Source organism: Gekko japonicus, unplaced genomic scaffold (assembly GCF_001447785.1).
Source record: "Gekko japonicus isolate JY-2015 unplaced genomic scaffold, Gekko_japonicus_V1.1 scaffold106, whole genome shotgun sequence".
NCBI classification, from domain to species: domain Eukaryota; kingdom Metazoa; phylum Chordata; class Lepidosauria; order Squamata; family Gekkonidae; genus Gekko; species Gekko japonicus.
Window position 1 is genome coordinate 1756904 of NW_015170890.1, and position 71644 is coordinate 1828547.

The 71644-nt window shown below is 43.6% G+C and overlaps 2 protein-coding genes across 4 annotated transcripts in view; one reads left to right on the top strand and one right to left on the bottom strand.

Annotated features, from left to right (window-relative positions):
• The first annotated feature begins 15635 nt into the window (after nucleotides 1-15635).
• CNOT10 (CCR4-NOT transcription complex subunit 10) lies at nucleotides 15636-46175 on the top strand. Of its 3 annotated transcripts, none has more exons than XM_015418399.1 (19): nucleotides 15636-15880; nucleotides 16747-16841; nucleotides 18490-18651; nucleotides 20237-20387; nucleotides 21049-21191; nucleotides 21578-21664; nucleotides 22812-22895; nucleotides 24505-24622; nucleotides 26838-26987; nucleotides 29029-29231; nucleotides 30519-30640; nucleotides 31894-32070; nucleotides 32950-33030; nucleotides 38595-38708; nucleotides 39476-39606; nucleotides 40737-40772; nucleotides 42975-43102; nucleotides 44786-44861; nucleotides 45957-46175. In XM_015418399.1, exons 1-19 carry the CDS (start codon nucleotides 15859-15861, stop codon nucleotides 46109-46111), a joined length of 2235 nt encoding a protein of 744 aa, XP_015273885.1. In that variant the 5' UTR covers nucleotides 15636-15858; the 3' UTR covers nucleotides 46112-46175. The 3 variants fall into 3 exon arrangements, with proteins under 3 accessions (XP_015273885.1, XP_015273886.1, XP_015273887.1); XM_015418400.1 differs by having other exon boundaries at nucleotides 32953-33030; XM_015418401.1 differs by lacking the exon at nucleotides 26838-26987.
• Nucleotides 46176-55796: 9621 nt separating this feature from the next.
• Nucleotides 55797-71644, bottom strand: part of TRIM71 (tripartite motif containing 71, E3 ubiquitin protein ligase) — a 73911-nt gene continuing 58063 nt past the window's right edge. The window contains exons 3-4 of the mRNA XM_015418408.1: nucleotides 57902-58036; nucleotides 55797-57248 (exon numbers count right to left, since the gene is read on the bottom strand). Of these exons, the coding sequence (XP_015273894.1) occupies nucleotides 55797-57248; nucleotides 57902-58036 (1587 nt within the window). The remainder of the gene's footprint in view (nucleotides 57249-57901; nucleotides 58037-71644) is intronic.

Genomic DNA, 71644 nt, shown 5'->3' on the forward strand with positions numbered 1-71644 from the left:
TTTAGGGATTCCTGACCCTAGGGTTCCCTCTGTTAAGGCAGGAATCTTCACAGGACAAGAATGTTTGCAACTCTGGGCTGAAATGTCACATTTCTCAACTAATCTCTATACAAAACAGAAGACAATTGCTCTATAGGAAAAACTCAGACCAAATAAACATACAGTTTTAATTAGGCAGAATGCTTTGTGTATTATTTTCTATTTTTTAATATTATTCATACTTAGATTTCCTCCTTTTTGCTTATTCATGAAACCTATTAGGTATTTATTATCAAAACTGATCCAGCTGTATTTGCAGCCAATTAATCATATGTAATAACTCAGATGAGAGAATCACAGTGTGGAGAGTTCACATACCCAGAAGTGTATCTGCATTAGCAACATACATGGAAGGCTTCTTATTCACACACAAATCTCTTGTGCTGCCTGGTGGGTGGAAAAGTTAAAAGACAATTGAATTGGGTTTGTTTCTCTAGCACGTTCCAGAGAGGAGGAAGATGTGGGTGCCATTTCATGGTCTAAAAATTTTTTAAGAACACAGAATTTAAAAAAAATGTAGAGCAGGTTGATTTTGAAAGTGTGTCAGTAGAATCAGCCACTAGTTATTTTTAACAACTCCTGAAAGCTTATCAGGCAGATACAGTTAATCCATTAAAGGATTTGCAGATATTCATAGCTTAATAACTAAGCATGGTAGATTTAAACCACGAGAAGTTTGCAGTCACTGAATGAGAGCCTTTATTTCTACACTTTTACATTAAAAATGTACGTTATAAATTTTAATAGTTTCTCTGTCAATCCAGTTGAGCTCAATGGGATCAGCTGAAGAAGCCTAGCATGAAAGCTTTATGCAAAAGATTGGTGGTAAAATGATGTTACTGCTTTTGGGCTGTCAGTGGGTCATTTCACTATTTGCAGGTAGGGTTGGCTATTCCAGGATTTTAATGGTAGCTAATGGCCATCGCAATGGGTTAATTGATTTATTGTGATTTTAATTATATTTCTTTCTCTTTTTTAAAAAAATTATTCTTGAATTCACTGGTTGTAAGTTGCCTGATATGCTTCAGTTAAGAAAACTGCAGGATATACAATGTAAATGAATAACATGGATTAAATGTTGACCATGTGGTAGAGAGGTATGGAATTGTCGTGGGCCAGCAGAATGAAACTACACCATCCGGGAGTGGGAGTTACTTACAAAGTGGCTTTCGAAGTTTGGCGCCACCACCTGGAAGGAGCACGGCATCTAATCCAGGTGTAGACCGACCACTGGAACCTGAACATCTCCAAACAGCTCGGTGGCTGAACCAACGACAGATCCACTGATCTCTGTTCTTCTCCAGGTTTGATTTCCGGATCTCTTATGTTCCTAGTTCTCAAAATAAACAGGCTGATGCCCTTTCTCGAAAGCCAGAATATGCTACCATCCTGAAGGAAGACCAACCGCTGTCAACTATATTACCTCCAGAAACATTGGCCACCACACAGGACCGCCCAGGAGTCATGGACAGAATCCAAGGACAGCAGGCACAAAGTCCATTTGCCCAGGAACAACTGCAGAAACTCCAGGATGCCTCTCAATTGATACCATGGGGATTTACGGAGCACCATGGCTTGCTCATGCATCAAGACTGTCTATATGTTCCCCCTGGGCCACTGTGAGCAGAGATTCTGTAACTCTTCCATGACTCGAAGTCTGCTGGCCATTTTGGGTGTCACAAGACCACACATCTGATCACCCAAGAGTTCTGGTGGCCCTGGGTACACGCTGATGTGAGTTGCTACATGGCATCCTGTGATGTCTGCAGATGGGCAAAAGACCCCCCCAGGGAAACCCGTTGGGCTCTTGCACCCACTCATGAAACCATCTGGGCCCTGGAGGACCATATCCATGGACTTTATCACAGACCTGCCATGTTCACAGGGCCATATGGGAATTCTAGGCATAGTGGACTTATTTACCAAAATGGCCCACTTCATTCCCTATGCTGGTCTCCCCTCCACTCAGGAAATGGCACAACTGTATCTCTAGCATATGTTCAAGCTCCGTGGCGTACCAGAACTGACCAAGGGGCACAGTTTACTTCTCGATTCTGGAAGGCTCTGCACACCCACCTAGGCATGCAGGTGCATCTCTCCTCAGCACACCACCCACAGTCAGATGGCCAGATGGAGCATACAAATGCAACCTTAGAACAGTACCTCTGATGTTATACCAACCACCAGCAAGACGACTGGGCATCGCTCCTCCCTCTGGCCGAATTTGCATACAATAACACTGATTCAACGTGGCAGACTCCATTTATGGCCAACTATGGATTCCATCCTCACTTCTTCCTGGCCACCACTCCTGCTTCCAACGTCCCAGCAGCAAATCAGTGTGTGCAGGAACTCCAAGCCATCCATGAGCTATTATGGGACCAGCTGCAACATGCCAAAGACACCTACAAAAATGTTGTGGATTGTCATCGTCAACCAGACCAACCACTAAAAGTAGGCGAGAAAGCATGGTTGTCCACGTGGTACCTTCAGAGCCAACGGCTGATCTGCAAACTGAACAACCGATTCATTGGACCCTATCTGGTCACAGAACAAGTGAACCCTGTAGCATACCAACTGCAACTACTTTTGATTCTCCATATACACCCCATGCTCCACATATCATTACTAATCCCCGCTTCCCCACTGGACCCCTTGTGACGACAGACAGACCCTCCACTGCCCATCCTCACCAATGGAAACCCAGAATATGAAGTAGTCCATATCCTTGACTCTTGTAACTGTAGAGACCAGCTACAATGCCTGATTGATTGACAGGGCTATGGACTGGAGGATTGATCCTGGGAACCCACCCATCACCTCCATGCCCCAGATCTGGTATATCAGTTCCATCAGACGTACCTGCTGAAGCTGAAGCCTCCGAGGGAGGAGGGCCTTGAGAGGGGGGATGGTGTTGTGGGCCAGTCTGCTTTAGCTGAGGATCACTCAGCTGATGCTGATAACATCCCCATCAGCACCTCTGAGACTCAACCAGCTGATGCTGTCAGCAACCCTGAGACGGTGGAGGCAGGTCCTAGTGCCCCAGTTGCTGAGAACAGCATGTACTCCAGCCCGATGAGCACTAGGAACATGGAAGAGGCAACCCTGAGAGGCAGTGCCTCAACAACCCAAGATCTTGGGGAGACTTCACAGGCTGCTTCATCTCCCCTTTCCCAGGAGCATGGGGAACGCAGGAGGAGGCGGGCACGCTTAGAGCTCCTCGAGAGGAGGTGGAGCGCATGCCTCACTGCCCGGCAACTGCCAAATCAAGAGGAACACCTGGGGCCAAATGGATGGCTCTCTCGCAAGCAATGAGACCCAGCTGTGAGCCGCCAATAAAGGATGGGGTTTCAGATGGGGGAGGCGTGGGAGCAACTCGTCACCTTTCTGGAGATGCTTGACCACACCACCCAGACCTGTTCCTGTCTGCAATTCCTGAACCTTTGGCTTCAACCTCGGACCTGCTTGACTACACCTCTTGGACCTGCTCAGACTCTGCTTCTTGGAGCCTCAGCTGGCTTCCCTGGTGTATGACTCTTGGACTGAACTCTCAACTTTGCGCTTCTGGTTAGTGATTCTGTCTTGTCCCCTTGATCTCAGCTGAGTCTGCTCTGACCAATAAAAATGGGCTATATGTAGTTGAATGGATGGGTGATTGTCTGCCTCTGCTTTCCTTCTCTGACTGTGCCTCTCTTCTTTATTCTGCTTCTTCCTGTCTTGGGCCCTCCATTCTTTTATCTGCCCTTCCATTGCCCCCTTTGTGGCTGTCCCCCTAGACCTGTTTCCTCAGACTCCTGCCATCCTTCCTCTCCTTCTGTTCCCACTGTATCCTTCTTTTGGGAACCACCAGCTGATACTTCCCTTCCACAGGCTTCTGCTTCCTCCCTACCACCTTTCTTGGGCCACCTGATATTCTTCTATATCTCCATTCTTTGTTTTCCTCATTCCCATTGCTCCTGTCTGCAGCCTTCTCTTAAACCAGGCTCTTTCTTTCAGACCTACTCCACTAGGATAACCCATTTTTAGCTGTTTTCTGTTATGTAAATAAATACGGTGGTGTGGAATCGTCTACTGGCTGCTGAGGTCACAAAGTCTTTCAGCATAAACCAAAGCTGCATTATGCCCTTCTAAATCCATTGGACTTCGAAGGGTGTAACTCCTCCTAGGATCGCATGGTCTCGGTGGTTTTCTCTAAAGGAAGGGGTAGATGGGGGCTTTCTTACAGATAAAATGTCACAGCTTCATTCCCCAAAAACAGCCTTGCTTTTCCTCTCAGTTTTCCAAGCAGGTCAGATCTGGCCAAGCCACTGAAGGTAGACTTGTAGGCAGAGCTGTGTGAATTTAACATGTTTGCTCCTAACATCCAAGCCTTATTTGGCCATTTTCTACCCCATTAATTAGGGGTTTTATTTTCAGCTTTTTTATGGCCTGCTGTGACCTGAGGTCTGTTTGATGGACACTTTAATGCTGATTATATGCCTAGATTTGTTTTTAATAGCTTGTTTGTATATTGGTAACTTATTTTAATTGTAAGTGGTGTTGAGCAGGACTCTGATGAGATGGCATAGAAATTTCCTACAATAAATAAATATTCCACAATCACATTCCTTGCAAATATTTGCCTAAAGTGCTTAATCTGCTATTCTGGTTTTAAGCGCTATCAGGCAAATTAAGCCTTCCATACAAAATTTAAATTAAACCAATATAAAGCACAGCTAGCTGAACTGGTACTTAACTCTACTGGGTCTCATTGCCTGTATTTGCATGCCTGTATGGGATATAATAGAAGCCAGGACTCCACATCTGTTACTTCCTGCGTATTATAGCAAGGAGGGGAGGGGAAAGAAGACATAAACATCTGACTACCTCACAAAGCCAATTAACTGTGGCAAGGCTAGTAAAGTCAAGCCAACAGCACAGCAATATTGTCTGAAAGCAGCTTTGTGTTTTAGGCTCTTACAAGAGATTGCAGGACACCAAATGAACAGGGGGGGGGGAGGACTCTTCTTATATCCCAATTGGGATTCCCCACATTTACATCAACACTTACATACATTTCAGTTCAGCTCTCGTCTGCTTCCCTATTTGTAGGACAAAACCCTGGTCCCCAAAGACAGGCAAAATTCAAGTTGCCAACTATCCAAGAGTGCAATGACATTCTAGGAGCAGTCAACAATAACCACCAGACAGCTCAGTTATAAAGGAAGCTTTAAGCAAAGCTCAGATAATAGCCCTTGAAGAGGCACAGTTCTCCAGGGCTGCATTTTTTGGCTCTGGAAACCAATCATGCCAGATGCTTTTGTCTTCCTTTTCCCCAACATTTTTCATTGTGATGACAGACTAAGACAAGGAAAATGACTCATTAAATGCCTTTCCCTGATTATCTTTTACAAGCACTCAGGGTCAAGGCGAGGAGGCAGTAAAAGATCATGGTAATATTTATGTAAATGTGCAGTCACTCAGGTAATGCTGGTAGAGCAAAATCCAGCTTTCTGCAATGGAGAATAAAAATGTACTTATAAGTTTTTGTGTGAGGATTGCCTTATCAGCCGCGACAAGCCTCTGTTCATCACTTTCATTGCTTGTTAATTTAGGCCCAGTTTGTATCATGCTCTAACCATACTTAGCCTGTTTATACTTATATCTGTGTCCCTTGTGTTCAGCGGTTAATATTTTTTTTAAAAAAAGAATAATTTAGCCTGCTTGAATACCCTGCGTTGAAAGTCTTGCTTTCGATTCCCAGAAGCATTTGGATTCACTATGGTTACCAGAAGTAAGGGACACGTGCCCCAACACATGTTTGGTGGCATTCTCTTTCAGGACTTGTGAAGTTCCATGGTGGACAGTGCCATTCTAAGCAGAGTGACATCCACCTGAGGCCACTGATTTCGACAGATGTAGAAGAGTAGCCCTGTACAGACAGCATAGTGAACCTTGACATTCAGAAGAGATTCTATGGCTGAATCCTAGCATAAAATTAAGTGTTCCTTATATCACTCCATGAGCCCAGTTCAAGGGCCTGGTTATTAAATGAAAACAAACTGTAAGCAGGGCTGTTCCCAAGGCTTTTGGCACTCTAGGCCAGGCACTAACCTGGCAACCCCTCCTCACCGCAGACTGGGTGTGCATGGAGCCAACACAGTCCAGGCTCGCATGGACCCAGGTGGGCAAAGAGTTGCCACCACCTTGCAAGCCAGATGGGTGCAGAGCCCAGTGGCAGTGGAGCTAGTGGCCACTTGCTTTTACTCCCTCTGTCGTGGGGTGGGGCAGCAGAGTTGCCAATCTCCAGGGGAGGCCTGGAGATCTCCTTTACAACTTTAGTCTTTCTTGTATAGTTCTTCTGTGTATTCTTGCCATCTTTTCCTAATCTCTTCTGCTTCTGTTAGGTCCCTACCGTTTTTATCCTTTATCATGGCCAGCTTTGCATGGAGCGCTCCCTTGATTTCTCAAATTTTCTTGAAGAGATCTCTAGTCCTTCCCATTCTATTATTTTCCTCTATTACTTTGCATTGTTCATTCAGGAAGGCCTCCTTATCTCTCCTTGCTGTTCTCTGGAAATCTGCATTCAGTTGTGTAAATCTTTCCTTTTCGCCTTTGCCTTTCGCTTTCCTTCTTTCCTCTGCTATTTGTAAAGCCTCATCAGACAGCCACTTTGCTTTCTTGCATTTCTTTTTCCCTGGGATGGTGGTGATTGCTACCTCCTGTACAATGTCACGAACCTCCGTCCATAGTTCTTCAGGCACTCTATCTATCAAATCTAGACCCTTGAATCTATTCTTCACCTCTACTGTATATTCATCAGGGATGTGATCTAGGTCAAACCTGAATGGCCTAGTGGTTTTCCCAATTTTCTTCAGTTTAAGTCTGAATTTTGCAATGAGTAGCTCATGATCGGAGCCACAGTCAGCTCCAGGTCTTGTTTTTACTGACTGGATTGAGCTTCTCCATCTTTGACTACAAATTATATAGTCAATCTAATTTCGGTGTTGCCCATCTGGTGATGTCCATGTGTAGAGTCGCCTCTTAGGTTGTTGGAAAAGGGTGTTCGCTATGACCAGTGTGTTCTCTTGACAAAACTCTGTTAACCTTTGCCCTGCTTCATTTTGCTTTCCAAGGCCAAACTTGTCTGTTATTCCAGTTACCTTTTCACTTCCTACTTTAGCATTCCAGTCCCCTATGATGATGAGGACATCATTTTTTGGTGTTAGTTCTAGGAGGTGTTGTAGGTCTTCATAGAACCGGTCCACTTCAGCCTCTTCTGCATCAGTGGTTGGGGCACAGACTTGGATTACTGTGATGTTGAATGGTTTGCCTTGGAATCGGACTGAAATCATTCTGTCATTTTTGAGATTGTATCCCAGTACTGACTTTTGCACTCTCTTGTTGACTATAAAGGCCACACCATTTTTTCTACGAGATTCCTGGCCACAGTAGTAGATATAATGGTCTTCTGAGTTAAATTCGCCTGTCCACTTTAGTTCACTGATTCCTAAGATATCGATGTTCAGTCTTGCCATCTCATTTTTGACAACGTCAAGCTTACCTTGATTCATAGTTCTTACATTCCAGGTTCCTATGCAGTATTGTTCTTTGCAGCATCGGACTTTCCTTTCACCACCAGACACATCCACAACTGAGCGTCCTTTCGGCTTTGACCCAGCTGCATCACTCTTTTTGGGGTTACTTGTACTTGCCCTCTGCTCTTCCTCAGTAGCTTATTGGACACCTTCCGACCTAAGGGGCTCATCTTCCGGCATCATATCTTTTAGCCTTTTGTTTCTGTCCATGGGGTTTTCTTGGCAAAAATACTGGAGTGGGTTGCCATTTCCTTCTCCAGTGGATCACGCTTGGTCTGAGTTCTCTGCTGCAGCCTGTCCGTCTTGGGTGGCCCTTCACGGCATAGCCCACAACTTTATCGAACCGCGCAAGCCCCCTCGCCATGACAAGGCAGTGATCCATGAGGGGGCCTCCCATCTGTATTGATGTTTTAATCTGATATTCTTGCTGTCTACATTCAAAATTATTTTATGTATTTTTGATAGAGTGCCTTTTGTTTTATAATTGCCCCAAACCATAACCATAAGAGATAATATATTCCTAGCCAATGCTGCTGGCCAGTGGAGGTACGGGTCCAGGAGGTAAGAAAAAGTGCAAGCCACACCCACCACCTTCTCCCACACTGCCAGCAGCTGGTAGAGGTACGTTGGCATCCTTGCCTTGTCATGGCAACCCAAGTAGCAACTTGGCCACTTAAGCAAGAAATGTGCCCATGGGCACATGATAAATACCCTGGCAGAATGGAAAGTTTTAATAGCCTGATAGTGAGACAAGCAGAGTGGCCCTTGTGGAGGTGCAAATCAACCCTGCAAAGGACACTCAGCTCAAACACAGACAGTGGCATACACTGTGTTTATTGGCTCAGCCATTGTGTCCTCCTGTGGGGGTACAAGAGGCAGCAACGGCTAAGCTGACACTGATCGTTGCTGCTGCCAGAGGGTCTAGGCCAAGTAGCCCTGTGATGTTACTGGGGCTTGCCGTCCTCCGGGTGGGGCCTGGAATTTCCCCAGAATTACAGCTGATCTCCAGACTATAGTTCCCCTGGAGAAAACGGCAGCTTACCAGAGTGGACTCTGTGGAATCATATACCCTCTAAGCGCCCTCTCCTCCCCAAAGTCTGCCCTCCTCAGGTTCTGCCCCCAAGTTTCTAGGAATTCTCCAGGCAGATGTTGGCACACCGTTACTGCAGTGGCCCACCAGGAACTTTCCCTGTAAGTTAAATGGCCAGTCCAGCCCTGGATGAAGCCCTAACCTAACACAACCGACAGACTAAGCAAATCATCAAAGAAGTAAACATTTCATCGCCTCCGAGACATTCATATGATGTTTGGACTTGTTATAAAACTGCCAAGCACTGAATTATGCAGAGATGGTGTTTTGTCCTTAGGGTAAACTAAATAATGAAACAAAGCTTCTTCTGTCTTTCAGAAGCAGCAACACTTTTATAAGGCTCCAATGCCATCATGCCAAGTGGCATGACTGTTATATAAAAATAGTAAAGGTAAAGGTTCCCTTGCTCGAAAGCCAGTCGAATCCGACTCTAGGGTTGCGGTGCTCATCTCCGTTTCAAAGCCGAAGAGCCAGCGCTGTGGTCCGTGGTCATGTGGCCGGCATGACTAAACACCAAGGCGCACGGGACGCTGTTACCTTCCCACTGAAGTGGTACCTATTTATCTACTTGCAATTTCTTGCTTTCGAACTGCTAGGTTGGCAGGAGCTGGAACTAGAGACGGGAGCTCACTCCATCATGCGGCAACTCGGGTCTCGAACTGCTGAACTACTGACCTTCCACAGCCTGCAGTTCAGCGTCTTAACCACTTGAGCCACCGCAGCTCCTCTCTATAAAAATATCTAGGCCTATATTGTGAACAGTATTTTTTTTTTAATGGGGAGAAAAGTAAACAGCCTATCTCAGCTTCAGATCTGTAGCACTGAAAAAGTTGCTTAAGGCTGCATCCACATAGGGACACAAAAACCTTGGGCCAGTCATACATTCTCAGCCTAACTTACCTCACGGGGTGGTTGTCAGGATAAAAAAAATCATAATGTCTCATTTGGTCCCCAGTCAGTGGACTACAGGACACCATCCAAATTACAGCATCAGCTCTTTCTGCTCAACTGACATAGAGGGCCAGTCCCTTCCCACCAGGCCCAGTACAGGTCAGTACTTGGTCCTCAGCTTCTCTCTGGGGAGAGGCCAAGAGAGACAGTTTGGTGTAGTGGTTAAGAGTGGTGGACTCTAATCTGGAGAACTGGGTTTGATTTCTCCTCTCTTCCACATGAAGCCAGCTGGGTGACCTTGGGCCAGTCACAGTTCTTTCAGAGCTCTCTCAGCCCCTAAAAACAAGTCTAGCTCACCACTAGCATAACGCTAAGAGCTAGACCTTTTGGCTGCCAGACAATCTTCGGATCTCCTGGCTATTCTACACACAATGCCATACGATAATTAATTAATTATGGGCTTGACTGACCATTCCTCTGCACTCAGCATGTGTGGTCTTGTTCACGCACGAGAGAAAGAGGAGATAAGAAGCTTGTAGGATGCTTAGGTAGCAGAGTGGACTGCACCGTTTTAGACAGCAGGAGGAATATTCTACCTTTCAATGTCCCTTTGCCACAGAATGCTCCATGCAGACCTGAAGGATGGTTCTCCCCCTCTGTTTACTTGTTGTGTTGATTTTCTATTTACAGGGAGCTTTAGGAGACCATTCCAAAATGTGATGCCAATCCAATCCAAAAAGAAAAAAGGTACAACATGGCCAGTTTACAGAAAATTACAATTATAAAAACCATCAAGCATTACATATAAGAGCTAGACTTTTGCTCCCTGATTGTTATGGCAACCAGAAGGTACCTTGCAACTGAACTTGTAATGTGGGAACATCAGTCAGATAGTAAAAGAGATACTAACTTTGCCTCAGGTAGACCGTGAAAGTTAAACACAATCGGTTTAATTATACAGTCCCGCACTTCCTCATAAAAATCACAATGAAGTAGAACATGGGCTACCGTTTCTGGGTGCCTTCCTTTACATGGGCAAAGTCTTTCTTGATAGGGAGTGTTGGCAAACCTCCCAGACAATACCGCTGAGGGTAAAACATTGAATCTTGCTAACATAAAAGAGCGGCGTAACTGGGGTGGGGTAATCTGGGAAAGGTAAGCAGCAGGCAGTCCATATTCTGGAAAGACAAAATGTGATGCTCTGTGATCCTTCAACTGCTGCCTGAAGTGGCACAGTGCTTTCTGTCACCTCAGGCCTCTGCCATCTCAGTGCCTTGTGTGGGTGAACCAGGCTGTAGAGTCCGCCCTTACCTGGGTTTATCATGATTCTGACACCTCAATCCCACTTGATATCTAGCACTTTCCTCCTACTTAGTTTCCCCTCCCTTACACTGGGTACTGGAAGGTTGAGAGCCCTTTGCTCTGTGAAGCTGGCCACTGCAGCATATCCTGTACTGAGACGTGACAGGAACTCAATCCCAGACTGCAGTTGGAATGCTAAGGTTTTTGTATGCTCTCCCCTTTTCTTTGTGTGTGGTTTGAAGTTAGGGTTGCCAGGTCTGGGTTGGAAAATACCTGGGGACTTCGGGGGTGGATCCAGGAGAGGGTGGGGTTTGGGGAGGGGAGAGGCCTCAGCGTGGTACAATGCCAGAGTCCATCCTTCAAAGCAGCGATTTTCTCCAGGAGAGCTGATCTCTGTCAGCTGGAGATCAATTGTAAGAGCGGGAGATCTCCAGGCCCCACCTGGAGGCTGGCAACCCTATTTGAAGTTTCATTGTTTCTGCAAAAGACCATTGTTTTTCGTTGTGCCCAAACCATAAACTACAGTTTGTTTTATTCAGGGGTCATTTCGTAGAAAAAGAGCTAGGGGAACTCATTAGCATAACTCATTAGCATATGCCACACCCCCTGACATCAGGGGCCCGGCGGTGGACCTGCAAGGCCAGCGGGAGTGCGAGGAAGCCCCGCCAAGGCCCTCCCTGGCCCCAGGCAGGCAGGGGTGGGGAGAGGCGGGGAGGAAGCAACTTACCCTCCCTCTTCTCCTGCCTCCTCCTGGCTGAATGAGGGCTGGAAGCGGGGCGGCTGGAAGCAGGGGGCGGGGCTTCATCATGTGCCCCGCCCCCCTGCACCTCACCCGGGGAAACTGTGTTCCCCCGCGTTCCCCCCCGAAATGACCTCTGGTTTTATTCACTCCAAACCAGAGGTTCCAAAACCGTTTAAAATACATCAGAGTTTATGGTTTAGATAATGACCAATGATAGTTTCCTGTAAAAGCTAATGCTTTTATTGATCTGTACAAGAGGAAAGGGGGGGAGACATGAGATACCAGTGACAATTGCGCAGGTTCATTCATGTACTGACAAACCATGGTACATCATTCCCCAGCTTTGGAGCCTGATAGGACAATTCTGTTTCCCCACCTCTGCAGCAATTCAGATGCTAGCTGCTAGACTAATGTTTTTTAGGTTGCAGGGGTTAGATAAATTAGTTCGATTTTATTGGCTACAATTAATGCTTACATGTCCTATTTCATTAATCACATATCTATTTTCAAAAGGAAAATGTCCTGTTACATTAAATAGTAAAACTGCAACATACCACCACCTAGTGGCAAGATCTTGTTTAATAAAATATGGCTTCTTGTCCCCTACCTTTCCAGGGGGTATGCAATACATTCCAGAGGCAGCATTACCATGTTTAGGATTAATTGGTACTCAAGAGTCAAGACTGACAGTGCAGCCCTAAGTGGACTTACACTCTTCTAAGTCCATTGAAGTAAATGGATTTAGAAGGTTAGAACTTTGCTTAGGAGTACACTGTTACAGTGCTGTTGTAGTATTTATTTTATTTACCAACATGAAAAAAGAGCATTAAGTGGGGGCAAATTCCCACTGTACCCCAAGGATACTTCAACCGAGAAAGTCACACCTCTCCCTCTCTTCAAAATTCTAGCTCCTACCTGAGCAGAGCCAAGAGTATTACCTGTTTAGGGGACCAACCAGCCACTGAGAAACATTCACATTGTTTTCACTAATCCGTGACCCATTATCAGATATTGGACCAGCCAACTTCACATTACTATTAAACACTTCTACAGATTAAGCAATCATATATTTTTCAAGCTTTCCCTTAGAAGACTGCTTTTGCAAGGATTCCCTGAACATTTCTCCCCAGCTCTCATTAGAGATATACCCTTGAAAGCAAATTTCCTCTCTATACCTGAGGTAATAAAAGCTTACTGCCACATTGCCAGCATTCACTTAGGTCTTTAAACTGCCCTACACTGTTAGTGTCTGCATTGTTCACTAACTGTATAGTGTCCCATGTATTATCAAAGTTTTGCAAGATCAGGGCAATTTTGCCACAACTGTCTTAATTTGTCCTAGTCGCAGGGGTAATTTCGTAGAAAAAGAGCTGCAGGAGCTCATTAGCATAACTTATTAGCATATGCCACACCCCCTGACATCACCGGAAGTGTGCACCAGCCCCTCTGACAGGCAGAAGCACCTGGGATCCATTCTTTCCCCCCTCTCCCTTCCCTTCGCCTCCAAGTCAGGCGAAGGAGAAGGGGAGGGGGAGGATCTCAGGCGCTTCTGCCTGACAGAGGTGCTGGCATGCCCACAGCCAGCCTGGGTGAATTATAGAATCATAGACTCAGAGTGGGAAGAGACCTCCAGGGTCATCTAGTCCAACCCCAATTGGATTTATACCCCGCCCTTCACTACCCAAGGGAGTCTCAGAGCAGCTTACAAACTCCTTTCCCTTCCCCTCCCCACAACAGACACCCTGTGAGGTGGGTGGGGCTGAGAGAATTCTGACAGAAACTGCTCTTTTTCAAGAACGGCTGTGCCAGAGCTTGTGACTGACCCAAGGTCACATCAGCAGGTGCAAGTGGAGGAGTGGGGAACCAAACCCGGTTCTCCCAGATTAGACTCCGCACACTTAACCACTACACCAAACCACGACACAACCACGATCAAGACTCCTAAGTGGACCAACAGACAGGCATACACTCGTTTGAGAAACTGAGTATTACATTACAACACCTCTGGAACATTACAGATCAGTAGAGGCAGCACTGCACAGTGGTCAGAGTTGCAGATTGATGTGGGGAGACCCAGGTTTGTATTCTCACTCTGCTGGCTGAGTGACCCCAGGCCAAATCTCCCCTTCTCTAGCTAACCTACCCCACAGGGTTGTTGTGAGGATGAAATGGAGACTCATGGGCAGGGTCCCCAGCTTCCCTGGCAGGAACACTATGTTAAGAAATCTCTCACAATTATGCAGCCATAGCAGGCAGGAGGGAAGGAGGCGAATACCTCCAGCGCCAGAGACTTGTAGAAGAAGAGTCAAACTTTGGGGACTCACCCGTGCACCAGAGGGCCAAGGCAGCAGGAGGCAAAGAAGCCTGGGCGAGCTGGGCTCCTCCATGCCTGGCAGAAGATGAGGTGCAGAGGCGAGAGGTGGGCAAGCAGAAGAGGTACTCAGCCAGCCGCACAAGCTGCGTGCAAAGAGACTCCTGCCGCCCCAAGCTTCAGGGCTGCCTCGTTAATGGAGTGCGGAGGCCAGACTCGCAAATGAGAAAAAGCAAGCTCAGGGTTCGTGGGTCGCATTTTGGACTGTGGAAGAGGAACCGGCTCCATTCCTGAAGTTCTCTCGAGTTCCTGTGCTTTTGGTTTTGCTTTTTGCCAATCCACCTCCCAAGACTGCTCCAGGTGCTCCGGACTGAGGGCTGCTGTGGGCGGGGCTGGAGTGTTCATTACTTGTGGAGCTGAGACTCAATGTCACCAGCTGCTCCCCCCACCTTCCCTTCCCTTGGTTTGCTCTGGGAGCCCAAGCAAGCCAGCTGCTGGAGGGAAGGAGAGGCAGTTTAAACCACCTTCCCTTCCCTTGGCTTGCTCAGGATCCCCGTGGCTGCAGAGAGCCTGAGCAAGCCGGCTGCTTGAGGGATGTGTTCGTCTGAACCGAATGCACCCCCGAAAATGGCCCATTTGGGCCCCTTTCAGGCTTCTGTTGGCCAAATCAGATTCTCTGATCTGAATCGGCTTCTCGCAGTTCGGCCCCATTATATCCTATGGGCCATTGAAGTCAATGGCGAAAACAAAGGGTATATTCTGGGGGCTGGAGGGGAGGGGGTTTGAGGGAGAGGCTCCAAAATCGCAGGGTAGCTGCTGGAGCCTCTCCCCAAGATACCCGCCATGTTTCAGGAATATTGAACCAGGGGGTCCAATTCTACGGCCCCCAAACAGGTTGCCCCCATCCCTTCCATTGTTCTCTATGGTGGGGAAAAACCCTAACCCGCCCCCTGGTCCTGACTGGTGGAGCAGTGTGCTGGTGCGCTCTGGCAGGAACCGAGGCCTGACTGGCACTATTCTTCTCTGCCCCTATACTGCAAGCAGCCATAAACCAGAGATAAGCCCTTTCTGAAATGAAATAAAGGAGTTAGGACTTGAGTCCTCCTCGAGGGTACCGATTCTGAGTCAGAATAGTGACCATGGCACAAGGCTTTCTAGTTCAGCTGCAGTGACTCAAACTACGATTAGTCAGGGCTTTTTAAAGACAGCACTCAACTATACTGAGTACGGGCAGTTTTCGCGGGGGTCTCCCGAGCCCTGGCTTCGTGCCCCAGCCCACTCGACTCAGCCAGAGAAAAAGAGAAAGGAGCCGTGGGAAAAGCATAGCACAGATCTGCAGACCAAGGAAATCGACACACCCTTGTCTGAGTTCTCGTGGCTTTTTAAAATTAAAAAAACAAACAAACCCACCGCGGTTATTCAAAGTAAAGAAACTGCAGAAGGGGAAAATAAATCGAAATTTATGTCTTATTTAAAATCATTTTTGGGTGGAGATTTAGCATAAAAAAAAAAAGGTCCGGCGTGCACGATTGAATTGAGTCCCGGTGACCGACCGCTTCCTATCTCCATTCATCTCACGTCACCAATCACGTGCATCGAGGTGTTCTTCTCCCGCCTCCACTGTGGCTCCGCCCCTATGCTTGGATGAAAGAGCCCGCCCCTCTGCCTAGTGTGATGCGACGAGGCTGAGAACGTCTCAGGATAGAGGTTTCCCTTCCCTTTGAACCCGGAAGCAAACGTGGTTCCTGTCAGAAGCTGTGGGGGTAAAACTTAGCCGATCCCCGCAGCCCCCCCTATTGCGTTTCCGAGGCAGGGCCGTTGTTGAGGCGACGGAGGCCGGGCGCTGAGGTCCCTGGAGAGTGTTTTTAATACCGCGTGCGCGCTTCCGCCGGGGTCGGTGGCACAAATGGCAGCCGACAAAGGAGGAGGTGAGTACAAAGGAGGGTTCTCCGCCTCTCGCAGATGGGCTCTTTCTTCATTCTCCCTCCAGGGCGAGAGAAGTGGGGAGGGGGGATTCTTTGATGTAGTGGCGGAACGATACTTGCGTTAAGCGTAGGTCTGAGTCCGTCTCCATTGGATGGAAGAGCGTATTCCTCCGCGTGGCTCTGGAAAGACCGGCGCGCATTCCAGCAGAGGATTGCCCGGTGTGGGAATTCTCCAAGCATTTAAAAACAAAAAACACTTTTGCAACGTGTGTTTGTGGTAGTTCTTTTTTTTCCCAAAAGGAGCTACCTTGAAGCTCAATTGGTAGAAGGCGAGGTGCAAATCTTTTAAATAAAAGGCTGAAGTCAAGAGAGCTCACCGTCTGTCTTACCCACCCTCCCTCCCATTTAAATGTTTCAGAGCTTATTTTAAGTGTGGCATTCAGTTCTGATTCTAGTGGCGCTAAATCTTAAACGTGTGTAACTTTAACCATACTGCTGTTTAAGTCCTACCTTTCAGTGCACATAACAACTACAGCAAAATCGTTCTGCCTTCATTCATTGGTGTGCACATAAGGTATTCATACAGAATATGTTTTGCCTAATTGGCTCGTGTGTTCACTACTGTACCAAGCAAATCATCCCCCACCCAAACACTTAAGTTGCTTCCTGAAGTATTCATTCAGCCTCTAGTCCTTAATGCCATAAAAATAGAATCATTCCAAATTATCTCAAATTACAGTTCAGAGAGTTAGAATTGCTGTATTTGGTATGTATGATTAAGAAGAATGCAACATGAACAAACTTTTTTCTTTAAATGGCTTGAAAACATAGTTGGAATTAATTATTGCTTCTCAACACCCCTCTTGTAGATCAGGGAGCAGAGAAACATGAAGGTACAGGTTCCACTTCTGGGATCACTGACCAAGAAAAGGAGCTATCAAATAGTGCACTGCAAGCTTTTATGGTAAGGTAATTCTTGAGGTGGTAAATAATTTTTTAAAAAATGTTAGCATATTAAAACAATCTATACTGGCATATTTTACCATAAGATGTTAGATCTTCTGCACTCTCTCTACACTTAAGTATCTTTGGTAAAGTTGCAAGAACACCGTAAGATAGCCTGTGGAGGGCAAATAGAATAATTACTGTTACTTCACAATGTACTTGACATCAGTGACTTGTGAAGCATCCTTAGAGATACATTGTTGAGGCACTCTTGTATCCAGCTTTGCTTATGGAAGCTCAGTTGGTGATGGTGCTCAGCAGTGCCTTTTATTTATTGGCTGTGCCCCTTTCTAGAGAACAAGGCCCCAATTACTCTCACCTTTATAATCTCAGAACTTGCTGTTGCAGTGGGCATTAAATGAGCCTTCTGTTGAGACATAGCTAGTGGAGAATGTGACATATTGGGAGTAGTAATGAAACATGTGAGACTCAGTGCTTGCTGCTGACTTATTTTTGGCCGCAGATCAAAGGGTCAATAATCATTTGGTGTACTTATGCTAATGTTTGCTATGTTCTACTATATTACTGATGTATACTTATTATGGATTTTTTTCTGAGGCTTATTGAGCTTCCGTTTATGGCAAGGAAGTATGCAGTTTGTAGAAAAGTAGAATAATGCTTTTTGCTTTAAACTATACTAATTATTTCTAAAGCAATTGCATGAAAAATACCTTGTAGTAATAACTCCATCCTAGGTAGTCCTGTGAGTTAGATCACCATAGTGTTCCCATTTTACAGATAAGAGAACTGAAGGAATGTTCACTCTCAACACCTTAAGTCATTGTTGTATACAGATTTCCATCTTGAGATCAGTAAAACTAATCTGTAAAGAATCTTCAATGTAAGGGTGTAAAATTGCTTTCGGCATAGAACTACGCTATGAATTTCCTCTCAAATCTGTACACCCCACTCATTGGGGTGAGGTCTGACAATGTGAGAAAAGTGCAGGTCTGCTGAGCTTTCTACTGTAGCAGTCCTTTTAAAAAAAATCAATATTGTTCAGGCTGTCAGCTTGGAAGAACTTGCTTGCCATTTTAGGAAGGGGAAAAAATGAGCAAAGGCAAAGTTGCTGCAGGAGAGGCACGGGAGTCTCGCGGATTTTCCGGGCGCGATCTCACCCCAACATCTGGGAAGCGCAGTGCTCCCGTGGCTCCTCGCAGAAGGTGCGGAGTTAAAAACTAGTACCTACGAGGTACTAGTTTCCTGAAACCCTGGGCCAAGGGTGGGCGTTTGATCGCGTTCCCGGTGGACTTACGTGGCATCCGGCGCCCGCCGCTGTTCATCTCCACAGGTTGCAGAACAACACCCAACAGCGAATGCGCACAAAGAGCTAGTGCGATTGCGTGGCGTGGCTTCTGTGCTGCGCTGCAGGATACCCGTCTGGTCGTCATCTCCCCCAAACCACGGGACCTCGACCGGGATGTGCGCTCGGGCGGCCGCGCATTAGTTACCTTCGGGGCAATTAGCCACGCCTCCCCCCGCGATATCCGGCCCTTGTGATTGGGGCCAAAGTCACTTTCCCCAAATTAGCAGCGATTGCTTTGAAATTCTAGGTTTAATAACGTATTTTGTCTCAAATCTTATGTTTTCAATTGTGTTGTTTACAGGCTGGAAATTATGAGACATGTCTGCAGCACCTTAGCTGCCTGCAAGAAATAAACAAAGATGATTACAAAATAGTTTTAAACATGGCAGTAGCAGAGTTCTGTAAAAGCAATCAGACAACAACAGATAACTTGAGACAGACATTAAACCAGCTGAAAAACCAGGTATATTTTAAAGCTTTGCCTCGTGTTAGTATTTTTCTTTCTTTGGTTGCACCCCTTGTACTCTGTAGAGATGCTTCTCAGAGGTGGCAGTTTTTCCAAAAGGGACTAGAATGGTCTTGCACAACTAGACTTTATAGGGACCTCTGTGATTCTTTCCTCCTTGGAATTTTTTAAACCAAAAATAGTGTAAGCAGACTGTGGGTCTCTGTGGAGGAAAGAGAAGGTAGTGGGGAAGGCAGGTTAATTCCTGCAGCTCAGAACTGCCATTCCCAATCATCTATTTCTCCCCAGGGCTGGTTCGTTGGCCAAGCAGTCACTTGAGGGTGCTGTGTGGGAGACTCTCTGTAGCCCCTTGAAGCTGCAAGGGCACAAAGTGTGTGTGTGTGGGGGGGTAATGCTAGGCTTTTCCTTTACTGCTGCTGTCCTCCTCCAGTGGGCTGCAAAGATTTTCTGGGGTCCTGTGGGCCCAACATTATAACTGAGGAAGGAGTGTGTTCCTCTGCTTATATCGTTGCCCATGTTGCATGGCTGGAGAGGTCCTGGGCAGCCTGCCTTGAAGCTGGGTGGTGGCACATGGGCGGAGCCCCTCCCTCACCTCCTCTTTCCTGGCCTCAAGAGGGGCCATCATGGAGGTGGGCAGGCAGTGGCGAGTACATGCCACCACTTCCACTGCTCTCCCATTGCTTGGGGTAGCTAAATGAGTTGAGAGTCAGCCCTGTATCCCCGGTGAGTACAAAAACAGTGATTTTCTGTAACATCTAACTTGTTCTTCAATCTGTTTTGCATGGTGGATGGATCTGATAAGATCAAATGTGATATAAATATTAATTATTGAAGGACGCAGTCCTGTGCACACTTCCAGATGCACCTTGTGTCTGTAGCATTTTATCATTTCTGCATTTTGCATGTTCAGGTACTTACAGGACTAATCCTGTGATAAATAAGAATCGGGTTTATTCATTATATTAAAAGCCTTTACATGTGACAAATGGAGAACTAGCCCACTTGGAATAAAAGAAGAGCCCTTTTATAAGAGCGGATGTTTGTCTTTAGATGTCTTGCCATGTCATGAGATGTGTTATTTAATTATTTTGTAACCTTTGGGATGAGAAACGCACTAAAGTAGGAATCTGCAATTGGTGGCCCCTAAGTGATGCTTCTACCTTATTTGTTGGTGAACCAGAGGCAGCAATGCTTATCCCTTGGCATGCTGGCAGGACACTTGTCACCTGTGTGTATATAAATAGAGGCTTTTGTCCATCATTTCTCACTGCCTGAAAAGGTACTTCAGCAAAACTAGTTATCAGTCAGGGTGATCACTCAAAATCAAAACCTGTTACTTTCGTTTTTAAGTTGAGGGTAGAAAGTCTACAGAAGACAAACTTCTATGTCATATATTAATGTTAATTCTTTGTCTTGTAATTTGTCTTTGTGTATTGGTGCGTTCTGAAATCCTTTGTCAGGCCTTAGTAGTAAACATTTATGGTTACCAATTTGTGTCACCAGCCAGGTGTTGTTTTCATTTGTCAACAGTGCAGGCAGATTGGATCCTACAGAGCTGTGTTGTACTTTTTGTCCCCTACAGGTTCACTCAGCTGTTGAGGAAATGGATGGCTTAGATGATGTTGAAAACAGCATGCTCTACTACAACCAGGCTGTTATTTTGTATCATCTTCGGCAATACACTGAAGCCATAATTGTTGGAGAGAAACTTTACCAGTTCATAGAGCCTTTTGGTACGTTGGTAGAAAGGGAGAGGTTCCTGGTATGAGTTTCCCCCCTCAATGAATGAGCAGATTAGATGTTTTAATTTAACTTTTAATAGCTGGTGAGCAACATAGTGATTCAGATATTTTTGTTGATCCTAATTAGTTTGTTAAATGCATTAATGCCATGAGAAGCATTTAATATGTCTTAATTTCACTGCTAAACTTAAAACTCTTTTAGTGTCAGAGAGATATCACCTGTAATGGTAAAGTCCAACAGCCTATGGTCCTTTTGGCCAGTTCCCAAATAAAGTATACAGTATGCATTAATTTCTTCTTAAGAGAAGCTGTACAATAACAAGTGTAGAACCATCTGTTTTTCTGTAAAAATGTAAGTAAATAAAATGCCACAATCGCAGAAGCAAATATGCTGTTGGATAAGCAGCCACCTTATGTTCACATACTCCTGTGCCCGTAAAGAGATCAGAAATGTGCAGGATCTAATTTATTATTTTAATCACTTGTACAAGTGGTATTTTGTTGCACTGGGTGTTTTTCATAATCGATAACTAAAACTGTTTTGAGTTTGTTTGATGTCAAAAATGTGCTTCCAGGATATGCTTTTTCCTGTGGTAGAATTCTAGAACCCTTTTGGAATGGCTTTATTGTGTTTTCTTGTCTTTTTGTGTAGAAGAGAAATTTGCCCAGGCAGTGTGTTTCCTGCTTGTTGACTTGTACCTGCTGACTTGGCAAGCTGAGAAAGCCTTGCATCTGCTGGCTGTGCTAGAAAAAATGATTTCACAAGGAGGCAACAACAAAAATGGGAAAAATGAGGTGGGTCTGGCAGAAGGCAGAACATACGTGGTAATTTAAAAGTCCTTGTAATTCTTAACGTTTGACTGCTGTTTGAAATTACTGTGGAATTGATGTAATCTTGCTTTTGATTGGTGGTTTTATTCTTGTACATGATGGGTATTCTTTTTCGTAAACCAAATACTAAGTCATCTGGGGCAAAGGATATGGGCATTTTAAATGAATAATTTGGTTTGGACTATCAACCAAGAAACTGTAAATGCCATGTGAATCAGTCTTTATTCGTTTTCTTCAATAATGCTACTAAAGGTGGCGGTTACACTTTCAAGAGTTATGGGGTATTTTTCTGTAATGAGTTAGTTGGCTTTGCAAACTGACAGTTGTTTCACCTTTCAATTTGTGATCAGACAGGTAATAACACTGGTAAAGAAGCTTCCAATCACAAAGCTGAAAGTGGAACTCTTACAGAGGCTGCTAAATCTAAAATACATCAGGTAGGACCCAATCTGGGGCTGTTTCACTTAAACATGTTCTACTTAAACATGGGTGTCATTTTGAAAGATGCTGCTTGCTGCTTTGCATTCTTTTAATTGCCTTGGGGATAGTTCACAGACATGAACTAGAGGTTTAATTTATCTTCACAATTCTTCCTATACATTTACTATGTTTTGACTAGATTGACCTTCATACAGCTCAGGCCACTGATGCCTGGCTGCTGCACTTTTAGTAGGCTTGCACTTTTACTAGCCACTATGGTTGCAGAAACAGCTTCTATTCACCATATCTGCATCTAGTCCCATTTGCCTCAGAGTTTCTCATCATACTGTATATAAAAGTTGCCAAATAGATGAAATGTTGCCAGTTTGCATATTTAACCTGAGTATTTGTACATTTTGTAAATGTCATCTCTTTGTTTTATACTTCTTTAGATTCCCCAGATTGGGAACAGACTAGTAAGAAATGGTTATGCCACAGTGCTTGAAATGGATACACACATGGTCATAAGAAAAGAAGAGCCCTGCAGGATCAGACCTGGGGTTCATATATTCCAGCATCCTGTTTCAAACAGCGGCCAGCCAGTTGTCCTGAACAGCCAAAAAACAGGGCATTGAGGCTGAAGCCTTCCAGTGAGGTCTTTTAGAAAGTGCTAGCGTGAGTTTAGCCCTGACCTGGATGGCCCAGGCTAGCCCGATCTAATCAAATCTCAGAAGCTAAGCAGGATCAGCCCTGGTTAGTACTTGGGTGGGAAACCACCAAGGATGTCCAGGGTCGCTATGCAGAAGAAGGCAATGGCAAATCACCTCTGAATGTCTCTTGCCTTGAAAAATCCAACAGGGTCACTGTAAGTCAGCTGCAAGTTGACGGCACTTTTACACACAACACACACACACACACATTGTGATTTTAATTTTAATTACCAACATTGCTTATGATATGTTTCTTGGATTCTTCATTTAAAAGTTATGAATTAATGTTAAATTACCAGTTCAGAAGAGTTGAAACTGTTGAATTGAACCTTATCAAGCAAGCAAAATTACAATATATTATATTCCAAGTATGGTATTCAAAGCAACATAATTTCAAAGTAGCCATCATGCCTTTAATACAGTACGATTAAGATGGCTTTTCAATTTTCTACAGTACAAGGTGCGAGCCTATATTCAGATGAAATCTCTGAAAGCATGCAAGAGAGAGATCAAGTCAGTCATGAATACTGCTGGAAATGTAAGTACCCCAAATTGTTAACATTGGAAAAGGGAATTCTTGAGAAATGCAAGCCTATAACTGATCTGTTATAGCGTTTAAAAAGGCAGAGCTTTAAGTTGAGGCGCTCAGTCTCCTTCCTGCCTGTACATGAGGCCTGGGTGTGGCCAGAGGCTTTCAGAAGAAAGGAGGGGAATTTGGGGGGGGGGGGGAAGATGTTGCCAGCAGCAGCACAACTCACCTGTGTATTTGTCTGGCCTGCAGGTACACGGGTTGGGCATGGCCGAAGGGCTTATGGTTGCCAACCTAATAAAGCTTTTGTGTTCCTTCTGCATCTTTTACATTCTTAATGTTTCTTGGAAATTTCTTTAACCCTCTTTGGGTCCCTCAGGAACATAGAAATGCGTAGATTATAAAATCAACAAGAGCTTGAAACACGCTTCAGCATGTTTTCTCAATTGAGCTAAAAGGGGTATGAGCGGGACATCTCCTTATGAAATGGATTTACGTAGGACTATCTGTTCAAAATGGGCCATTGTTTTCTGTCCATCACTCTGGATTGTTGTGCTACTCTTCTTACTCATTAAAGTTTGTAAACCTTCTACTGTAGCTCTTGACACTTCAAGGTAGCTTGACTGATTTGTTATAACTTTACTTGCTTTTCACACACACACCCCCAAAAACACAAACAAACAACCCAAGGTCCTGAAGCTGCTTACAGAAATTAAAATCTGTTTTGGTTTAAAAGGTGTTAGTAGAAGGGGTTTTCAGTGAGGTTTCCTGGCATACATGATGAGAAGGGCTCTTACTTGCTGCTGTTTCTCCCTCTGGTCCCATTGTTGACAGTGGATATGTAGGAGGAACCTAGCAGTTCGAAAGCAAGAAATTGCAAGTAGATAAATAGGTACCACTCCAGTGGGAAAGTAACAGTGTTCCGTGCACCTTTGGTGTTTAGTCATGCCGGCCACATGACCACGGAAATGTCTTCGGACAGCGCTAACTCTTCGGCTTTAAACGGAGATGAGCACCACAACCCTAGAGTCGGATTTGACTGGCTTGCGAGCAAGGGAACCTTTACCTTTACTTTTTATGTAGGAGGAAGGGAGCTTTCAGTTTGTGCTAGATCCAGGTGGGGGGATGGATGGAGGGGCTTCTAGCTGCTGACTCTTTTTCCTGTGACCAGAATGATGATGCGTGATAGCAGAGCTAGGAGACATTTTCCATCAATTACATTTAGTAGATTGTTTTGCCACAAAAATGTTACACTTAAACGTTAGTCCTAGTACTTCATAGAGTTCTGATAGTGGTATATGAGCAGTTTTGCAAAGTCCTTTATGATCTAGCATCCTTTTAGAGAGGCTGGGACCCTGGGTTACCCCTCCTATGCCATGTTTTTTATTATTTCCTAGCTGCTTCTCTTTTGTGTGGTTTTGAATTCTTGCTGCCCTGGTAAAGTTTTTCTCCTTTGATGCTTGTGTAGAATGTCCTCTCTGGTGGCTTTCTGGTTGACAGATGTGATGCCATGTCATAGGCAGCCCCCCGCTTCTCCCATTTAGTAACTGAAGCACTAAGCTACGCTGCCAGCTCCTTCCTTCAAAATATCAGTAACTGGATTTTGTTCCCTTCCCAGTCTGCTCCTTCTCTGTTTCTGAAAAGCAACTTTGAGTATTTAAGAGGGAACTATCGGAAAGCGGTAAAGCTGTTGAACAGCTCAAACATTGCTGAGCATCCAGGATTTATGAAGACAGGTAATATAAATTTCATGTTCACAAACAGGACACCATGCAGTATTTTTATTCCTTTTCTTTGCATCAATTTGAAGTGCTCTTATGTTTATTTGTTTCTGTTTACAAAATCTGTGTCCCACCTTCCTGCCCTTACAAGCTTTCAGTGGCTAACAATTCAAAACATACATGATTAAGTTGTTTTAAAACCATTAAAATCAACCCTCTTTATAGATACAAGTTTCTCAACATATACTTTTTTCTTAATTTTGAATACTGTTTGAAAACTAAGATCTCTAAGCATTGTACTAGTCAACATAAGATTATTGAAAGCCTGTTCTGAAATATGCTCCTTTGTAGCGATGCTTTCTGGTGAGAGCAACTTATATTTTTACTTCTTGTACAAATATTTAATTTCTTGCTAACCCCAGTGAATTTAATTGTGTTAAGGACTAGCTCCAGTTACTTTTTGTGGAGGGATGGTGTCTTGTTTCACTGAATCTTCATATTCTAAGCGTTTCTATCCTGGGAAGGTTTAGCTAAAATACCAAGCCCTGTTTTTTGGGTTGACTGGCAGCTGCTGTTCTGCCTATATAGTTGATGATCTTCTTACACACACTCAGGTTTTTAAGCTGCACAATTTATATTGGTAATGCACTCTCCACTACTGAAGCTAGTTAATCTTTTTCACAGCGTGTAACTGGATTAACTTGCATTTAGTTTATACAATGTAAGAATTTTTTTTCTTGCAAAAACCATCTGTCATCACACTGCACATGTTTACACATGAAGTATCTAGGGAGATTTCAGATTAGTGTGCTTAAAGGAGTCAAAATACTCTGCTGTTTTAAAGCATGATGCACAATATATTCTCCAGACTTTTGTCACTCATTTAGTTAAAGAACTTAAGGTGGACACTTTGTGAATGAAATAGTTTTTCTTGGTAGTGGATTACTTTAATTACTTCATGAAACCAGCACAGGTGTTGAGTGTGGGCATGACTGCATGCCCACAGTTAAACTGCAAATTGCATAATATGGCATCTAAAGAAAACTTACTTGTGATTTAAGAAGCTATCCCATCAGAGCCTCCCTTGGTGTGTTGATTAGGAGAACACTAACTGATGCACTTGCAGCCACAGGTGCAGTTGGCTCCGGGGCTTCCCTTTGACTGGGATTTTAATCCCTTGGCAATACAAGCACACCTGGCAGCAGTATGCAAACAGTCTTGGGGGGGGGGGGGAACTGTGTCTCAGTGGTAGAGCATGTGGTTGCCATGCAGAAGTTCCAGGTTTTAGTTCCTGGTAAATCCTCTTAAAGAATATCAGGTGTTGAGATGCATCTTTCTCTGTCTTCTGCCAAAGAGCCAATATCAGAGTAGACGGTGCTGAATTAGATGGATCAGTGTGTGACCATATGAGATAGCTTTATATGTTCATAAAATAACATCTTTCTAGATTAGTGATCTCCACTAGCATCCATGGATGCCGTTGTGCCTGCTGATCTACTTCCTGGAGCTCACTTGTTTTTTCCTCAAAGCAAAGAGCAAGACCAGGCATTTCTCCATCCTCATTGGAGCAGGAAGTACTTCAGAGGACCCCATGAGGCATCATTTTGGGATCTGCAGAGAGCACCCATTTAGAAACAGCTGTCTCCTTCATAGGGCAATGCTTGGCTTAGAGCTTCCCAGCATTTTGCAGTTGTTTCACCATAGGAGTTGTTTTGTGATTGGTCCCACCTTCTGTGGCAGATAGTTTGTGATGGTACCTGCCTTTTCTCAAAACTCCAGATGTGCCCGCAAGCTTAGCAGGCTTAGGTTCCCCTTCTGTTGAAAGAGAAATCTGAAAGAATGAGGGGTTTTCCCCCACTAAACCTTGGAAACTAAAGGATTGGTGACTCAGGTAGATGATGGTTTCCACACTGGATGCTGTTGGGTTCCTTTGTTGCTCCATATTCTCCCTCTCCCTGCACATATGTATTTATGATTCTCAGCAGTCTTTTGATAGTACTTGACAAAGAAAAAACTGCAAATACTGAAACAGCATCTGTGACTAAAAACAATCAAGCACCAGTTAACTGAACGTTGTCATTTATTTCAATTTGAATATCTAATTTCAGAGTTATAGATAACCTTTCATTTGGGACAATATTTACCTATTCCACACTCTGGAAATGACTAATCAAATACCTATCAGTGATAAATTCTATCCCGACACTTTTTTCCCTTTAATTCTTCTTAGGTGAATGCTTACGATGCATGTTCTGGAATAATCTTGGGTGCATCCATTTTGCCATGGGGAAACACAATTTAGGAATTTTCTACTTTAAAAAGGCCTTACAGGAAAACGATAATGCCTGTATGCAGCTTGGAACAGGAGGCACAGACCCAGGTAAAGTAGGGCAATGAGAAAAACTTGCCATCTGGGCCACTGACTGGATTTATGGGCTGCAAAAATAGGTGAGAAATTGCTTCCTCATTCCTGTCAAGGTCAGGCCCTCTCATTAATTGTTTGGGATGCACTTCTAACATGCAGCATGCTCTTCAGTTACATAAGAGATTACCCGAGGTCTGCCTGAAGAATAGAGAGTGGTTTGTCTAAAATGTTTGTGTGCAGTGGGGTGTCTTAATATTTGAAAGAAATTGATTATGCACTGCTTTCATTTCATTCAAATAGACTTACAAGTGGTTGGATTTTCCATACTTACCTAAGTATCATCATTTGTGTGCTTGCTGTGTAAGTGCCAAATATATGCCCTACATATATATATATATTTATGCCGAAGTCCAGTCACTGCACAGAAGAATATCTTTCTTGGGCAGACAGTCAATCCTTAATAGTAATCTTAAACTGTAATTTGAAATAGAAACAAATAGGTAGTGAGTGTGACATTATTATGGTTTGGATGTACGCCCCATACAGAGAGCATATGTTAATCTGGATGAATTAATATAAGTAAACTTAATTTAAATAATTAACAAAAATTAATGTAAATACACTCTTCTCAGAGAAGTTAGAATCTGCAAGTTAGTACAAGTGTTTCTATAGCCAGCTAATCCCAATAAGAAATTATTCATACAAGTGGTTCAGGGAGTGATTAAAATGTGGAATTCACTACCAGAGGATGTTGTGATGGCCACAGGAATAAACAGTTTTAAAGGGAGATTAGATAGACTGATCCTCCACAAATCTATCAATGGCTACTAGCCATGGTGACTGAGGGGAACGTCTACATTCAGAGGCACTAAACCTCTGAATCCCAGAGCCAGAAGGCAACCTCAGGGGAAAGCCTTGGCCTTTATGCCCTATTGTTGGCCCTCCAGAGGAACTGCTTGGCCACTGTGTGAGACAGGACGCTGGACTAGATGAACCATTGGTCTGATCCAGCAGGGCTCTTCTTATGTTCATCAATGTACCATATCTGAAAAGAGGACACATGGACGTCTTTTTCTATTATTCTATCCTGGTAGAATTTTTCTTTTTCCAGATGTGGCTGCTGCAGTATCCCATTATTTCTCCGTTTCATATGTTAATAGAAACTCCCTCCCTGGAAAAGATGTTAAAAAGCCACATCTGCCTCAAACTTGTGAGGAGAGTTGTTTGAACACTCTGTGCTTACACTTATTTTGAATATAAACAGTAATTTTTAAAATATAAACAGTAATTTAGTATATTACTTTGAAAGTTCACCACATTTAAGTGTTACTGTAAGGCAAAGGTGTGTCCACCCCTAAGACAATGTGAAGATGTTCAGGCAGAGTAGGACTGATGCAGGATCAGCCCATCCTTCTAAACAGAGGGTAAGAAGACGTGATGTGTTGCCCTCCTTGCCGCCTTTATTCCTTTCACCAGCCTCTTGTGGGAAAGCAGCAGATGTCATCCTTATTGATGGAGAGCTGCTGTGATACCTCTGGGCTGTTGCATGCCTCACAGTTTCTTTCAGTTGGCGATTCTGTCAGCAGCATCAGACATGTGCTCTGCAGTGGAGTAGAGAAACACTCTGAAGTTGCATCCAGAGGCCTCAGCAGTTCCCCAGGAGCTTGGGGCTTTGTCCAGATTACAGTTTCCAGCAGTCCTAATTACTGCATTCATATTTAATTAAGACACTGAAGCTAAATACATTAAGAGTTGCTGTTATGATGGAAGAGGGAAGGGAAATGGTCAATTAACGAAAATCGGCCTAAAATGTAGCATAAGTCGCTATTTCTTATCCCAGAAATTAATGCAAAATATCCTTTTGGGGTAGCTGTATGGACAAACAGTGTAAAGCGGTAGATGTTGACAGTTATTAATAGTGTGTCTCACTTAGCTCTGAAGTGGTTGGGCTTTGGGTGCTGGTTAATTTAATCTGTTCATTTATGGCCCTTGTTCAGCAGTATCTTTTTTCTTTTGGTTTTTATTAAAGTTGGTATATCTGATCCTCTTTTCACAGGCAAAAAATTTTCTGGGCGGCCCATGTGCACCTTATTGACCAACAAACGTTACGAGTTGCTGTATAACTGTGGCATTCAGCTTTTACACATTGGGAGGCCACTAGCTGCTTTTGAATGTCTGATAGAAGCCGTGCAAGTTTATCACTCGAATCCCCGCCTCTGGCTGAGGATAGCAGAATGCTGCATTGCTGCCAATAAAGGAGTAAGGTTCTTTCTAATCAGAAGTGGCTTTAAAGGCACGAGGAAGTAATGAGTGCAGTGCTAGGGGAAAGGAAGGGGGTTGTATGCATTGGATCCTACAGTCCCTTCATCCATTTGCTGCTTAGATAACTAGGTAAACAACCTGCTGTTCTGGTTTCTTACTGAGGAAAAAATATTTTCAAATCCACTGGGTAATTATTAAAAGGGTGTATTGGAACTAAAAATGTGAATGGCTGGTAAACTATTAGGCAATTTCCTTATCCCTTAACACCGCCCCCATCCCCAGCACAGCCTGTAATGCAGCCTATGGCTTGCACTTTCTACTATGTATATAGAACGGCTTCTGTATATAATGATGGGAACATCCCTGACTTAATGCCTGATGGGAGTTGAGGTTTTAGTCAAATTGAGTGAAATTGGGCACTAGGCGGATAAACAATTCAGGAGTAATGTTTGTATTATTCAGGCTGAGAGTCTTTGTATCTATAATCTAGTGAAACAGACTGAAGAATGGCTTAATGTATGTTTTGGCCTAGTAAACCCAGTTCAATTAAAGTAGCACAGAGCAGCTGTGCTAGTAACAAAATGAGGACCATCCCGTTTTCCTGTAAGAGCCTGATAGAATAGTGGAGGCTTGGAGTATAAATTGGGGTACTAAGCATTTCTTTCTTTCTTACAAAAGGGGTTATTTGAGATCTGAAGAGCCAGTGTGTTTAATGTCTTAGGCTAATACTGTGAACACTTGGGTTCCAGTCCCCCCTTGGCCCCGAAACTCATTGGGAGTCCTTGGGCCAATTACGCTCTGTCAGCCGAAGCTAGCTCCTGGGGTTGTTGAAAGGATAAAATAGGGGAGGGAGGAAAGGATAAAACAGAGGAGGAAGGAAAGGTGTATGAGGCATGTATAGTGTGCTCACCCCCATTCGTAGGTATCACTCTGAGTAGAGAAAGGACAAAAAAGTGCAATTTCAGGGTGCTAAGGCCGTGGTCTGTTCCATCTTTGACCATGTGAATTGCATAGGAGCAGATCACTTTCAACAATGAATCAGCTGAACTTGGAATTCTTTGTGTCCCTGTGAGAAACTGGCTTACTCTTCTGCTGTTGAGTATTAACCTACTGGAAGAACCTGTTGTGCCCAGAGTAAGAGGTCTCCCCTCCAAAAGAGTTGATAGTGCTACAGTATATAGATTTGCTGTGTACAGAACTTCAGTTGGAAGGAATAAATATGAACAGGCAGAGAAATTCCAGCCTTTATGCAGTATGTATGACTCTTGATGTTTTTCCCTCTAGAGTTCAGAACAAGAGACAAAAGGCCTCCCAAGCAAAAAGGGCATTGTACAGTCTATTGTCGGCCAAGGATATCATCGTAAAATAGTCTTAGCATCCCAATCTGTACAGAACGTTGTTTATAAGTAAGTGCTACTTTGTGGATTTTTTGTTGCTGTTCTTCAAAAGGGGAAAAAACGATTGGTTGGCTAGGAAAAAAAAGGAATCTGCAGTACTTAAGCAAGTTATTCTGATACCTTGCTTACCAGCAGTTGATTTAGTACTAATCATGGTAATACAGATACTTTGGTATACAGTGGCTGCGGTCACACGCAACATTAGCCACGCAAGAGATACGGAAGACAAGCGGAGTTTCCGGTCGCGATCTCACCAGCACATCTGGGAAGCGTAGCGCTTCCGTGGCACAACTGAGGCTTCCTGCCGAAAAAGCGCAGCAAAAAACTAGTACCTTGGAGGTACTAGTTTCCAGAAACTGCGGGGCAAGGGCGGGCGTCTGATCGCGTTTCTGGTGGTATCCGGCGCCCGCCCATGTCCCCTTGCGGAAAAGGGTTTATTTTTCCCCACGTCTCCGTGGATGCGCACACGCACCCAACGGAGCATGCGCATTCGTAGTGTACACAAAAAAAGAAAACCAGTTCGCCGCGCCGCGCGCTTCTTCATTGCGCGCAGGCGTGTGTTGTGATCGGCACCTCTCCCTTGCCATGGAACCTCCACAGTACCTCCACAGAACCTCCACAGTAGGTCTGATCGCTTTACTGCATGTTAGTTTGCCCCGGGGCAAACAGCCACACTTCTCCTCTGCAGTTTCCTGCCCGTGTGACAGGGGCCAGTGTTGTTTTTCCCCAAATGGAGCTGGCAATAATGAAATTAATATGTCCAGCAGAGGTCTTTTTTGTATGTTTAAGATATTCCAAAATTTTGTCCCCTTGAGTATGCATTTTGCTTTGGAGTAGGAAGGGAACTTGAATTTAGAATCTCATCAAACCTGTTAAGTAATGTATTGGGGGGGATTTCCCAACAAAAGTGTCCCAGCTTTGTGTAAAGAATTGTGGTCTCAAGAACTAATGATGCTGCTATTTTGATTGCAGAACCTAAGGGTCCTCATTTTGGTAGCACTGTTAATGTGCCATGCACTTGCACAGCTTGGCATATGTGTTTGATGCTGCCTTTCCTTGGCAGACTGGCAGGAATCAGTATACATAAGCCTCCTCTGAGGCTTCTCTATTAATTTGCCTTTGTACATTATCAGTGCAAGTACAACTTCAAGGAGGAACATATTTCCAATAAATAAGCTGCTGTTTTTTTACTTCTAATTCTGAAAGCTTTATATACTGTAATAGAGTACAAAGAATGCCAGTAAGCTTTTTCTCTTTTAAAGTGACGGTCAGTCTTCAGCTATACCTGTAGCCAGCATGGAGTTTGCAGCAATTTGTCTGAGAAATGCCTTATTGCTGCTTCCTGAAGATCAGCAGGAATCAAAGCAGGAAAATGGATCTAAAGTCGGTAACCAGTTGGGAGGAAATAACGAGAACAATGAGAACAGTGAAGCATGCAGGTAAGAGGGCAACAAGGAAGGGGCATGCCCTTTGTTTTGCCCGTCTCTTTTGCCCATGGTAGCTCCACTCGTAACCATGGTGCTATATAGGTTAAGGGGAAGGTTGAGATAGTAGAAAGAACATGTTAGTAAGCAAAAGTACTATTGAAAAAAGATGCTAAAATTTACCATCAGAAGATGTACTCATTTTGTTATGTGTCTGAACACAATCCTACTGTGTATGAAAGACAGGGATTCTGTGTTCTGTCGCTAAGATTTAGTTTTCCCTGTTTGGTAATGACTTAGTTTAAATTCTTGCCTTTGACCTTATCCACCTATACGTTATATGGAATGAAGATCCTGCTAAATCTTTATAGCTTGGGTGACAGAAGATGAGCAACTGAAAGCCCGAAGCGACTAAGAAGATCCTGGCTGGGGGTGATAGAGTTTCTTGACCAGATCGGAGTCCACAAAACCGAGTTGCCTTCTCCTCTGATTTTCATGACATTCTGGAATTAAGAACTTGTCCTATTTAAATCAGTTCCTCTTTGTCCATTTCAGGATGAAAGTGGTTCTATTTTTGTTTTATGGCAAGTTGGATGAAAGATGTTCATAAGAAATATAGCCTACTCAGTGCCTCTTTCTATAACCTACTGAAGAAGCTATTTTTATTTTACTGTGCAACAGCTGTCACGCTATCCCCTTTTTAGTACTGCTTTTAATAGTGTTTTTTCTACTTTTGTACAGTCCTAAATACTGGTCTGTTTCCTTCTCCTTTCACCTTTTTAGCATGCTAAACTTGTGCTGTTTTTGTTTAGAAGAAGTTAATGTCCTGATTGCTGATACCCTTTTATCCAAGCTGGGGACATTACTGCTCATGCTGTCTTGTTTTCATTTCAGCAGTAAGAGTCACGAAGGAGACAAATTTGTCCCTGCGCCACCATCCTCGCCTCTCAGGAAACAGGAACTGGAAAATTTAAGGTAGGTTGTAATAACTCCAAATACAGAATTAAAATGTGGTGGTCTTTTTGCCCTGGTTTATAATTATTTCCACACATGTGAAACTTTCCTACAATATAATCTGGTACTTTCATATCTTTCTGACACAAGTCCATATTCATGCGTGAAAATGGCTGCATCAGTGTGTGCTTCCCATTGACCTGGTGTGTGTTTGAACAGGGCTGTAGAAATGGGCATCCTAATTTATTCCCTCCTTATAGGACAGGTTTGCTCTTGAATGAATAGATTTGGGCATATCACAATGCAACCTGTAGTGATAGGCTGCTTTTGTAGTCTTTTGTTTAAGGAATTGGGCTGTGTGTTTTTCACTGATACGGATTTTAAACATAATGGTTGCACAGAACTGTAATTCCTCAAATGGAAGGTTTCGGTTGAAAGTGGATGTGTAATTCAAAGGCTGTGAGAATTATCTTGCATTTATGACGCGTACTGTGCTGTAAAAGAAAGATTATAATCTTTCTCAATCGTCTGTTGTTCTCTATTGATGAAACTTGACAGCTTGTCAAGAAAATCTTGTCATTACAACCAGAATTATTGTACTCTTTCCAGTAAGAATCGACATGATGGAAGAAAAACATTAGTTTAGCTCCTGCAAGTCTCACTCCAAGTGGTTAAAACTGAGAGAGCCTATTTTTGCTGCCCGCTGGGTGTTTTTTTTTAATCTCCTGGGTAACCAAAAATAAAGGTTCTTTGAGGCAATAGAGAAAACAGTCTTCAGTTTTTCATCATTCATTTGTTAAAAACTAGAGAGAAAAATGGAGTTTCAAATTATGTGCAGCATCACTTTGTGTTGCACTCTAGTGTTACGCTAAGGCCTTGGAAGTAGCTCATGTCCACCCTTGCGTGCCATTGGGCAGTATCTGGGTAAAGAGGGTTTGTGCATAACTGCAGCTTGTTAGTGGCTGTAAATTAAATGCCAATTAAAAAATGTATTGTTGGTTTAGTGGCAGGCCCATAGCTACAGTGGGGCATCTCGGGGCCACCCCCCCACACACAAATTACCGCCTAGGCCTCCCGAATTTTTGAAAATTTTATGTTTTACCAAACCATCACCCTGCCCTGCGAGTGCCAGCAAGCCCCAGCGCCTGGTAGAGGTAGCCCTGTGGGTAGGACATGGCTGGGTGAGTCAAGGGGGGATCCTGGGGATGTTTGGCTCATGGGGGGGTTGTGGGGGGAGGGTACCCTCAACTTACTTAAATGTCCCCTGAAGAAAAAAAATCCAGGCTGCACCTCTGTTTAGTGGGCAGTAAGCCTTTTTGGGCAGAATAGCTAGGGCACCAGTGCTTCACAATCATGGAAGAGGTGAAGGCTGCAAACCAGATCAGTGAACTCCATCCCATACTTTCCTGAGGCTGAACATTTCCATGGAGGCTGGTGGCCTCTGACAAATACCGTCTCCTGTAAACTAGCATGTAGTGTTTTCTTTTCTGATGTTTAGATTGACTGTCAAGGAGCAAGAGAACCTGTATTACTGTTTGTTTAATTTGGAGTCAACGTAGGACACTTTGAGTGTAGTCCTGTGCCGATTGACTCAGTGGGCTTGGACTGGAGTAGCTGTTCATAGGATTGCTAGTGTCCTCTTTTCAGGTAAAATATTTTGAAATGACATTTCTCAGGGAGTAATAGAAGCCCTTGGAAACAGGTGTAGATTGGGACACAATCCCTCCACTGTTCTCAGCTCATGGAAAGGCTTTCATGCATGCTTAGCGGCACTGGCAACTTGTTGCTGGTGATGCTACTGTGCCTTTAACAGTTGTCTGCTTTATGCAGAAATTTAGCAGATATTAAAGGTGTAAGAGACCCTGCTGGAGGAAAACAAATAGTAGTCATATGCTGGTGTTTCTCAGTTTTTTCATGTATATAGTAGCAGCTGTTTGAGCTCTGTTGGATGCTGCATCCACCATTCCATGTTGAGTAAAAAAGAAAAAGCACAACATAAGTTTGCTGACATGTTCTGAGAAGCTTAGATTAAAGGGCTTAAACAGAGTTGGTTGAATCCCATGGAAAATTTCTGCTAATGGAAAGGGGATTTTAGCTGATTCTTCCCTTGCGCTGTTTGGGGGCAATATTTCAGGGATCATTTCAGGCTGCAGTGTGGCTACAGAGGTAGAGAGGCAAGGAGTCATGTTTGCTCATTAAAATCCTTTTGATCAGCAGAGATTTCTCATAGGATCCATGCCAGTAAAATTCCAGGGGGCATATTTTTATTCACATTAATGTTGCTTCTAATTGTGGATGGAAAGAATCAAGTACATCTGAGGAAAACTTCAGGTTATTTTCAAAGCTTCGTGATAGATTAGTTTTTACTTAAGCTTCATTATTGTCTGTGGGGTTTTTTTTTGGGGGGGGTTCTAGTTAGCTTCGAGTTGGCATTTGGCTTAGGTAGTGTGTATTTCACTATGGTTCTACTTTTGAATACTTGTCAGTGATTGAGTTTGGTTAGCCTTCCATGTGGTGTAAGATTAATTCATCCCTCTAGTTGAATAGTTGAGGGCCAGTAAATTATCTTTGGGCTGACAGATCTTGTTGTCTAGTCATCACACAACAGGTTAGCTGATTCAGAATGCCAGCTTTTTCAAAAATAAAAATAAAAATCAGACTTATTCCTGTGAAAACAGATTTTGAGGGAGCAAAGACGCTCAAGAAAAGTAAAGATCTTTGTGGTCATTAAAGGCAGTCTATGGAGATGTGTCGAAATTCATATGGGTGGGGGAACAAAGTTTGTCTTCTCCCTTGGTATGCATGATTGGACTAACCGCCAGATCCAGTCAGACATTTTTGATTGCTGGACTAGGCAGATCTGACAATTATCAGCATTGTTGCAGCTACTTTGGTGTTCAGAATACCAATTTCTGTAGTGTGCATGTCTTTTTTGAAATTGGAATATCTAACCAGTTGATAAAGCAGTAGCAAGAGTGGTTGTCTTCCTGATAACACACCACAGGACTTTGTTGCCCTCTGCAGATTCTGTATCAGCTAAGAACCAACATTTAAGAGAACATATTATACACTTTCCAGGCTTGTGTTTTCAGTTTCTGCTGTGGGTGTTGCTGGTGTCTACTACTTATTATCGATACTGTGAGTGATACGCTGGCTATGTAAACATTAAACTCTGCAAAATAACTTTGCTTACAAGGGTAGCAGCAGCTTGTATGTAAGCCAGCATGAGCCTTGATGGTTTCCGTTATCAGTCCTCATAGTGAGCTGACAAGCCTCAGTGCCTACTGCAGGCAAGATAGCAGCACTCCTGGCTGCTTAACATGAAATAGGGCCCTATTTATCTCTGCAATTGTAGCCATTGATGGGGGGTGGAAATCGAATAGGTTTGGGGCTCGGAGGGCAGCCCTGCTTTCCTTGCCAAGTTTTTGATTATGTTGAGATCTGATGTGACATCTGGGCATGGCGCAGAGGAAGTGGGGAGGGAGCTGTGGAGAGGGTTTCTCATCCTGCTCGTGTATAATTATTAAAGTGTGTGCCTCCTGGGAGCAAAGGAAGAAAGGAACCCCAGGCCCTGCCATGAATTAACATGGCTTACTGCTGAACCAAAGAGTGGGCTTGACAGTTGCCAAAAGGCTGGAGCAGTAATAGCCCACCTACTGGCTAGAGAGTTTAATGTACGCCTTCTGCCGCTCCCCCAGCACTAGATCTGTCCAAGAGGATCCCCTCAGCCTTCCTCCTCCGTGCAAAAGCAGTCAGTTCTGTGCTTGCAGGAAATAAGTCGAAGCTCCATGCCCTGAAGCTGAGGCAGTCTGCCTTGAACTCTGCTTTGTGAAGTGGAAAACATCCCAAAGTGGTGTGCTGGGGGAGGCAGCAGGCGGCAGCAGAATTACAAGCTGTAAAATCCTGACCTAATACTGACATCCTGATGCTGGCCTTTTGTTTGAAGCTGTGGAATGTGTGGCTCAGATTTCAGGGCAAAAATCCCAAGACCAACTTGTGCTTTTTTTTTTTTTTTTTGGTTAAGAGCCCTTTGATATTAGTGTCCAAAGATCATTTTGCTGAGGTCCTGCTGCATGTACTCATAAAACAAAACTTTGCCAATGCGCAGAGCCTCTGTTTTACTCTTCAGATTCAGCAGTGATATTGCAAAAGTGCTCTTGGCTTAATACATTCTTAATTCCTTTATAATACTGCACATAGTAAGTATTGTCTGTTTCATGGACAATTTGAATAAGGAGAGAACCTTCTTTTTGAGCTTTGGCATGCAGAAATGTTTGTTGCATTCTTCTCCCTCCTTGACGCTGCTGACCTGGCTATGCTGACCCTTGGTTCTGTAACCCTGTCGACTGGATTGTTGTAAGATGCTTTAGGTAGGATTGCCCTGGAAGGCAGTTTGAAGCTACAGTTAGTGCCTGAAACAACTTTCCTGGGCTGTAGCCTTCAGATGTCCTGCTGACATGAAGAGGGAGGAGGGGCAATTTCGCCCATTCCACTCCTGACTTCAGCAACCGACTCCATGTCCTTTTGCTTGGCAGGGTCCTGTGATCCCTGCTAGTGCCATTTTGTGGGTGCTTAGGAAGTTGATGATTGAAGGGGAAGGTGAGGACAGAGTCGGTTTGGATTCAATTCAAGGTGTTGATTCTTACCTTCTAAGTCTTTAGATGCTGAAAGGCTTTAAAGCAGGGGTGTCAAACTCATTTGTTATGAGGGCTGGATCTGATATAAATGTCACTTTGTCGGGTCATGTGTGCCATAAAACTTAATGCCAGGTACCAGCGATATAAACTGTATAAACGACAGCAGCTCGTAAGCTGAGTTGTTGTATCCTCACTGCAAGGCCACATGGGCTGTGGGGCGGGGTGCAGAGGAAAACCCACATGGGCGGACTGGAAAGCCAGCAGTGCAGCCCTAGGCAGAGGCTCCCACACTGCTTGACTGCTGCAAATGAGGTTGGAGTGGCTCCACCCACTCCCCTCCTCAAGCAGTCTCCTGTTCCCTCCCTTGCACCACCTGCTCGCGGGCCACATAAGAGCCCTGGATGGGCGGTTCTGGCCCCCGGGCCTTATGTTTGACACCCATGCTTTAAAGGACTGCTTCTCCTGAAATAAACTACTGTGCCACCTTAGGTTGGCCCAGCAGACTTCTAGTTGTGCCCCCTTTCTGGCAAGTGTACATATCATGTCTGCTCACATGCCATTTCGGTGACCTCTCCTTCCCTCTGGAATAGCCTCTCTTCCTGCCAGTCTTTCAGGCTTGTAAAATGTCGCTATTCCACAAGGCTTTTTCAGATTGATCCTGTTTAGATTGTTGCTGTCTTTGTTGGGGTGGAATGTTTTCTGTTGTTGGGGTTATCTACTGTGTGTGATACAGTAAACTCGTTTTAATTTTGGTGGTTGTGAGCTTCCCTGATAGAAGGGCGAGTATAAATTCTAAAAATATGAATGATGAATAGGTACAGTACATATCTCCGATCCTCCCCATTTCATTTTTTGCTGTGGATTTTCTATATATCAGTGCTTGAAGTGCCTGTGCCTTGTGATACATGCTGAAATTCCCAGATTTTTGCTGTTTCTCTTTCTCTCCAGGTGTTCTATACTTGCTTGCAGTGCTTATGTGGCTCTGGCACTGGGAGACAACCTTATGGCCTTGAATCATGCAGAGAAACTTCTTCAGCAGCCAAAACTGTCTGGGTCTCTTAAGTAAGCATTTGATGCCATCTCACTGTTGACAGTGTTCCCAGCATGTTTCATTTCAGTGTGTAAGGCAGGCATATTCAACACAAACTAAGCCATCGGTTGTATATGTGTTAGATTTCAGTGGCGTATGTGTAAGATTTATGCCCCAACTCAAACGTTCATGAGGTGTGTTATAAAGATAAAAAGCACAGAACAATAAAATGGTAAAGTGCAGCGGAATGAATGAAGCGACAGCATAAAATCAGCAGCATGCTGAAAACTGTCATTTAAATTTCCCAGTGGTCCTATTGCGTATCTTAACTGCAAAGTAAGAAATCAAAGTGGATAAAAACGAGCGCTTTAAGCAGTACTAGGATGACCTCTCTGGGAAGTAGGGAGCCTTTTCTGTTCTCTCCCTCCCCCTGCTTACCGGCAAACTAGCACATAGCTCCCTGATGGGGAAAGTGAAGAATGACTTCATACTTTTATTGGGCTTTGAAGAAGGTGCAGGGTGATGCATAGCATTATACGTGGTGAAATGATCTCAGCTGTGCTGTTTCAGTCTGTGCCCTTGATTCTGTAGGCACACAGGCAGAAATTACTCTACAAGGGTCGTGGTGGGGAATATAAATTAATAACCTCCCTGTTTAAGCACTGAAACTGCTGTTCTATGTTGCTTTTTTCCCGTGCAATGAGGCAGTCCTACAGAGAGGTGTTCTCTGCAGTAGCTTGCTTGATGTGACTTGTTGCCAAATTGACCCTGGTAACCATGGGGCTCTTTGCTGTTGTAGGTTCCTTGGCCATTTGTATGCCGCCGAGGCTCTCATCTCTCTAGACAGAATCTCTGATGCTATTACTCACTTGAACCCGGAGAATGTCACTGATGTGTCCCTGGGGATCTCTTCAAACGAGCAGGATCAAGGTTAATGAGTCCATGCTTGATTAGAACCGGTCATGCCTTCAACTGCCTTCCTGCCGTAACTTGTAACTGTTCTACATTTTAATGCGTTTCTATAAAAGACATACCGCACCTCACACACTCATTTCAGATTGCTACTAATACACAAAGTTATTGCTTTGTCGACAAACACCTCGGATTCTATCTAATCTTCAGTGGCAAGAATAGAGACACTTTTTTTGTAAAAAGTCTTAAATACCCAGCATAAACAGACCTGTGCATAAACTTAGCAATATGCCGAACTTTACCCGTTACCTTTTTTTTTTTGGAGGGGGGGGTTCAATGTGAAGCCCATTTATAAAAAAAAGTATTAAAAAACTGCGGTGGCTCAAGTGGTTAAGACGCTGAACTGCAGGCTGTGGAAGGTCAGTAGTTCAGCAGTTCAAGACCCGAGTGTGCCGCATGACGGAGTGAGCTCCCGTCTCTAGTTCCAGCTCCTGCCAACCTAGCAGTTCGAAAGCAAGAAACTGCAAGTAGATAAATAGGTGCCACTTCAGTGGGAAGGTAACAGCGTTCCGTGCACCTTGGTGTTTAGTCATGCCGTCCACATGACCATGGAAACGTCTTCGGACAGCGCTGGCTCTTCGGCTTTGAAACGGAGATGAGCACCGCAACCCTAGAGTCGGATTCGACTGGCTTTCGAGCAAGGGAACCTTTACTATAAAGGACATAGAACTGTTTCTTCCACCTTTCCTGGAATCTGTATGTTTCATGGAGACAAAGTAGCCTAGAATATTTCATCATCATTATATATTGCTAAGGAGTTTGCAAGCATTAATGGTTACTTTTAAATACTGAAATTCCCAGTTAAGTTATAATATGGTATCATTCAGTTTTACAGAAGTGAAAATAAATCTAGACTTCCAAATATTCAGATTCAGGTCATAACTACAGTCACAGTTTCCAATATAAATGACATCAACTGGCCACATTTGCAGTTAAAATACTGTTGATTTATTTAGCATATATTCAGTTTAAAAATTGGATTGTTTAAAATTCTGCCAAGGTAGTGGTAAAAATGTCCTTGTTTCAACAGATGAAAATGCTAATCATTGCTATATTCATGTTATGTTCTGGGTTGTTTACTCCTGTAGGATCTGACAAAGGTGAAAATGAAGCCATGGAATCCTGTAAGTATCCTGCTGTTGGCCAGCTAGCATCTGAGTGGGAAATGATGGAATTAAAGATATCAAAGGGACCCCTAGGTCACCTAGCGATAAACAGCTCTATATCCAAGGAAGGTTCAGATGCTCCCTCTACAGGTTTTTTTAAACAAGTCCATTATCCATCAATGCAGCTGCCATCAAGAAGCTGAATTCATAGAATCATGTATTCTAGCGGTTGCTGGCATGAGTGTCTTTTAGTGTCTGTTTATGGTAACTTGCGTAGACAAATTAGCCGCGCAATGAAGTGAAAAGATTTTCAGAACTTGCCGCATGTCCACTGCTGAGAGGCATGGTAAAAGAGCATCATCAGCATAAAAGAGAATAGGGACCGGATGACTTGCCATTTTAGGAGCCTGTAGATCAATTGCAGAAAGTTTCTGTGGAAGTTCATACAGGTATTCAAAAGTTGTGGGACTAACCCCCATCCCTGATGTACCCCCAGAGTAGCTGCCTAGGGAGGTGGTTAGCTCCCCTTCACTGACAGCTTTCAAGAAGAGGCTGGACGAATATTTGTCAGAGATACTTCAGGCTGGTCCTGCATTGGGCAAGGGGTTGGACTAGATGGCCTGTATGGCCCCTTCCAACTCTATGATTCTATAACTGGAAAGGTGAAATAATCCTGGTGGTTGTATCTCATTCTCAGCTGGGAGGGTGCATAAAGATGTAACGCTGAAAAAGTTCTCTTGGCTTTGATAGAGCTTGTACTCTGATTAAAAACAGCTTGAATTTTTAGACTGGAACTACTGTCAATCAGATGCCAAACAAATTTGCTCTACATTGTACCCTTCAAGCCCATTTGTCAGCAATAAGTGTTTATACTTTCTGATGGTTCCCTCTTCATCGCTGTCCTTTCTTCCTGGCCTGTTTTCATGCATTACCAATTGCTGATATTTTTGGAAGACTTTTTTTTAACGTGCCATGTGGTCAAAGGATTTGTGCATGTGGTCTCAAGGTGCCTGAAACCCTGACACACTTTTTCATCTAATGCAAATCCTGTGGCAGTTTAAGAGCTTCTCTGATGACTCCCCTTATTGTAACCTTTCCCAACTGCTTCGAGGACTATCACTTAATCGTCTGTCTGGAAACGAAAATCACATCTCTCTAGCAGTTGCCAAATATATCTTGGCTGCACTAAAAATCTAAGCTACTGCTGTTAATTCCAAGCTTAGTTAAATATGCAGGGGACTCTGTCGCTACTTTAATTTTAACCTGACATTTTCAGTTTCAGTATTTAATACCTCTTCCTAAAGTGTTGAATGTTGTTCCTTCTCGTATATTTTGACCATGATTATACTGTTTTGTCTAAAAGCCTATGTAGACTTCCTTGTATAAAGAAAGTTTAATTGTTAAAAGGAAATCTTAAATTTGCAAGAGCCATATGTGACATTTCAAATACTGCTCAGAGCATCTCTTGAGATAGAGGCCATGTAATGTGAAGGATGTATTCCATCAGTGTCTGCTAGAACAAACACATGAGGTTCATCCTTATGTGCTGGGGGGGGTGGTCCTTGGTTTGTATGTTGTTGCCTCTGAATTTTAGAGTTTACTCTCTTGGAAGGAAGAGTGCAAAACCATAGTTTGGACATAACCACAAATGGTTTGCCATAGAAATGGAAGTCTGATGACGGAGTCTAACACAAGAGGAGGAGGAGGAAGAATAGAAAAGGGCCATATAGATATGCACAAGGGAGTTGCAGCCATTCAGGTCTTCCAGCCTGCACCTTCTACAAGTGTTTGGAGGTGTATTCACCATAGTGCTTGTCAACGTGCCCTCTAAGCTGTGGAGTCTTGTGAGCAAAATTTCTACTTTGTGAACTGCTGACATTAAAGTTGTGAGTGAGTGATTTGGCTACTTCATAAATTAGTTTGCTCTGGAGCCATCCTTCCTAAGCAAAGACAAAAACGTGTGAGCCAAAGGCTAAAAACCTGTGAGCTAGCTCACACTAACTCAGCTTGGAGGGAACACTGGTGCCTGTATACCTGACTACCATATAAAGCATGAAGCAATTCTTAGTATGTGCTGGCATTTTCCTGTGCTAAAGACAAAAGGGGTGGTGGCTTAACCCAAAATGAATTGACTTAAGAACCAAAAGGTTAAGGATCTTCCTGGGCTTATTCTAGATGTTTATTGATCTTTAGCTTTTGATTGTTTTTCTTTTTCTCTAGCTGGCAAGCAGACCCCCCAATGTTACCCCAGTTCAGTCACTTCTGCACGTACCATGATGTTGTTCAACCTTGGAAGTGCCTACTGCTTGAGAAGCGAGTATGACAAAGCTCGCAAGTGTCTGCACCAGGTAAGAACTTTATTGCCAATTTGCTAGGGAGACTAAATCAAAGCAAGTCCAGTGGTGTCATATCAAGGCCCTGTGTGCCCACCAGGTCCATGTTTGCATTGTAGGTTTTTCTCTTTAGTTTTCATTGCTGCAGCTTTTGCTCGCATCTTTTCTTTCTACCCCTGATAACGCAGTCAGAATACAGGGCCATCTTCTATCAGCTAGGGGTACCAAACATGCTGTGGCAACTCTTTCACCTCTAAGGTCAGAGAAGTGTACACGCATCCCAAGAGGAGGTGGGGAAGGCTAGTGATCACGGCAGTAATACGTGGCTTACCTGGATTGGGAATAAAAAGCATTGCTCTGTCTTTGTAGGAGGTAGAGGAGGTGTGTGCGTGTCACACAGGCCTTAGTTTTCTGGCTGAGAAAATAGAAAAAGTTGCACAGCCATATTGGTCCACAGAAAATTCATGTAATACCTTTTATGAGGAACAACCAAATTCACACAAAACATATGGGACTTTTAGCAGGCGATAAACTTTATGTGTGAAGGTAGTGATATCTCTAAAGGCCTGTTCTTGAGTTATGCCAAACTAGAGTTGTTTCCTTATTGTTGTATGTTGCCTTTTCCATTTGTAGGAACTGAGACATGCAGAAAGAGTCATCTGTGAGATTTAGGAATCTGGCCTAAGCAAGGCCCTTAAGACCTGTGCCAGCCTGGTTAATTCAGCCCATTCTTGTCATCCTTAAAGTGTTGATGTTCCAGATCTCTCTAGTTCTGTTCTGCAAACTTGGTTCTGCTCTGAACATAGAGCCCTAGCAAAATCTGAGCAAAACACCAGCTTCCCTTCTTACCTGTTCTATACCTGGCTTCAGTCCACGCTTTATCTGCCTCTTCCTTTCGGCTTCTCCAGAGTTGTTGACCTGCATTTCCCATCATTTCACTCTCTCTATTCTGTCACCTCTGGATAAAAGGAATGATTTCAAAGACACTTTACTTTTGGGATGCTGTGAATTGTGCTGTTCCCAAGTCATAGAATCGTAGTTGTAAGGGGTCATAGAGGTCATTTAGTCTGACCTCCTGCTCAATGCAGAATCAGCCTGAAGTATCCCTGACAAGTGTTTGTCCAGCTGCTGCTTAAAGACTGCCAGTGAAGGGGAGCTCACCACCTCCCTAGGCAGGCAATTCCACTGCTGAACTACTTACTGTAAAAAAAAAAAATCCTAATATTCAGCCAGTACCTTTCTGCCTGTAATTTAAACCCATTATTGTGAGTCCTCTCCTGTAAGTGACAGCCTTTCAGATACTTAACCTGAGGTTTCATTTTTCCTTTCTCCTAAAAGCTGCATTTGTACTGTTGGGACATACATACTGGCATTCACTTAATGGGTCTGTATACCGTGTCAGCCAGTAGAATCATTCTCTTTAGCATTTGAGATGGTAGCAGCATTCACACTCTGAACTGTAGGAGAGCTGTGCCAAAATAAAAAAAAAACTTCAGGCAGGAGTGTGTACAGTAGTTAAGGAAATCAGAGTAATTTTCATTCAGTTTTGTATTGAATGTGGATTGACGATCCCATCCTGGAATAGGTCTCTGCTAAATCTTACAGGGTGGGTCTCCTGCCAACTGGTATGCTTTTTGTCCTTGTCAAATTGCACATTAAATGCATTCAGCTCCTTTCTTCTTTCATGTTGCTATCCAGGCTGCCTCGCTGATTCATCCTAAGGAGATACCACCAGAGGCTATCTTATTGGCTGTATACCTTGAACTTCAGAATGGTAAGTAGCATTGGCATAAGCACAAACCCACATCCTCTTCACAGTGCATCAAGCACTGACTACGCATCTCACATTGGTGCACTGCTAGTACTTACAACTTCCTGTACTAATATTCTTCTTAAAGCAGAGTTATTAAGTACAAGGCTCATGGAGGTCCCCAGTGTGAACCCCTCCAGTATGTTGTTGAGCCAAGATTTCAAAGCTAGGCAGCAGTGACTAGGTCAAGTGGGGCGATACAGCATGCCTCCTCAGCACCAGCCTCTCACAGTTCTCTTTAAAGCAGCAGCACAGGCATGATGTGTGAGACTAGTTTGAAATTAGAAAAGAGCAAGAGTCCAGTAGCACCTTAAAGACTAATAAAATATGTGGCAGGGTATGAGCTTTTGTGAGTCTCTGCTCACGCACGAAGGCTCATACCCTTTATGGTGGACTCCTGCTCTTATCTGCTGCTACACACAGACAAACACGGCTACCCATCCTTGATCTATCTAAATTGAAATTACTTGAAACAGCGGAGGGGGTAGGATGTGTAACATGCCTGCCTTTGCAGGCAGTGTGGGGAGTGTTAGGTGTGTCAGAGGATTTAAGGTCAAGCAGGGGCATGTGGGGAGAGAGCTTGGGAACAGGGGGGTTCTTCGTCTGGTCTTCTCTGGAAGGGAGTTCTGATTGTGGAGAGGGTTTTTTTGTTAGGCAAGCTGTAGAGTGGTGGTCATTGGGCTTAGGTGTCTAGGAGTATTTCTAGAAGCTAGTCCTTACCATTTTCCCTTTCCTTGTCAAATCTGGTGTGGAGTTTAGCCATCCAGGTTTGCGCCTTGCCTAAATTCTGAAACCTTCCCATTTTGTACAAAAGTGTCTAGCCTGAAATGCTACAATATTACCATCCCAGATGTAAATAGTTAAACATACAGATGTCTCACTCAGGAAGGGTTTGCAGTCTTGGACCTTGATCTGCATGTTGCGTGTCTTTTACCCTCCTCACTTAAGCAGTGAAGGGGTTTTTGAATAGTGGTACATCCTGCTGCAAAGCTTCCTATACAGTACTAATGTCATTGCAGCTGATGGGGCACAGGTCATCAATCTAAATTTGTTTTGTAGGCAATACTCAGCTGGCACTACAGATAATCAAACGAAACCAGCTGCTCCCTTCAGTGAAAATGCTGTCTGAGATGCGAAAGAAACCTGTATTCCAGCCTGCCCACCTGGTCCAGCCCATTCAAATGCCAGCATTCACCGCTGTTCAGAGGAAGTGAAGCTCCACAGCATAACTGGCCATCTGAAGGACCACTTGGAATTCTGTAATAACTATTGTTCTGGTACCTGTACATATAAACGTACTGAAGTGTGCTTGTTTGAATTTTTAATTAAAAGAAAACTACGTTTAAAAAAGACTAGTGATTCCTTTTAACTCTTTATATAGTATTCCCAGTATTTTAGTGGAACCAACTTTTGTAAGTGCATTCATAGCCACTTTTCTATATTTTGCTTCTTTAAAGGAACCTCTCTTGCTTGCAAATGAAAGCTGTGCAACCAGCTAGGATCCCATAACTACTTGCTTGGATTTTTCCCCCCCAAAGAAGCACAGGATTCCTAGGCAAAAGGCAAGGAAGTGGGGGAAGGCTTGAATTCTGAGTCCACTGTACTCATATTTGTTTGGATCTGTTTGAAGGACGTTGCAGATACTAGTTTCTGCAAATCTGTTCCTACTGCATAATAAAATTTCATTTAACAGTGGTTATCAGTTCTCAGACCTATACCATTCTTCCCTACTTCCAAACTGGAGGTTGAGAGTGTTTTCATTACTTTCACAACCTTCTGTTTTTCCACATGCTGCCACAAAGCTCTGGATGGCTTCAGCAATGCCACTGTAAGCAACATCTTACTTCTCACACTTGATGAGTGTGTCCATAGGTGAATTGTAATGGACCAGGAGGGTGTTTGCTACTTTAAGAGCACGTTCTGAATGGGACTGAAAATTCAGAAATGGATGCTTCATGAAAAAATCATAAATTTGTTTTGTTCCTGGAAACAGCCCCTTTTACCTTCATAGTAGGATGATGTATCATTGGTATAAACAGCATTTCAAAGCTGCAAGGGCTGCTTCTATTATTCAGGGGGGTTAACTCTCCAGATTTCAGAATTTTTTCCTGCAGACCTGGGGCTCTTCATGGCTTTTAAATTATGGATGGGCCCAAACTGGAATTCATCACGAACCAGGGCCCGATTCGTGGTTCATGAACTGATATGGTTTTTGCCAAGGTTCTTTCAGTTCATGGACCAGACATGCTGGTGCCCAAGGAAATGTTCAGAACCCTTTAAAGCTGTGCTGGCCTGTGGCACGACACACCAGTGAGCTGCCAGGGGGGGGGGGAGAGTGAAAGGCATGCTGAAATGACTTGCATCTATTAGATTGATCCAAGGTGAAAGTTGCTTTCACTTGGTAGTAGCATGCTTCAGGGGCAATACCTTCTATCTGTTCAGAATCCTTGAGGAAGTTGTTATGGAAATGTGAAAATTCATCTACCAGATGGAAGCAGAAGGTGAAGAATTAACTTGCTCAAGTTCTCTATTTGAAGCTATACAGATTGCCTGGGGATCTGTAAACTATTAATTCACCTAGATATTTCTAGAAAGAAAATAGCAGCAACAGCATATCAAACATAAGCAGCAGAAATGAGCAAGAGTCCAGTAGCACCTTAAAGACTAACGAAATTTGTGGCAGGGTATAAGCTCTTGTGAGTCACTGCTCACTTCTTCAGAACTGCTCTTTCCTACTGCTACAGACAAACACGGCTACCCATCTTGATATATCAAACACAGGTATAACTTTGTTCTACATTTTGCTTGAGTACCAATGAGGTGTAGTCTTTAGTAAAACAGTATTGCCTTAAAATACTCCATGCATTAGCATCAGCTTCATTCTATGGGATACGTAGCTTCCAGGTTACTGTTGTCAGCATGATAAATTGTGGGTACTTTAGCCCAGGCGTGCTAGATTTAAAATTGCAATACAAAATTTGTACTATTTAAATTGTTGTATTTGAGGTTATATATAGTATATATACACCTCTTTGCCCAGTTTTTGTAATTCAGAACTTTTCCATCTGAATCTGGAGTGAAACTTCAACATACATGGGATTGCTGGCACTTAAAAATTCAATAACCTCTGAAAATTGTGATTTGAAAGCTCTTTGTTATCTTTTGCAGGCTTGTGAGAATACCATTCCTAAAGGAGATGTCCATTCAGTATTCTGAAAGTATGAGCATAGAAATCTGGTTTAGATGTATTTTTGTAGTGCTGTGCTTAAACATATGCGTTCTTAGACCTGGAAGCTATAACCTTCTGCTTTTGAATGTTAGTGTCACTACATTAACAGCAAAAGGCGAAGTCTGCTTTTTGTAACCTTCTTGCCATGTAACTGCAGCTACACAATAGAGACAAATGCTTTAAATTAAAAGGCCATAAATTTGTCAAGATGCATTAGAATTAATAAGGGTTACCTATAAAATGGGTAAGAACTTGGGAGGGAAAAGCAGTTTCTCAGGTTTCTAGAACGGGTGGTCTGTCTGCTGGCAACCACCAGCCCTCCTTGTGAGCATACATTTTAAGAAATAATGTTTAGTCCTCAAACCCAGCTCATGCCAAACATTTTATCAAATGGAGCAGCAATGCAGCTTTCCATGGGTTCCAAAGATTGAATTAATTTCTGAAAAGACACACTTAGCACTACTTTCCTAGTTCCAATGTAAGACTGAAGCCTGTTTAACAGATGGGACGTTCTAATTCTTGTCCTCTTAGTATGAGAAAAACTTGCCAAGGAAGCAATCCAGTAAGGACTAGAGCAGATTCAGCCTTACACAGGTGTTATGGTCACAACCACTAAGTACAACATCCAAGCAGCTGTGTTATAGCTCTCACATGTATCTAGTTCGGATATTATACTTTGCTTCCTCAGGGTCTTAGATGAATGAAGTGCCTAGGGCTGGATGACCCTGCTGCACCTTCTCCTGAACATTCACATGGGTTGGGGTTGTCACTTAGGTAGAAGAGCACCTGCTCTGCATGCAGGAGGTCCCAAGTTCAGTCCCCAGCATCTCCATCTAAAAAGGATGAGGCATTAGGTAAGTGAAGAGCCACTGCCTGTCTGAGCAGACAGTACTGGCCCTGATGGACCAATGATCTGATTCAGTACAAGGCAGCTATGATGTGTTTGATGCTTATCACACAGCCATTGGTTGGTGTCCATCTCTGCCTCTAGCCTCATAACCACCCCAAGAGGAAAGTGAGCACATACCTTGGAGGTAGGTGGGACAGAAGGTGCTTGTGCTGCATCCACTAAAAAAGGAACTGCTGTTTACAGAGAAGACACGGACTACAGAGGAAGTGAAACTCACATTTATTTGATTAAACAAAAATAAAAATAAACTGCATAGAAACATTTTAAAGTCCAGAGAGACAATGACTTTGTTTTAAGGCTGCCAGTAGCTGATACATCGTCTCCTTGCTACCTCCTTCAGCCTTCTCCATGGACCACAAAGATACATTCAGAAGCCTCCATCGAACACACAAAACTAACATTTTAAGCCTGCTTGTGCCTCACCTGTCCTGCTTTACTCTGCCGTCTGCCACAACAGCTTTTTAAAAAGAGGCTTCAAATTGAAGAGGGGGAATTTTGTTCTTGCTCAACTGTATACATCGGAATACTGCTTTTCTTGCAAGACTTAAAATCTGCTTCCTAATGAATACCACACACACAAAACCTGAGTGCTGTGTTAGAGCAGAGAACTGTCAAAATATGGCCAGCTCAAGAGAAGCCTTTTCAGGAAGAATCCTGAAGCACTCCACTCCTCAGTGGTATGCTGAAGTATTTTCAAAAAGCAGCAGCAACAAAAAAAAAACTTGCTCAAATAGTTTGGATATAACAACCGATTTTTGGGGGGGGGGGTGTTAGTCTGCACGAGTTTATTTTTCCCATGCTAACTTTTCTTTTGGTCTTAGACCATCCACTTAGTGTTGAGGCACACAAAAATACTGGGAATGCTTTTTTTAAAAAGGCATGTTGAACCACTGGTACTTTAAGAAGTACAGAATCACCCTAAGCAGATATACAACAGGTGAGGCACAGCACAAGAAGTATCATTTACAGTTAAGAAAAGTCACCTCACATGGTCTGGGTGACAAAACACACATTCTGTTAACTATTGTTTAAAAATTTGTCTAAAGGGGAGGGGGCTAAAAACAAGATCTCTCCCTGGGAAAGAAAACTACATAGACTGAGAAGTATTCTAAGAAAGCTACCAAGAAATTTACTGGTTTGCTGGCTTACAGAGAGCCGTCTATTCTACTACATACAGTTAACATTCAGTTACCAAAGCCCTGACAAAAGGGCCTTCACAAACAAAATAAAAAGGCAACCTGAGTTTGTAAATTGATACAATCACGGAAGAGGTCTAAGACCATACAGGTACACAAAGCTTTTTAAAAAAAACAAAATCTTCCTGATGAACAATGTACTGATTTAATAAGGATGGAGGGGAAAAAACCCACCAATGACAGCCAATCTTTGGCTTGTTAACCCGTAAGCTCACTTTATATATATATATATGAGAAAGGTACATCCACCACTGTCAATACCTGCCAAACTCAACACATGATAATCATTAGTGGTTTTTTGTACCTGTCTTCTCCAACTCAACGTTTGAAAAGTAAGACTGAGGAACAGGAGGGGGATAAGGATGCTCCCCTTCTCCCAATAATGCAACACTGTGCTTCTCTTTGAGCTATACTGCAAATGGGAAGCAGTAGATGGAAGGTCCCTTAAATAGCCCAATTTAAGCAGCCTCTAGTGATGAACATTCTCATACTGCCACAACCAACAGAAAATAACTCATTCTAAATCCCTTCAGTCTTTTTTTTAAAAAAATTGGAGAATATTGTATCCTTTGATGAAGTCTCACAGGTAAAGGAGAGTTCTGACCAGAAGCATATTGGGTCCTCCTGCTCCCACCCAATTTTTAAAAACTCTTTTAAGTAGATATGAACAAAATCAGTTATTTTTCTCTTGAAGAGAAGAGACCTGTGGTACTAAGAACTCTGCAGCTACTAAAGAATATGTTCACCGTGTCAGCCAATAATACTGAAAGATGTGAAAATGGTATAATTCCCAGAGAACATCGGTTCATGAAGGATTATCAGTAAATTTGCCTGAGATTTAATACGGCCAGCCAAATATTTCTAGGGAAAGGCAGCCACATGTAAAGTGATCATCAAGTTTAAATATATTTAAATTGTGTATCTACTGGGGGGAAACATTATGCTACTTATAGTCAATCCCTTTTCTCCTCATGTTGAAAAACCACTTTCTTCTATGACTTCAATGCTAAATTTGAGGTAGATGTTTTGCTTCTTCTCCAAAGTGAGGTAGAACTTTACATTAACTTTGTTCAAACATCCTGTACCACAGCAAACTGGGTTCTGCTGGTTTCCCAAGGACTGTAGGATCAGAAACAATGTTTGTCTAACACAAGTACCAGTGTTTTACTTTTAAACACAGCTCCAAATTCTGTGTGTCTAAACTTTTTTTTAATAAGAAATACCCTATTACCTTTTGGCACTATTTGGATATACTCACTTTAAAAAAACAAAACACAAAATGCTTTGGCACTTTTTAATTTAAACCAGGAATTTTCTGATCTTCAAAAGAAATCAGATATGGCTAAATCAATCAGAAACCTCTCTTTAATAAATTAATTTTGGCTTCACTAACTAAAAGAGACTGCACCAATCTCATACCATTCCAGCAGAATGCCACAAAGGAAGTGCCTTCCTTGTTCTCAAATCTGATTCAGTTTGAGTTATTATTTATAGGATATTTCAGGTCCCCACCACAATAGGTCCTTGAAGGTTTCCCCAAAGAAGTTATACTCCAGGGTAGTGAGTTTATAATCTGAAGGTGCTACTATTTAGCTTCCTTTTGGGCCCTCGGCAAAAACAAAAATGGGGGGGGGGAGACTTTGGTTAGCACACTATTTGGTAGCGAGAAGACTGGATTTATACAACTGAAACAACAGTGTGACTTTGATGGAAAACATGTGGGGCAGAGCAAAAAAAAGGGACAGTTTATAACACAGCTCAGATTTCTTTGCAAGTGTTTAGTGCACAACTGTCGGTCTTCCCATATTTAGAAAATGGTAACGGAGTGACCTCACCTTTTTCCTAAATCAGGTTTACTAGCTTAGAAGACTATATTAGACAGCTTAAGAAAAATAAGCACGAGTTAGTAGCTCGCTTGCAGATCTCTGCTCACACTTTTCTTCAGTAGTTTTGTGTTCAATGACCCACTAAAGCCTCTCAAACATGCAAACAGATGGACTTGAATCCTGTCAGTCCTAGACCAAGTGAAAACCAAGCCACTAAGGAACACAATGTGTTGGCATTACATCTTCTCTGTATTAATACACAGCTTAGATTCATGGTTTTATAAACAATCCCAAATCAAAAGTCACATTAAGACTTCAAGTGGGATCAAGTGTGCTTTGCACTACTTAGGGCTGTAACTGTACAGGAGTCATTCTGGATAGCCAAACAACCACATTTAAAATAAGCTTTATATGAAAGCTGAAAATATGTATCATGGTTTTTTTTTTCATTTTTGTTTTTTTGCTTTGTGCCAAAAAACCAGCAGATAGAGGTTAATAGCATGGCTATGGAAGAAAAAAAACAAACACACATCACATTCCTTCCAAACTAGTACAGAGATTTCTGGCTTCTCCAAGCTTGTATAGCAAATACAGGAAGAAAGTCATGAAACTCAACAGAATTCCACTGCCAGTGGCTTTCCACTCCATGAAGGGTTGGGATGGCACAAAAGGAATTTTTATTCAACAACAATATACTAGAAATAATTTGTTTTAAGACAAGCCCATCAGAAAATAAAGGTGACATCAATAGAAGAGGCAGCCAAACATCTGCCTTACAATACCCACAAGGGGGCCTGTCAACTCTAAAATTAAAGCTTTTTAACCAATTATCTTTGGTAGCTAGAACTGAAAGTTGAACCTTATTTCTCCTTACCAAGTCACAAGCAAAATGCTCCAACTTGAAGAACCTAGGGTGCCTTCCAGTGTTACAGGATGATCTCATACTTAGTGTTGAGGATGCAGGTGGGGAAAACTCTTGTCTCCAGTGATACACAGGAACTACATGGAGTCTATATGACCCTACCTCTTTCCCAAACCCAACAATAAAAATGTTGTTAATTTCCAACAAGCATAGTGGTATCCGGCACAGGACAAAACACACCCTTTGGAGCAGAACGGGCCAGGCTCATAAAGGATTATATTATTTGTAATGGAGAATGTCTAGGTGTGACTACAGCATCATCTCAAGAGAATCTTACCATATGACCCACTATTTTTCCTTTAACCAGAGAAGCCACTTTCCACATGATCAACCTCATGGTGCTGAAATGTGCTCATCCTTATCCAGCCTACCGCCAAGAGTAACCATGCATAAGGAAAAAGAAATGAGTTGGAAGACTCTACTTTCAGATGTGCATTGGTTCTTTGAGGCTACACCAAAATGTTGTCTAATGTAAACGATCTAGGTCTGAGGGTTTTTTACTTGAAAAATAAGTTCTGCCATATTGACCCTATCAGAACCCTGAAATACTTGTACGTGAAGAGGAGTTGGCTAGACAAAAATAGTCTTGACCAAGCTGATTTAAAACAGAAGACATGCTTAAAGAATCTCACCTGTCTACTCCTCCTCATGTCCTCCAAATGTATTGGAAGAAGGGTTGCACGTTCTCTGCTCTCTATTGGCTACAGGCCTATTACATGACAGAACTCAAGTTTCTTAATAACTATAAATTAAGTCTCTAGGAAAATGGGGAAAGTGCAATTGGAACAAATCCTGATTATACTAGCTCTGACCAAATTAGTTACTGGGCATTTCAGACTTCATATTAAAGCTTCAAAACACAGGTTTAATGCAAGCAGAAACAACACCAGGGATGAAAGCTGATTGCTGCACTGTGGGATTCCCAATTAGGATTGGGAGGAGAGAAGGTGGTGCAGCACATATGAATCTCTTCCCAAAGTAAGCTAGTGTTGGATCCCAGCACCACAAGTCACAATCTACCACACACTTACTACAGAGAGCAATGGGACTTACTCCCAGACAATCACAGAAGAAAGCCAGATGGTAGGATGCTTATGAGAGAGATCAAAGACTCAACATGAAAGGAATCACATTCCTATAATCTGGTATAAAACCTGAAATATGGAGCTTCTTGAAGAAGTGTAAGAACACTTGATTTCTTCAGTGCTAAATACCGTGGCTGATAAAAAAAAAAGACACTCGTTTTGGTTTCAAGAAGCTTGCACCTCCATTTTACATGACATTCTTTGGTGCTAGAGCCAATGAGGTAGAGTTTTGGTGGCTTTCTTTCCACCTGTAATCTCCGGTCCACCAGAGAAAGCCATAAGGGTGCTCTGGAAAGACAAAAGTCCTACAAAGATGTTCCATTCAAAGAGGGAGGGGAGAGGAGAAAGATTGACAGAAGCAGGAAGCCAACTCAATTAGATGAGTCAATACAATCAGTTTTCCTTCATCTGGGACTTGTGAAACACACCCTGAATTTCCAAATTTGTGCTTCCTGTTACTTGTCTCTGAAAGATTACACACTTCTCTTGATAAAGCTACATTAAAAAAAAAGTTAATTCTCTAACGCAAGCCTCAAAAACAATTTGCTTCTTCAGAAGAAATGGAACATTAAGGCCAACTGTTTGGCTCATTGCCACTCAACATGCACTGCAAATACAACAGTTAGCCTTGTTCACTAGACATACAAACATGGCAAAGGGGGGGAACTTAAAAAAAATGGGCTATGGGGAAAAAAGAAGCTCTTAAAACAAGAATTCAGTTTGACAATCAAAAACAGCAATGCTGCAGTCCAAAGAGCTCCTTTTGATGCGAGCTTGGGCTTGCATTTGTGCATCAGAGTTCTTCTGGGCTTCTCTCTTTATGCCCATTATATCAGCAGCCGCTCCCCACGCTGCATCAGGTCACTTCTCAATTTCTCAAATTTTGGGAGCAGTCTGTCTAGCATAGAGGAAAAGGGCTGCTTCCAAAAAAACAGGAGTCTCAAGGCCCTTCATGCACAAGCAACACTGACCACGTGACCCTTTAGATTAGGGGCCCCAAACCACCGAAACAAGAAGTTTAGCATATTAAAACATTTGTGCATTTTCTTAACAGTTTTGTTTGTGTTGTAGAGTTACTGCATTTTTTCAAAAAAACATACATGCAAAAATAAGAAAACACTTAAAAAAAAAAAAGACGACCCTAAGCTTTTCCTGGTGAAACCCATCCCACTTCTGCAAACAAGAGAAATCGACATCTTCTAGAAATGAGACACTATGCTGAACAGTAAGTCAAACGCACTGAGGTATAAAAAAAGGAGAACAAGGAAAGAGTTCTCTGCTGCAGCAGCATCTAAAAACACAACCCTTCACCCTCCCTCAAACCCCCCCACAGTATCATCAGAACACGAAGTTAAAAGAATCTAAAGCTACTTTTTTTTTCTTCTTTTTAACGACGAGCACATTGCTCTTCTGGCAGAATCTACAGAATTTACTACACAAATCACCTAAATGTGCACAGAAAACATGTTTGTGCGTGATGCCCATCCAGGGAAAAAGAGGGTAGTTTTATACTGTACTGTGTATACTGTGGAGGTATAGAACACAAAGATAATGAGGTAGATAAGAAAGTTTATAACATCACAGGCTCACTCCCTGCAGATAAAAAAGGGGAAGTACATTCATCTATAAAAAATTAAAGATGAGGTAGGTTTGAACTAACGTTGTAATTCTGTGTTCTCTTAAAAGGATTTTTCCCTGAGACAGTTTCTTCCTAGTACAGATGAACAGAGATCAGAAGATGAGAATTCGATTGTTTCCAAAGTCAACCACAACAACCATGCCATCTGGGGTGACTGCAATACCTGAAGGACGGTCCATCTGACCAAAGCCACTTCCCTGAGTGCCAAATTTGCATAAAAAACTACCATTCGGCTCAAATATCTGCACGCGATGGTTCCTGGAATCTGCCACAATGATACGGCCTTCCTGATCTACTGCCACACCTTGTGGGCGCAGAAACTGGCCATTACTTGTACCTTCGGAGCCAAGGAAGCGTGCTGACTGACAGTCGGGATGTATGACCAGGAGACGATGATTGTTGAAATCTGTCACTACCAGATGGCCTTCGTGATTGAATGTCACGCCCCTCGGGGAATCAAAGTGCTTCCAGAGCGCCCCTTCAAAACCATATTTATTCAGAAACACTCCGTCAGGCCCAAACAACTGAATCCGATGATTCCTTGTGTCAGACACCAGGATTTTGCCTTCCGAGTTTACTGCTACATCCCATGGGTAATTAAACTGACCGTTCTTGGTTCCTTTCTCCCCAAACTTCAGAATGAACTGGCCATCAAAAGTGAAGATCTGGATGCGATGATTGTCTTTGTCTGCCACAACAATCCTCCGGGAGGAGTCACAGGCGACACCCGCTGGCCGATCAAACTGGCCGGGCCTTGAGCCCAAGGTGCCAAACTTGTGGTGGAAAGCACCACAGGGCTTAAAGACCTGGATGCGGTTGTTGCTGCGATCAGCGACAATGATATAACCTTCCTTATCTACACTAACACCCCAGGGACGACACAGCTTGCCGTCACTGTCCCCCTCACTACCAAAGCAAAGCCCTGGCAGTCCAATGCCAACGTAACTGCGCCCAGATTTGACCATGACTTTGAATGGGCTATTTTCTATATGCTGGTTGCACATCGTGACAGATATCAGGTGTTCCCCTTCCAGCTGAGGCCTGTAGTTGACAAGATAGGTTCCATTCTGCTGGTCGCAAATGTCTGCTCCAAAAAGATTTCCATCAGGCCCCATCACCACAACAGAGAGCATGTCTCCCCCAGAAAGGCGAGGTTCCCCATCGTGGTCATATCCGATCACTGTGAAAGAGGCCACTTTGCCTTGCAGTGCACGTTTGAGACCTTCACCCGTGGCTTTGGTCAGAGGAGCGAAGGCCCCACTGCTGACAAACCCCATGGATTTGATGGCCATATACAGCGCCTGGTCCGGAGGAGTGAACATGACCCTGTCATCCTCCTGAGGCTGCAAGAAGCCCCTGATGTTCTTCAGCTCCTGTACCTGAGCAAGCATACGGTCTCGAGCCAAGAGGATATCCATGCTCCGGCCTTCCTCTAGAACCTGCTGAGCTGCACTGATGGTGTTGTCTAACTTGTTCAGGTTCTGACGTAACTTTTCAACCTGCAGGTAGAGAGACTTGGCTTTCACTTGGCGGATTTTTTCCACCTAAAACGAAGATTAAAACACACACATGTTTATAAACTATAGACTGAAGATCATAGCTACACCAGAAGCGTTATTTTGCTTCTAGGTTAGATGAGGATGGACTTGTAAAGCGTTGACCAATGCAAGTCAATTAACAGAAGCCATCTCCTTTGTTCCAAAATAGGGAAGGGACAGATTGCTTGCTGGGGGCTTTTCTGTATATGTGAATTACTTAAACTAAAACACAACAAAGGAACTATTTTCCCCCCTCATCTCAATGATGTCAAAACGTATTGCATCTAAATTCTTCTTATTTTATCCAACTGCTCATGGCTCAGTGAAAAATCTATTTGATTGCCTTGCCAGGCAGGGTTTTTTGTTCAGCGATAGAAGAGTGGCGCAAAGAGATGTTGCAGCCATGACACCTAAGAACTCCCCAGTCTCTGTGGTAAAAATGAAAGATTTGGGAAATTCCTAGAGTGACATGACATCATTTCTGGGTAAACTGGAAGTGACATCAAGACCTTGCTTCCCAACCCCCATTTTTGCTTCTGCTGGAGCAAAGAACAGTGGCCAGGAGCCAGAACCAGTATCAGGCAATGGAATAAGCCTGTATGTGGTGCAGCAATTAAAACTCATCAGACAGACTCCCTGATTTAAAAAAAAAAAATTACCTTCCACAGCAGTTCACACTCCCTTTCTTCCAGGGCCTTCTTATGTCTAGAGGTCACGGCTTTTACTTCAGATTGTACCATCTTTGCCTTCATCTCAACTTGCTCTGCTACTGCTTGAGCTTGCTCAATACTCAGCTGCAACGGGAAGGAAGAGAGGATGGCTTCATCAAAGTCATTAAAAATCACTGCACAGGTCATTTCTCATGCAACCACGGTTATTCCAAAACTGCAGCACAGAAAGATTTTATCTTTATTCTACATGCTCAAGTTCTTTATTATATAGTCAATTTTAGTTCCCATAAGGGAACACTTTTTCTGCCAGTAACTTCCTCTTTTCACAAACAAGTGCGGTGAAATTCTCACAGACTGTGCCCTGCATCAAAGGGGATTTCCCTGCCAAATGGCAACCAGATAAGAAAATAGTTTCCATTCTACAGGCAATTCAAATTCTCACTTACAGAGCAGCCACAGGGAGGTGCAACAACACCACAGTGTGAGTATATCCTCCTCTCCCAGGATCCTCAAGTGGAACATGGGAGGAGTGGGGGGGAGTGAATATAGTTTTAGACTGACCCAAGCAACGCAGGCAAGGAAGGTCAAACTCTGCTCTCTCCTGACCTGGCATTGCTGCGTTTGGTTGATCTCAGCATTTTTCTCCCACGGCTGTTGACTTCTAGTATCAGAACCAGGCAGAGAGAAAAACACTTCAAACACAGGAGCAAACACACCCTTCATCTGCATGCTCCAATTTTGTTAAGGACAGACCACATGCAAACAGGAGGGCGGCATATCTATCAGGAAAATGGTGCAGCTGTTGAGCGATTTGGAGAAGCTGAGAAATCCCTGGAATGTGACCCTCATCAATCTCTTATGCAGAAGGATCTCAGATCCTTCATCATAGGTCTATTGCATCTCACCTGGTTTGTCCTTCCTTTTGATTGTTTGTGCAGGGCGGGAGGGAGCATGTGCTTCTTTCCCTTTTGGTTTGCTCTGCAGCAGCCAGCCTATCTTCCAGATTGTGCAGGCAACACATCTGCATCTCACCCTTACAGGCATGCTGCCTATTGCAGGGAGGTGGGTGTAAGTCTCTTCTTCTCTTGCCACCTAAGTCTGCAGCTTCCATAAACCTTTGCCTTGAAAAGGCAGGTGTAACAAAAGAGGAGAGCACAAAATGGCACATTGGTACTCACCATGATGGTCCATTCTCCTTGGAACTCACAAGGAAACATGGAGGAGTGGGGGAACTCCCTTCCCTCCATTTTTTGGTAGCAGGAACTCCAGCTTTGCTGTTCCAGAGGGGAGGAGTTCCCCCATTCCCCTTTCAGTCCAGAAATTTCCATAGATCCCATGGCCCACATGCTGTTATCTGAAGACTTAGAAAGGAACACAGCAACAAAACACAACCCAGACTAACAACTGGGTCGAACACCCAACTATGGAATATAATTGTTCCATCCTCCTCTACCTCTGTCTTTCAATTGGGGGGAGGGCAGGTCTCCTTGTCAGTCCCAAGGAGAATGGACCTTCATGTTGAGTACCAATGTGCCATTCTCCCTTGGAAGGATGAGGAGACCAGGATGAGTGGGGATGTAACAAAGCATACTGTCCCCAGGGTGGGCAAAAAACTTGAATACCCTTAACCCTCTTGCACAATCTGCTGCGGGACTGAGGCCAAGGGCTGCAACTAAAGATGCTCACTTGTCTACATTGTAGTGGTAGATTAAGGTAGAAAGATTGGACCAGGTAGCTGCTCCACATATCTCTTCTATGGAAACTTTGGCTTCCAGAGCTGTGGAAGTGGCTGCTCTCCTAACAGAGTAGGCTGTAATAGGGGGGGGGGGGGGGTGGATATTGGCAGTCTGGTAGATTAAAAGAATGCATTGTTTCAGCCATCTACTCAACGTAGACTTGGTTACCCTCTTATCTATATTAGAGTGGCCAAAGGCCACAAAGAGCAAGTCCGATCTACGCCACTGTTTAGTTGAAGTCACTGAAGTCACTGAGACCAGAAAAGGGTTCTTTAATGTAATCGCCTTCAAAGAAACCTCATGGAATGGTTCAAATGGATCTCGAGTCAGTGCATTCAGGACCAAGGTAGGCCTCCAAGTCAGAAATCTGTGTACTGTGGGAGGATGGGGGAGAGACATTCCTGTCAAGAATCTTAGACAGCAAATGTGAAGAGACTGGGTGACCCTCATATTCTGATAGGACTGTGGCTAGTGCCACCAATTGTCTCTTTAATGTATTGGGGCGTACGCCTTTCTCCGGCACTCTCTGTAAGAAAAGCAATACGCCCTTTATAGCTGAGTTCAAACTCTCCACATGACTTTCAGCGCACTAGTGCTGGAAGGCCTTCCATGTAACACCATAGGTTCTAGAAGAAGACACACAGCTAGCAGCTAGAACAGACTGAATCGCCTTGTCTGAGAGTTGAAACTGCTCTAGTAAACTGTGTTCAAGAGCCAGGAGATTAATTTCACACTCCCTGGGTTCTGATGAACAATTGGTTCCTGTTGCAGGAGGTCTGCTAAGTCCAAGGTCCCCATTTGACCAGACTCACCAGATCCGGTAACCATGGCCACCTGGGCCAAAAAGGAGCAACACAAACAACTTGAGCTCCTGTTTCCTTGTGAAGGAATCAAGGCAGAACTGGTATCAGAGGAAATGCATACAGTAAGCCCTCTGACCAGGTCTGTTGTAGACAAAAGTACCTGGACAAAAACCTTGGCACTTTTGCATTGCTCTTGGAGGTAAACAGATCCAGAACAGGCATGCCAAATCTGTCTACTAGTTGGTTGGAGACTGATGTTTTCAGGGACCATTTGTTCGGGTCCAGGATCGATCTGGAAGGCCAATCTGCTTCCCTGTTGACCAGGCCCTGAATGTATTCTGCTCTTATTCTTTACAGGAGACTTCCAACCACCTCATGAGTCTTGCTGTTTTGTGTTGAAGCCTCATCGACCTGGTTCCCCTCTTATCTGTTCACATGGTCCTTTGCAGTCATGTTGTTGGTCTTGACGCACATTGTTGAGGAAGAAAATGATGTAGAGCCAAGGAAATGGCCCTCAACTCAGGCCAATTTACTGGTTTGGACTGCTCCTTTTTTTTAACCCCCGAAGGGGATTTTTTATTGCATTTTCTAAAGACTACAAACTACAAAGAAAAAATGGGAAGGGAAAACAACTACAACTAAGGATACAGGAAAGAAAACCACTAATAACTAAAACCCCAAGTATAGGAGATCCTTACATTAGCTTGTATAAGTGTTATTCTTAACATGCTTAGATAACATTGAACATGGTCATTTATGCTAAAATATTTAGCTTTTAGCCCATCATTTAACTAGTTTAAGAAAATTCCAAAAGCAACACTAAAGTAAATGTTTTAAACCACAATTCAGAGTCCTTCAGCCTTTATTTAGCTTTGTTCTTTCTTTTCCTCAGTTGATAGTCTTGCTTGGGGGCTACTGCCCCCTTATCTTAAACAGAGTCCTCATCTGAAGCTACAGAGTCCATATCTTCACTGGATTTACTGTGTTCTTCTTCCCCACCGATCTCTCCTGGCTCTCCCAATTGCAATCTCAGGAACTCACGTGCTTTAAAGACAGAGTCAATCTTTTCTTTTTTGTCCTTAATTTTAAAGGTGACGCCTGCGGGAATCAGCCATCTGTAGGCAATGCTGTTCGTTTGAAGAAACGATATTAGGTTTTTATACTCCTTCCTCTTCTTCCTGATGTCAATGGGGATATCTTTTAAAATTCTGATGTTATTCCCTCCCATTTTCAGGGTTCCTCCTGTAGTTGTTTTGAGTATTATGTCCCTGTCATGTCTCTTCGAGAATCTAACCACAATCTCTCCAGGCAGATTATTTTTCTTGATATAGTTGGAATAGGATCTATAGATCACATCCATTTTGCTAATCAAGTATTCCGCTTTTAAATCTGTAACTGGAGCTAATGCTTCACTCAAAAGTTCTTTTAAGATTCTTTCCTTTTGTCTCAGGGATCCCTTGGAATCGGAGGACTAGGTTAGCTCTCTCCATTTGTAGCTGCAAAATTTGAAATTCACCTGAAGTTTGTGTCTTTTCCAGCATTTGCATTTTTTCTTGACTTTTTTGGTCTTTGCGTCCACTTCCTTGACTTTCTCCACTGTTTGCTCCGTTATTTTTGTGATTTTTACTAGTTGGAGCTGCTGAGCTGCAAGGTTTTGATTCAGTACAGTTAGCTGCTGGTTAATGTTGGTCATTTGGTCCAGCAGAGGGTGCATGGTTTCTGCTAGCATTCTGGATAGCTCTGAGGAGTCCTCCATCCGGGGACTCGAGCCTCCCATTAGTTTCATTTTTGCTAGCTTGTCTTTCTCTGTTTTCTTCCCCGCCATGTTTGAGGGTTATTTACTTTTAGTAAAAGTTGCTAAAGTCTCTGAAATTCGCCCAAGTGCTTATCTACGCTCTGGTAAGTCTCTTAAAACTTTTACTTCTGCTCCCCCCTTGGTAAATCGTTGTTTTCTTTATGCATGTGGGAGGAACCCCTCCCCCGCTTGCTCATCTTGCCGTTCCCAAGGGGGGCTTTCTTTTAGTTTTTCGGCATCTCTTTTTTACTTGACTCACTGTTCATTGTTGGTCCGGGGACCTCGCTCGATCGCAGTTAAATCGCCCGATCTCCAATGCTTGTCCCGGCCGGCGGCTCTGGATCCGTACGGACACAACAGCGGCAGGACCATCAGGGCAGAGGAGTGCCTCAATTCCACAGCATCTTGCTGCAGAAGAGGCTACCCCTCAAAAGCCCCATGGTGAGGAGCCTTTTGCACCAGCTCCATGGAGGGGCAACGGACAATTGAGCCCCTCCTCACCACAGGCACTCAGATAGTCTCCCCGGAGGTCTGGGAGAGACGTCTGCTAGCGTGTCGACATTAACCGGAAGCCTGGTTTGGACTGATCCTGAAGGGACCACTTCCCTCGCACATGAGCTGACTCCATGTGAGCCCTCCATCCCGGCATTCATCATCACTACTCTCTCTGGTATGGGAAGGAAGGATTTGCCTTTCAAAAGGTTGGAGGGATTGGTCCACCAAGTTAAGGATGATCTCATTTTGTCTGGAACCAGAATCCTCCAATGACACTTTACCACTATTGCCACCTGCCAGGGCAGAAGAAGCCACTATAAATCCCTCAAGCGTGCTCTCGTCCATGGAACCATCTTGATGGTTGAGATCATGTGGCTCAGGAGGCCCGAAAGGAACATGATGTCTGAGGTACTCTGAGACAGAACGACCATTGGTTACTCATCATGAAGGGTCCTTCTCCTCTGAGGCTTGGAGGACATCTTGTGGGGTGATTCCCATCCATCACTTAGGGAGGCAGGACTAATTTCAATTACTTCCTGTTTCCTGTAGTGGAAGTCACCCTAGGCTCAGTTCTGGTACTCCGAAAGCAATACACAAACTTAACCACAGTAAAAAAGAGAACTTGAACATCAACAACAAAATCACAAACATTGGAACAGGAAGAAAAAGGTGAGTACCCTCTCTCACACATAGTATTATTATTAGTATCATCATCATCATCATCATCATCATCATCATCATCATCATCATCATCATCATCACAGAGTGTGAAAGAACAGCATAGTAGATAGAAGAAATGATGACCCGGGAGGGCCAAGATATCCTCCATGCCTCAGAGGAGAAGGACCCTTCACTGTGAGTAGCCAATGGTCATTCTCCCTCTGAGGTAGAGGACATCTTGTGGGACCTCCCAGAGCAGTGTCCCTAATTTCTGGGAGGGTGGTCATCATCAAGAGTTAGAACAGACTGCAGCGCTCTCCATCCGAATGCTGCATCATCAGAGTCATACACATCTTGTAATGCCTGATGAATGTGGATAAAGAAGACCATGTAGCAGCCCTACAGACTTCCTCCACCGATGCCCTGTTGGCAAAGGCCACATTCGTTGCAGCGCTGCGAAGAGAGTGGGTCGTGATATCTGCAGGAACTTGTTCATACTCCTGCAGGCTTCAGTAATGCAGGACCTCATAGTGTTGCTTATGGCAGAGTTAGACATCTCTCCCTATGTGAAGAGGAGAAATGTTAACGAACATATCTTCTGTCCGTCTGAAAGACGCCATTCTGAGAATATAGCATTTGAGTGCTCTCCTCACATCCAGTATATGCCAAACTTTTTCCTCCAGATGGGATGAATTTGGAGAAAACGATGGCAAACAAATCTCTTGTGATCTGTGAAACTTAGTATTGCTCTTTGGGCAAAAAGGTGGAATCTGTTCTCAGAACTACCTCGTCTTTGTGAAAAACACAGCTCCGACTGAATTGTCAGAATGCCTAGTTCCGAAATCCTCCTCCTGGCTGAAGTAATGGCTACCAGGAACAAAGTTTTCATCCTTGGGAATTTGAGTGGAATGTGCTACATCAGCTCAAAGGGTTCGTTTGTAAGAGCTGTGAGAACAGTATTAAGCTTCCAAGTTGGAAACCTATGGCTTTGTGGAGAATCCTTGAATGATGCCCCTCTGAGGAAATGGCGAATGTGAGGGTGCTGAGAGATGTTAAGACAATTGTACCGGGGCAGGACCAAAGCCAGGGCCACTATCACTGTGATGGTGAGGATCATTATTAGCTAAAACACAGAGAATCACTGTGTTTCAGAGAATTTGGACTGGTACCAGGCAAAAAAAAGTTTTTTAAACATTTAAACATTTAAAAACAGTTAAAAGTTTATACCAATTGGGAATGAAGAGCACGCCATTCATCCACAGCCAATTTGTTTCCATAGATCCCAGTTTCCTTTTTTTAATCTTCTAAGTCTTGTCTCATACAGTTATCTTTAGAAACAAAGTTTTGTGTGTTTTAGGGGTCAGCCAGGCAGTTTGCCCTTGTTAGTGCATGGTCACCAACTGAAATGTAGTTAAAGATTAGATATGAACAAAACCTGTATCCCACTTGATGTTATGTAACAAGATACAAGTCACTTCCCATAAGTCTGTTTTGAATAATTATCTCACCACAGAATTATCTCACCATATCATTTACATACAGGGTGGAATTAAGTAGCTATTAACTCAGCCCAGCCCACCACTGCTGCAGGGCCGATTGAAAGCCAGTGCTGTATAGTGGTTAAGAGTGTCAACCTAGGATCAGGGAGACCCAGTTTCGGACCCCCTTCTCTGGGTGACTTTGGGCCATCACAAACTTAGCCTAACCTATCTCACAGGACTGTTGTGAGGATAAAATGGAGAAGAGGAGAACAATATAAGCGGCTTTACAACTCCATTGTTGAGAAAGGTGTGGTATAAATGAAATAAATACATAGGAATCCCCACAAAACGTCACAAAGTGCCCATCCCCTCTTCCTGCTTCAAAAGTACAAGGGCACTTTGACAGGCTCTTCCCACTCCACTCAGTCAAAGTGCCTTTTATAGGCCTCTCGTTCTCTGACGTAGTGCCCCTGGGCAACATGGAGGAGGAGGACAGAGGGAGAGAAACGGAAGGCAGAGTTCTGTTGTGCCCAACAGGGGTTGTTCTACGCACACACATGTGCTGCTGGGTTGAGCTTTTAATGTTTTCTGACTGAAGCCGCAAACAGCGCTTGACATCCTTGTTTGCTTCGCTGGTCTCTTGGTCTTTCACTTGTTCTTCCAGCCGCCCCACTGCACCGCTGCTTGGGATCAGCAGCAGCAAGACTGTTTAAGTGAAGCTTCCCAAATCCAAATGAGCCCTTGCTAATTTCTTAGTTAAACACCCCGGTACAGCAATTAATCATATCTGAAGATTATCAGTAGTTTAAAAACTGGCACAGCTTTACTTTTCCATTTTTAGGCATTAATTTCAACATCCCCTCAAGACCATCAGCTGCTCTAGTTTTTGGCAGAGCTTGATCTGCATTATTAGCTAAAACACAGAGCCAAACTCTTCAACTATTTACTTTATATCACAACACTTTGCCAGCAGCCAACATTCTCAGTGTGTTTCTGGTTTGTGCAGGGCTTCAGCCACAGCCACACTGATCTGCCACTGCTCCAGTCTCACAACAGAGGATTCTTGTCATCACCAAGCTTTTTACAGCACTCTCCACCACACGCACAAACCAACAAGTGAAACCTATACACACAGAAAGCGTGGCAGAACATCCATCTAATAACTTACTAAAGAAAGGATTCCAGGTTAAGTAAGCTCTCGCATTAACTGGGAAGAATTCACATTCATGGCAAGCATCACATCCTCAAGAAGAGACAGACAGCAACAATGCTTTTGGCAAAGACCGGATAATATAGGATTCAAAAATCACAACTTGGCTACTACATGGTAATGAAAATGGAATAATGCCAACACTGGTACCCCTTTTCCCAAAACTGAAGGTTAGGTTCAGTATTATAAAATAAATAAAATCTATCACAGGGAAAGTGAAACTGAAAAAACTACAAGTTCATACCCTTGAGGCTTCTATTGAGGATGGGGACAGGTTTCTAAAAGCATGACTTATAGGGGCAGCAACATTGTTGTTTACACTGTGATAGCAGTATTTTGCAACGAAAGAGAAAGATGAGGTCTAAATGAAAACCTAGCCTTTGCAGAAAGAGCAAAGAGCTGATGCATGGCCCTCTTTTCTTATTGATGTTCCATAGCAAAAAAAAGAAAAAGAAAATTCAACATGTTTCTTTAATCTCTTTACTTTTAGCTTGCTCCATTCAAGCAAGCTAAGCACTGGCCTTTTTTAATGTCAGGTTGAGAGTACATTTTTCCCCTTCGAAGGGTCAAGGCTTTTCTTTCTTTCTTTCCTGTAAAACATGCTCAGATGCATTTTTCGGACCATTTACCCCGAAGCCTCTTCATTAAACTATTTCAAGAAAAGCAATACTTCAAGTGCACATGAACCTGCCTTATACAGTCAGACCAATTGGTCTCTCCAGGTCAATACTGTCTACTCTGCTTGACAGCACCTCTCCAAAGTCTCAGGCAACAGGTTTTCATAGCTAATTCATTCAACAGAGATACTAGGCCTGAACCTGGGACCTCCTACATGCAAACCAGATGCTCTTCTCCTTCTGATTAACATGGCAACGGTCCCGGTCCACGGGCCGAAAAATGCGGGGGGTGGGAAGCGTGGCTGCTTGCCCCGGAGCAAAATAACGTGCAGCTGCCCGATCACACGTCCCGTCGAGGTACCATGGTTAGGGGGTGAGGTGCCGATCACACGGCTATCCTGCAAAGAAGCGGCGAGGCGTGATCACACCAGCAACCGCTAGGTGCCGTTTCTGTGGCAAACGGGATTTTTTATTTGTCTCACCGAAGTTTGCGCATGTGCATGATCACTTGTGCGCATCCTGTGGGGACTAAAAAAACACATCCGGTTTGCAAGGGGACATGGGCGGGCGCTGGATGCCACGGGATTCCAGCGGAAACGTGATCAGACACCCGCCCTTGCTCCGCGTTTTCCGGAAACCAGTACATCGTAAGTACTAGTTTTTTACTTCTCATCTTCGGCAGGAAGCCACGGGTTAGCCACGGAAGCACTTCGCTTCCCAGATGTTGCGGTATGATCGCGCCTGGAAAATCCGCCTATCATCCATATCTTTAGCGTGGCAAATGCTCCATGTGAACGGGGCCAACTTATACCTGATAAAGAATTTGATGGTAAAGCTTTTCCCTAGATCAGAGCACTTCAGATTACAGGTGTTTAAATTCTGCCCCATTAGATATAAAAAAAATTAAAACCATCCATAAAAGAAAATCAGAACCCCTTTTAAAAACCTAGTAAGCAGTTTGAAAGCAAGAAATTGCAAGTAGATAAATAGGTACCACTTCGGTGGGAAGGTAACAGCGTTCCGTGCACCTTGGTGTCTAGTCATGCCCAGCCACATGACCACGGAAACGTCTTCGGACAGCGCTGGCTCTTCGGCTTGGAAACGGAGATGAGCACCGCCCCCCAGAGTCAGATATGACTAGCTTTTGAGCAAGGGAAACCTTTACCTTTTACTAAGATAAAACCCTAATTAAAAGCCTGGGTAAAAAGATATGTTTTAGCCTGGCACCAAAAAGAAAGTAAAGCAGCCACCAGACAAACCTCAAGGGGGAGAGAGCACTGCAGGGGTGAGGTACACTGTCTTTAGTTGCCACCCACCTTACTTCTGAAGGTGGGGGGCAGAGACCGCAGGGCTTGAGAGGCAGATCTTTAGTGGCAGGCCAGATAATATGGGAGGGCGAGGTCCTTTGTGGACACTTATGAGCTAGGACAAAGCAGCAAAGCAAAATCAGACTCAAGAGCTGTATTAGTTGTTGTCCGGCATTACACTTCTATTCCCCAATTCATCCAAGGAGTTTGGGGCAGCACAGTGTCTTCCCTTTTGTTATCCCAAGAACCGTGAGATAGCGCATGTCAACAGGTTGTGATTAGCCCAAAGTGGTCCTTATGTGCTGCATGGCAGAGAGGAGATTTCAACCTGAATCTCATTGGCCTAGCACTCCATTCACTATTCCACACAGACGTGATAAGTGGAAGCATAACACAGTGGATAAAAGACTGAGCTATGAACGAGCAGCAGTGAAAAGGGCAAGTTCTATTACTAGGGTCTATCACCAAAGATTCAAAATAAGCCAGCCGGTATAATGATGTCACTGTACAGATCTATGGCACAGCTGCATCTAAGTATACTGTTCTAGTCATCCAGTTTCAAAGAGGATATTGTAACACTGGGATCATGGATCACGGTCTGAATCTATCTTATGTATATATGTGCTGTCAAGGTGCAACTGAGTTATGGTGACCCCAAATACAGGTTTTAAAGGCAAGAGAGAAGCAGAGGTGGTTTGCCATTGCCTTCCTCTTCCAAGCCTTCCTTGATGGTCCTCCATCCAAGCACTGACCCTGCTTAGCTTTTGAGATCAGGCAATATCACGCTGCCTTCTCTCCCTGAATCTTTCTTCACTACCATTACGTTTCACTCTATTCAGCTTAACAAGGGCTGCGGTCACACGGAGCATTAGGCACGCTAGAGAGACGGAAGATAGGCGGATTTTCCGGGCGCTATCTCACCACCACATCTGGGAAGCGTAGAGCTCCCATGGTGCACCCGAGGCTTCCCGCCGAAGATGCGCGGTTAAAAACTAGTACCTCGGAGGTACTAGTTTCTGGTAACCGCGGGGCAAAGGCGGGTGTCTGATCGCGTTTCCGGTGGTAGTTCCGGCGTCCGCCCATGCCCCCTCGTATAAAGGTTTGTTTGTTTTTCAACTGTCCATGGGATGCGCACGAGCACCCAACGGGGCATGCGCACACTTTGGTGTCCGGAGAAAAAAACACCCGTTCGCCTTGCCGCTTCTTTGCCACGACGCAGGATTGTGGTGTGCTCGGCACCTCCCCCCTACCACGGGACCTCCACAGAACGTCTGCTGGCACAACCGCGTGTTATTTTGCCCTGGGGCAAACAGCCACACTCCCCCCCCGCGCATTTTCCTGCCCATGTGCCCGCGGCCTAACAACAGATTTTTTTTTGAAGAACAAATGACAGTATTTTAATGTCTTCATGAAGGCCTGAAATCTTCCTACTGATCTAAGGAAATTAGTGGAGGATTTTAAGTGGACAAAAGAGTAGGGCTCATCTTGAGACAGTAACATTAAGTGGCCTTCAGCATCCAACATGTCTACTTCCATCTACACCATTTCCTTAGAAGGAAGACAACAATATGAGACTCTCACCCAAAATGAAGAGAACACTTAGGGGATGGATCTGGCCAATTTTTTCATTCATTCTCACACAACGCCCCTACTACAGTGCCATTCCCAATAGATTTTGTCTACACAGGTCCCATGATCCCCAGCACAGCCTTTTTGGTGATGGTCAGAAAAGAATCCCCTCCTCACCTTTGTTTAACCACAGGCAGAGCTGCCTGGAGCCAACCCTAGGAGTTTCCTGTAACAGGAAACTGAAGTGTAATCCATGTAGCTGATTCGATTCAAACACATTATGTGGCTTTTGTTTTAGTAACTAGTGAACACTTTCCTAGTTTTGAGCGAAATCTGGCTTGCTTTACATACATTTTAGGACAACTCTTTCAAATGATGTTTATAGGAGCTTTCTGTATCACCTGAAAAAATTATTCTCTGAGAATGCAGATCTATAATTAAGAAAAAGATCTCCTGTTTTCACTTTCATTGGATGGGTACTAGGTGCTCTTGGATAATTCATTGGCCTAGTTTTCCTGATCTTCCAAATTTGTTTTTTAAATAAACTCTTGTGCCAGCAGATGGAGCTATTCAGATAAAAGGGAAAAGAGAGGGATTTTTTTCAGTTTCAGAATTCTTTGACATGTACATCATTTCAACTTGTCAATAGGACAATGTTCATAATCCTGAAAGGATATGCCTTTCAAGCTCTAGGCTCCAGAATACCAGAAACAGCAAACAGGGAAATCAGGGTGCCACCGCTGAGATCTAAAATCTCCATCACGCTCTCTATTTTAAGGTAAAATAGATCTGCTCCACTAGTTTAATGGCATCTGCCCACAGAAAATTATTAATCTGGATGGTTGTGGTCCACAGAGAAATCCTTTCCTTCCTTACCACACACTTCAAAGATTTGTGGATCTGTGATTATGTTGTACTGGTTCAGAGAATCAAAACTAAGGTTTAAAAGAAGAAGAAGCCACACCACATTGTTCCTTTTAGCCAGAAATAAAAGCAAACTGGTTGATCTACTGAAGGGAAGAACCTGAACCAAAGCTCGCCAGTTTTGAAAATTCTAACATAATGCTCAAAAAATGTCTCACTGATTTTATTCCTTGGCAGTGCCATAACAAATGTCAATCCAGCAAAAAGTCAAATTTGTCAAGACTTCATGGTATAAAATTTTTACATAAATGCAAGTGTAAAACATGTAATTTAACACTGATGTATCTTTTAGAAACAATGCTGAAATGGATTTGGAAAGGAATGATTCTAAAAGATGCTTCTTGCTCAGGTCTGCACACTGCAAGAAGTTAGATACAGACAAGAAGGCATCGGCAAGAGTTGCAAGGCAATGTACCCCAATTCCCCTCACCTTCATTTCTTCCCCTCTCACCCCACCCCCCTCTCTCTTTTCAACAGTCAGTCCCTCTCTCTCTCTCTCTCTCTCTCTCTCTCTCTCTCTCTCTCTCTCTCCCTCCCTCCCTCCCTCCCCCTTCTCTCTTGACAGCACACTTTCCCTCCAGTCCTGCTGCAGCCTCCTCTTGAGTATACCAGGGTTGCTAGGCAACCCCCATAATGCCAGTTGAAATCTTGTGACATCGTGTTGCAGGATCTCTTTTTTAAAACATTTATGTCCCCCCAACTTGTTTTTGTTTTTTGTTTTCATTTTCAGACTGAAAACCTAAGGATTCTCCCAAGTCCACAAAAAGATCTGTTTTCCATTATGCCAATCTTGGGCCATGCTGAGAAATGGCACACTGGTACTTACCGTGAAGGTCCATACTCCATGGTAGTGACGAGAAGACCCAGATGAGTGGGGAATTCCCTTCCCTGCACTTTTGGCGCCAGGAAGCCCAGCTTTGTTGTTCTAGAGGGGAAGCATTCCCCCATCTCCCTTTCAGTCTGGAAACTTCCATAGGTCCCATGGCCCACGCCATGATGTGAAAAACTTTGAAAACACAGCAACACAATCCAACCCAGACTAACAACTGGGTCGATCACCCGATCAGGGAACTTCCCTCTTTTTCTATAACATCTCTGGCCTTCTGCACCTCAATGTTTCCTTTTCCTTTTTGG

Excerpts from the sequence above, each read along its gene's own strand:
- CNOT10 (XM_015418399.1), top strand. The coding sequence starts at position 15,859 with ATGGCAGCCGACAAAGGAGGAG. Across the intron at positions 26,988-29,028 it reads AACAGGAGGCACAGACCCAG|GCAAAAAATTTTCTGGGCGG; the intron begins GTAAAGTAGGGC and ends CTCTTTTCACAG. Across the intron at positions 40,773-42,974 it reads AAATGAAGCCATGGAATCCT|CTGGCAAGCAGACCCCCCAA; the intron begins GTAAGTATCCTG and ends CTTTTTCTCTAG.